This window comes from Trichogramma pretiosum, unplaced genomic scaffold, assembly GCF_000599845.2.
Source record: "Trichogramma pretiosum strain Unisexual culture from Peru unplaced genomic scaffold, Tpre_2.0 scaffold67, whole genome shotgun sequence".
Lineage (NCBI taxonomy): Eukaryota > Metazoa > Arthropoda > Insecta > Hymenoptera > Trichogrammatidae > Trichogramma > Trichogramma pretiosum.
Window position 1 is genome coordinate 374,179 of NW_019641691.1, and position 72,089 is coordinate 446,267.

At 36.8% G+C, this 72,089-nt stretch overlaps 3 protein-coding genes across 6 annotated transcripts in view; 2 read left to right on the forward strand and 1 right to left on the reverse strand.

Annotated features, from left to right (window-relative positions):
- LOC106657911 (conserved oligomeric Golgi complex subunit 8) overlaps window positions 1-5,263 on the forward strand; it is an 18,529-nt gene extending 13,266 nt beyond the window's left edge. For all 4 annotated transcript variants that reach the window (XM_014379613.2, XM_014379612.2, XM_014379611.2 and 1 more), the window contains exons 6-10: window positions 1,064-1,277; window positions 1,350-1,498; window positions 1,568-1,837; window positions 4,816-5,001; window positions 5,074-5,263. In XM_014379613.2, coding sequence (XP_014235099.1) covers window positions 1,064-1,277; window positions 1,350-1,498; window positions 1,568-1,837; window positions 4,816-5,001; window positions 5,074-5,232 — 978 coding nt within the window. In that variant the 3' untranslated portion in view covers window positions 5,233-5,263. The remainder of the gene's footprint in view (window positions 1-1,063; window positions 1,278-1,349; window positions 1,499-1,567; window positions 1,838-4,815; window positions 5,002-5,073) is intronic.
- A 19,671-nt stretch (window positions 5,264-24,934) lies between these two features.
- On the reverse strand, window positions 24,935-35,853 carry LOC106657887 (serum response factor). The gene is made up of 2 exons (XM_014379583.2): window positions 34,814-35,853; window positions 24,935-25,798 (listed from the first exon to the last, which is right to left on the reverse strand). The coding sequence occupies exons 1-2, from the start codon at window positions 35,306-35,308 to the stop codon at window positions 25,262-25,264; spliced, it is 1,032 nt and encodes a 343-aa protein (XP_014235069.1). The 5' UTR covers window positions 35,309-35,853; the 3' UTR covers window positions 24,935-25,261.
- Window positions 35,854-39,406: 3,553 nt separating this feature from the next.
- On the forward strand, window positions 39,407-58,363 carry LOC106657905 (thioredoxin-like protein 1). Its single transcript, XM_014379605.2, has 4 exons — window positions 39,407-39,652; window positions 47,778-48,045; window positions 53,604-53,887; window positions 58,100-58,363. The coding sequence occupies exons 1-4, from the start codon at window positions 39,555-39,557 to the stop codon at window positions 58,311-58,313; spliced, it is 864 nt and encodes a 287-aa protein (XP_014235091.1). The 5' UTR covers window positions 39,407-39,554; the 3' UTR covers window positions 58,314-58,363.
- The last annotated feature ends 13,726 nt before the right edge of the window (window positions 58,364-72,089 follow it).

The following is a 72,089-nucleotide window of genomic DNA, read 5'->3' on the forward strand; positions in this document are numbered from 1 at the left end:
TTTTATTCAATTTTCTAAGTTTGACCTTCAAATGACAGGTAAGGTCGTAGAGATTATTTGACTTCAGATTTGAATTCAGCATCTTCAAAAACTTATATCGGAAATGTTTCAGATTTTTTAATATTTTATACATGATTTGAACTTTAAATGACCTTCAAATCGATCTGATTTTGAAAAACCGACACCGGATTCGGATTCAGCTACCCAAAAAACATTAAGTCCACCAAGTCTGGCCTCTGTAACTGAAGATTTTTATACTTTGTGTGCCTGTGTAATTATTTTAAATATCGACTTAACAGCGTAAACAATATATTTTTTAAGGACAGGATTGGGTGTTGAAGAAAATTATTTTTACACTTGTGTTTTTTCATGTAGAAACGCTTATTAAGTCGGTAATGCGTCGATAAATAGGTGATGTACCGACCGATGTTCCGCCGATTTATAGCAAAGTCTTACCTAAAAAATTCTTGCGCATCGGCCCAGGAGATATGCTCAGACGGTCAGCGCAATGTTACCAAATTCAAATTTTGCGTTCATTCAACAGCTAATAGAGCTAATTTAAAAGTCGATTAATCAATCAATTTAAGTTTTTGAATTCATTTTAATCAAATAAAATTAAATTTTGGAAATGAATCAAAGCTAATTCACTGAACCAAATTACTCTAAACAAATCATACTAGTCAAATTAAGGTTGAATAATTCCATCAGCTAAAGAAATTTTTATCCATAAGGCTGGTCTGTCATACAAAACTGCGCTCGGATGTTTCCTCACGTGCACAGATAATTGATCCCTAACCTATATAGGCCCTTAGTCTACCCAAGTTAGGAGTTTCTGTAAAGTAACCGTGGATTACTGCATTTTTCAGACACCGCAAAATACGTCTTTAATACAATTTTTGCCCACAAGTGAAATGTCGAAGTTTTTTTATTTTTCAAACTAAAACGAATACTAGTGAAAGAGCAACAATTCAGTTTTGTCGTTTGCAATATTTATTACCCAAATTATGGAAACATTTTTACAATACTAGAGCTTTTTACAAAATCATGATTAATTTTTTTATAGAGTACCGTGATCCAAACTGAACATTTTTGGCTCCTGACGATCGACTGGATTTTTGTTGAATTAGAAAAAGATATGTCTATTCCTCTTTGTCTTCAACTCATCAACTTTTTAAGAGCTATTGGTATTTTTACTGAGGCAGAACTTCGTATTAGATTTATTGAAAAGCGCAATGTATGGTATCAGTCCTCTTTGAAGTCTATTTCTTTGGAACCTCGTAAGTAAACATAATCTATACACTTATGTTATAATTCAAAAAAGTGTGTTTGAAATTTAAAAAATTTTCAAGGAAATGAATATTTAGCGAAAGTCATTGAGTTCACAAGAGTGAGTTTATTTGGTATTATATCTCAATATAAAGCATTGTTTCATGATGACAGCAGTCACACTTTTCTTGACGAAATATCATCAATGTTTTTCCAATGGATTGAAGAAAAGGTACGCTGTAAACAAACCTTAAATCATTAGAAAAAAGAGTAAAAAAACTTTGTCTTTTTTAAAATGTAGGTCATTCAATTCTTTGATATTTTAGAATGTGAGTTACCCAAAGTTGTTTTTATGGAATACATATTTGATCAGTGCACTTATTTTGCCTTATCATTCAGAAGATTAGGAATTGATTTTACTTGTCGATTGTCTCAAATATTTGTTAAAGTGTATGGGGCCAAATTTGAAAAACAAATAATAGATAATACTAAACTTTTTATTGAAAATATGGAAAGTTCGTATCTCGAAGAAAAAAATTATGCCTCACTTAGCAGCTCTATCACTAATTTTGTAAGTAATTTTTTACAATTATATATTATATATTTACAGAAATGGAAAATAATATTATAAAAAAAATACTGATTCTTCTCAAAAATATTTTTATTCTTTGAAGGAAATCGTAGCATGATAAGTAGCACGTATTCTTAGTCTGGCGTTCACTATGCAAGTGACTCTGACAACTACCCATGCGTACACTATACGGCGATTGATTCTGCAACAACCTCCAAACGTAAACACAGCGAAGTCGGACTGCCTGTGTGTGTAACAGGCGTCAATAATAACAATAGTATACGGACCAGCATAGGCAGAGGCCCCAAATTCGCTGTGTTTACGTTTGGAGGTTGTTGCAGAATCAAACGCCGTATAGTGTACTTTGTGCAACACCCTCCTATCTTTATTTAATCGTAAATATATGAATGGGTATCTTTTATTTTTCTCAACTCTCATTTATGAATATTTGAAAAGAAGATTCAGTTCTACCTTAGTTTGAACTGAAGATTTTAGCTCCTTTTTACTTATTTTTGTCTTTTCCTTAGTTTATAACCCTAGTCAAAAACTTGGGTTGAGAAACGAGCCGATTTTATGACTATCAGAAGATAATTGGATATGCTTATTTTTAGATTACCATACTATGTTCCGAATTTTTTTTCTTAGTCATAAGGTTTAATTTTCCTGTAAAATAATTTTTTCATCACTGCGTGCGGGAAGTAGCATTTCCTCGCCATGTCAACGCCGTAGCAACCCTGCGCCGTGCAGGAAAATCTTAAAATCGACTTCCTGCACTCGATGATGAAATAGTATATTACTGCCCTAGGCCGGGAAAAATAGAAAAGTCCCAGGGCACGTGAAATAAGCGACCGAGGCGAAGCCGAGTTGGGTACTGAAAAATATTTATCATACAGATGATACTACATTGTTGTAACTCAGATGCCTCAATTGATTCAATTTTTATTGCTCTTCTTTCAAAATAACTACTCATTTATTTCAAAAACTACTTGAACTGTGTAAAAATCTACAATTTCATTTTCAAATAAAGAACATTTTTTATGATGAAATCCTCCCATTGATAAGATTTTTAAGATTCTATTCGCGTTTTTTTTAAATGTAGAGTATAGGCTTATAATTTTGCTGTTTTTAAAATCACTACTCTTATATCTCAACCACTTACACCACTTTCACTTTGTACAAATTTAAAACAAAATTTGAAAAAAAAAAGAATAATATTTTCATTTTCACTATAACTATATAATTAATCTATAAATCATAACGTTTTTGGTCTTAAATTGAAGTTTAACTGCTCATCTTTTCTCATCTGTGCTCAAAAACTTCAATGAATCACTACATCCTTTCTAAAAAATGAAAAAATAAAAATTTTCCAAAAAAAAAACCTAAAAATCTTAATAATTTAAAAAATATTACACGAATCGAAATAAAATTTTTTCGGGCTTCATCCTCGACCCAGTAAAAAAATGCAGTTTATTTTAATAACATTTACCGTCCCATTATTGAGAAATCTCGTTCCACATACATACATACATACACACAGACATCAGTCACCAATTCGATCTAGATTATGAATGTATGGGGCGAAACACTATTGTTGCCCCAGCACTTCGCGGGAATGACCAAAACGGCCCGATTGCTCAGTGTTCAGCTCGCTTGCAAAGGCTCAAATAAAATTTAGAAAAATAAAGCAAATATGGGTTTCAATAGGTTTTTACCATGGTAAAAACTGGCGCCGCGCGAGTATATCTATACATGTCGCTTCCCCTTCGTCGCTGGACCCCACTACCGCCGACCGCTATGAACTAATTTTTCGATATTGTGAACAATTTTGCACTGACACTTGAAAAGTTTAAAGTGTATTTCGATGTAAAATTTCACGAGGAATCGATTGGTGCAATTAGTTTTTCTATAGCTTGCTTCGTTAGCGAGATATGAGCGAAAAACTCTTTCACCCTCGATTTTCACCCTGATGCTGATGTTTTAGGTAAAAAATAACATCGGCAATGAATTCAGAGCACCCAAAAACATAAAGTAGACAAGGATTCATCTCTCCCCAACAAAATGCAATTTCATGTAAGTTTTCACTGGACTAATAGCTAGCTACGTCTCTTTTTTCAGTATGGTGTCCACGCATCGAATGCCCCAATCATAACAGCTATGCCTGCGCCGGTACCTTTGTTTTACCATTCTTATACTTCTTTTCCATACTTCTTTACCAAAGTTCTGCCTTACCTTACGTTTTACTCTATTATCTATAATAATTAATTAGGCCAAGGTCTCGGGGAACTTTGTCACTTCTCTAAAGTTACTAGTACATATACTCTAAATTATTAAGTAAATAATTTCGAAAATTATTGACAATTTTTAATTAAAAATAAAAAAAAATCACCTGACGATTTTTTTCCACTTGAAATCCTCGAAGATTTTACCACAAAAAACCTCGTGTATAATCGAATATCCATGAGGATTTCCGTATATCAACTAGGGCTTCTGTGTATTCACGAGGATTTCTGTGGAAAGCCGTGTGGTTGAATCAAAAATCAACGAGGATTTCCGTGGAAAGCCTCGTGGGTTCATCAAAAATCAACGCGTATATTTCATAAATCCCCGAGGCTTACGTACGTATATTTTTTATATGATCCACGTGGAATCAATATTCGATCCTCACACACCTCAAAAACTTTGATCTGAACATTGTACACAGTGTCTAGATGCTAAAATAGCAAAAATAAGCAATTTTTAGATGTGTAACGTCAGGAGATGCCACTTTAATAAATAAGTAGATTGATTTTATTCTGGCTGGTGACAATGAGGGATTATAAAAGAATTATCGGTGCCCACTATTAGTTAATACACAATTACAGGTGCATTATAGGCTACTTAAAATTAGGTACACTATTTACTCCAAACTGAATTGTTCTTAATTTTATAATGTTATTTAAGAATTCTTGTTTGTTAATATATGAATTTTCCTGTTCAAGGACAACATGAAAACGTCTTGTCAAGAACTTTACCCATTTGCTGCCTTTTGCAATGGAATTTTTTCCAGTTTTAATGCAATAAGACTCAATACACCATTCGTACTGCGGCTTAAGATAAGAAATTCACTTGAACTATCAACGCACTGTTTACAATGTACTATCCAAGAAAAAACTAAACAAATTAAGGTAATATTAAATTTCGTCTTGTATTGTGAATTAAACATAAATTTTTTCTAATTATACTTATTATTCTCCTAGCAAAAATCATTTCAAAGCGACGAGTTGGATCGATTTTTTAAGCTTCTCCAAGAAAATTGCATTCTTAGTATTCAGAACTCGATGAAAAAGGTTTTACCAGAAAATCAGTTAGTGAAATATTTTGGTATTACTCAGTTTGACATGGAATTGCAGGTTTAATTCAGAAAAAATTATATAGATTTGTACTGTTAGTAAATGTTTGAATCAATACAATACTTGTTTCATAAATTAATTATTTTTTTCCTCTTACCTAAAGTTACATTTTCCTTCCCTGCTATCGGAGACGAAAGTGGCATCTTTTATCCCTGCGCGCCAGCGCACTGACCACTATTGCATCGAGGCAGTGCTACTGTAGGTGAGTTCGTGGACTAATTGTGTCCATTGGAACACGAAACCGATCGGTATGGAACATGTAAAAGTATTCGACGTTCCGTGATCCAGTGGACTAAATTAGTCCACGGATAGTGTACATGGTTGATTCTCTCGAAATTTGCTTTTTGCATGTCTACATAACATGTTCTTTAACTAGTAAAAATAAGCCAAAACTGGGTAGGTCATTCATTCAATATTGTTGTATTCTTCCTAACAGGACATAAATATAGGCAAACCCCGTTATTCGCGGAGTTTGGTTCCTTCTCCCTCAATGTCGTGCGCTAGCCCGGATTAAATGTCAATAACAGTCTGTTGACTGCTTCTTGATTTTGCAATGGCTAAAAATGACATTTTTTTGAAAGTTAAAAAAGTATGAGTACAGTGAATTTATATCTTTGAAACTTGACATAGTGTTTTATAATAAAACCATGAAGAAGTTTCAATAGTTTTTTGTAAAAAATATGTCAATTGAAGCAATGAAAATCAAGAAATAAATAAGGAACGTAACCCCCGCAGATATCGGGGTTTAGCTGTACTATGAAAAAGTAAGCTCGGGTAGAAGTTTTTTTTTGGTCAATCGGGTGTAGGATGAACATATTTTACTATCATTAAAAGAAAATTTTCACTATTTCGATTTATATAGCTATTTTTGAAGTTGAGCTTTTAATGCCGGTCGATCCCCTTAAAACAGATTTGCAGATATACAAAAATTCGGAAACAAATAAACGCAAATATAATGCCTAAACTACATATTGAGGCGTTTCTCACGTGAGCTGCGCAGGTTTCTAAGCTACGTTACAAGTACGCGCGCATAAGAAACTGAAATTGTAAGAACTCGTCCGAGAGTGCTCTCTACACGCGCCTCAATAACGAACGTGAGAGAGGAGGAGAGAATATGCTATGCGCGAAGCGCTGTGGGTAAGACGCTCAGGGATTTTATGTTGGTGACTTATCTTAAATGATTACATAGAAAAAATAAATATGTATGCGTTAAATGGGTCAGAAGGACCGTGAAATAACTATGAATATCAGAGTATCATGTGAACAAATAATTGGGTTTTATTGAAAATGTAAATTACGGCAATTACTATTATCGGAAAAGAAATACAAATGGGTTTAGTTAATGTTCTTGAGTGGAGCTGCAACTCTTCGGTTACTCGCTGATTACTCTAAGAAAGAGGCTTGATCAGGCGTCGTAACCTGTGATGTGTGGATGTGATGGTTGTGACTGAATATGAATAGTTTTACCTTATGCTGCGTCGATGTACTCGGCTCTGCCAACGTGCTGGAGTGCGCTTGATTCTCGTTCGTGTTCCTACGTTAAATCACGAGAGGATATCACACACGGTACGATAGGATAAGGTAAAAGAATTATAGAATTGTCTATCAAGTCTCAGCATCTAGCACGATTGAAGTAGAACTTAGATTTTGATTGACATATTCTATGTGACAAGGAGCTAACGGTCTTCAACTGATATGTGAGACCCGGTCCGGCTCTCTCGTACTGAGTTATCTCTGCAATTTGCTAACGGTATTCAGCAATTGAGTGAAACCTGATTCGGCATGTATTGCAGCGATAGGATGGTAAGGAAACTCCCAAAGGATGCACTTGCACTTCCGCAAAACACTAAAGCACCCACGGCAGTACAATTACCGCACTTGCGACAATTGTTTACACTGATTATCACTTCCCGCAGAACCGATAATCAGTTCAGTCAGCTATTGCGAGAGTCGTACAGCACCAAGTGAGTATTGAACGTGATGTCGCAATAGCTGGACTTATAAAATTCGTGGCACTCGTAGCGAAAACTGACTAAGTGTCGCGAATTGAATTGTAAAGTTGACTGTTGAGTAATCGAATATATAATGAGGAGAAAATAATAATAGAGAAATAATAATGAATTCGCTGCGCCCTTGACCTGGCTTTTATAGGCCCGACGGCGGGTCACATTCGGGGGTCGCTCTCGTGCGCTCGCCTCCTCCTCTCGCGTATTTCGCGGAGTGGGATGCGGTGCGTGGTTTCCTCGCTGCGCGCGCGTGCAAGTCGGTGAGTGAGTAGGAGAAGCTCGCGTCTCGCTGCTCTCTCTCGCCTCTCTCTCGCCTCGCGCGCGTCGTAAGCGCGTAACTTGACTAATTTTACTGTAGCTCCGTTGCAATAGTCCCCCTAAACTCTTCTGAAAGAATGCGTGGGCTCATGCAGGGCTTGAAAGGAGAGTTTAACACAGGAGCGTATTATGTTTTGGTGTTGTTGTTTATTGTTGTCACGTTTTCTTTTTTTGTCTTATTTTGTTTTGTTGTTTGCATGTTTTAATCGTCACTGTCTGATATTGTGATTGTGGTTGGACTACGTCGTTGAACTGTCGTGGCTGTCGATGATATGTCGTCCTGTTCTGTCATGATGTCGTCGTCTCTTGGATCGTAAGGTCTGACCGTGGCCCTTGGTCTGTCCACTGGCGTGAGAGTGTATTGACTGCCTGGCAGCACGATGCGTCTCCTTCGGTAGAGTGCGGCACATACCGCATGAGCCTCATCGTCAAGTGGGTTTTTGAAATTGCACTGACTGCATTGTAGTTGTAGGTCACCCCGGGGTTCTTTGGTCTTCCTCCTCCTTGTCGGTGCACGTCGTACTTCGTCGTCCGTGTCATACGTCCTGTCCTGTTTAAAAAATCAACAGAAAAAGAAAGGAGACAAGAGATGATCGTTAATGAATGTACATACAACTGGGTTAATCTGACTCACTGATGCTTGACGCGTCACACTCGATGACGTCGTCTAGCTTCTCAGCATCGTCAAGCTTCTTCAGCAGTAGGGCGTTTTGAAGTCTGTTGATCTCTGTCTTTGTGTGTTGTATCTGTATAATTATTGGGTAGATGAGTGGAAGGTAGTATTCAGGTGTTAAGAATACGCTGTCTAATTGTTCTGGGTCAAGTGATTCTCGTATAATTTCCTCCTCTCGCGTATTTCGCGGAGTGGGATGCGGTGCGTGGTTTCCTCGCTGCGCGCGCGTGCAAGTTGGTGAGTGAGTAGGGGAAGCTCGCGTCTCGCTGCTCTCTCTCGCCTCTCTCTCGCCTCGCGCGCGTCGTAAGCGCGTAACTTGACTAATTTTACTGTAGCTCCGTTGCAATATATACTTGGAATTATTGCATTATGATTCCTTTTTCTACTTACGCTGTATCTATTCGCAGATAAAACCCAACTAAACACGTGGATATAGGGTAATAAGGAGATTTATGCACTTATTAAAAGTAGTTTTATTCGTTTCTCCATGTGCTTAAAGACACTTTAAAAGCTTAAGGACTCAAAGGGGGCTTAAATAATTATATAAATAATTATGTATTCCTATTTATAGTATTGAGCTGAAAAAGTGAAGAAAATTTTTTTCAGAAAATAGGCGTAAGAGCCTTTTTCAATACCTCATTTAAAAGTACTTTGTGCAATTAGATACTTACAAACACTTAAATTAACTAGTACAAATCTAAAGACCTTCAGTGATTAGCATTTGTCGTCTCTAAGCTGCCGGTCGTAGGTTTTCAAGTGTTTGCATGACACAATTGAGTTGTATGTGGTTTCATTTTGTTTGATGTACCATTGGACATCAACGCAACCTCAAGCTAAGCATAAGATCAACTTTGACTACTTCCACATACAATTCAATAGATTATTTTTTTCATTATTGTTTATTTTTGATAATTTTTATCGGCCAACAAGCCTGCTGGTAGCCCGGCTATTCATACTTGTCGGTATGCAGACCTTTATCGTGGTGCCTTACGTTGTCCTCAGATGTCTTTGCCGGTGGGCGGCTTGTCCGCAGCCGATGCAGGAGCCGAGCTCCTCACAACAGTACACGTAATGTTGAATTCACGTATATTCACATAGCTGAGAAGCCTAAGATCTTATACTACCGAAGAGTTCGATTCACGCATATGGGAGAATCTCACAAACCTTTGACCGACTCGTACTAGAAGTTGATTTTTTTATATCATAAGCACAATGATGAAACTTAGCAAGCCATTTAAATGGGTTAAAAATTGTTCATGATCTTGAAACCTTTCTCCAATAGTGCTAGTCACTAGAAACTAGTGCTAGTGAAACCGTGATAGAAATGACAATGGATTCGAAAATTCGCCTCGAATTCGAGCTAGAAAAGGATGACTGGGAGACATTCACCGAAAGACTAGAGTTATTATTCATAGTCAACAATGTATCAGATGACACAAAAAAAGCAGCCATACTACTAACTAAAATAAGCGCAGACACCTAAGGTAAAAGTACTAATGGCTGACCACTGACCAATGCCTGGCCACTCATATGATTTTTTACGATTATTTACGTAATTTCATACTTTACACCCATGAAACTCAGCAAGTTAAATGATTTTAATGATAGCTATTGATGTACCTATCAATATTAATAATCAGCGACTTATTTAGCTTAAAAATCAATTATGATTACTCGACTTGAACCACATGCCATCTGACTATGCTTCGCTTACGTTGAATCTTAAGAAATGAGCAGTTTTTGTTAAGGCGATATTAAGTTATAAAAAAATTAAAATCAACGTGTCAAAGTTATTATATAATCTTGAACACATTTTTTAAGTATTAAACATAAATTTAATTCTGAAAATATTATTTTTACACTAAAATTTCGAATGGTCATTCATTGGTACCGGTAAAATTCGCTTGCGTTTTTATGCTTGTATGTCTGACCAGTCAAATATGACGGTGGCCATGTCAAGGTACACACTTTTTTTCTGTGCTACTCACTCTGACCATGTGCAAAACTGAAGTTGCCTAGAGCCAGTTAATTATATGTAAATTAACATTTCTCAATTAAATATACGTGTAAGCACACAAATTCATATTACTCAAAACATATATCATTCGTGTAAACTTATAATTACGGTTCAATGGTCGAATATTTATGATTGAGTACAAAAAAGTACCGGCATAACCTCAAATTGTAATCAGCTCAACTTCTATTTATATTATTTTCTATTTCTTGTGCAAAAACTCTTTCTATCTCAATTAATTTATAATCAGGGCACACGAATGCATAGCATATGTTTTATGATCGGATGAGACAGAACACTCGATCACACATGGTCTGGGGAATCAAATGATTGAGATGTCTGCGATAAATTTGGAATTGGAAGGGATCGAGGAATAAGTAAAAAAAAAAGTGAAAGGTGATGAGCCTTGTCGCATAGATGGGCCCCGTTCCCAAGAAATCGGTCTTGTTAGTCAGAGACAGCCGACCCGTAAAGAACTCGTGCAAGTATCGTACATCGGAGAGTTCAAAGTCAAAAGTTCAAAAGCTATATTAGAATCATCCTTAAAAAATTAAAGTACAAATAATAGTGTTTGGAAATTAAACATTTTGCTACGCGAGGTGCTTAAGTGATTCCAACTTCTCCTCTGAAGATCATTGATTTTCTCCATCGTCCGGGGTAGCGTACGAGAAAGGCATCATCGAGCCATGAGGGAGCGCCAGTTTTACTGTGTGGGTTTCAAGGTCGAGATAAATAAATTAATGTAAGTCATTTTTAAAATTATATAAAAATTTTCAACGTGTTATTATTTCAACCCAACTCCTAACCACTTCTGTGAGAAAGAATTTAAATATAAAAACTATGTAATATTTGTTAATTCGGATGTTACAATATAAACCATTCAATAGGCATCATTGTGTTTTTCAACTACTCAAAATAATAGGTGGCCAGGCATTGGGACATGGGATTTCAGACATTGGTACATCGAAAAATTACATTGGCCAGTCATTGGCATGAAATGAATATTTGATCAATTCAACAGTATTAATTTTTTAATGGCTTATGATTAATTTTTTATAGTCCCTCGTGTTCAAAATCATTAGTTCTCAAGAATCCAATAGTATTTTACTATCAAAATAACTCATTTATTTCATTTCTATGCATCTCTTTTCAGCTAAGCTGCTTAAGTGGCCAGCCATTGGCACATTTACCTTATCGATTAGCAAGAAATTTGTGCCTTCCAGCAAAATTAAAATAAAGAACATACGAAGAGGTAGCCAAACTAGTAACCGATCATTTCTGTCCGAAACCGTCGGAAACAATGGAGAGGTATCATTTTTACTCGATAATGCAAGCGGTTTCGGAGTCAATAGTGGACTTGACTACACGGCTCAAATAATTATCGCTACATTGTAATTTCAAGGAAATAGAAACGGCTTTACGTGATCAGTTAGTATGCGGTATACGAGATCACACAACAAAAATAGAGCTATACAAAGAAACTAAATTCACATATGATAGTGCATATAAAATTGCACTTGCACAAGAAAAAGTTGAAAAAGACGCAGATTCTACAGAGAGAATGCGTGAGAAACAAGAAATACAGTAAGATGTACACGCGCTCAAATACCAAAAGAAATTCGAGAAATTCCGCTCAGGAAGCAGAGAGCAAAGCAGTAACGCACAGGAAGCAGAGAGCAAAACAGTCAACAACTAAGCCGTTGACTGTAAATCCGTGCCTGATATAAATAAACACCCCTTACCAACAATCAATGAAATGTTCGGGAAATTATAAGGAGGTGAAAAGATAAGTCAAATTGACTCAACGCACACGTGTATGCAAATACCGATTCATTCAGATTTGCGAGATAGCTCACAATAATTACTCGTGTCGGATTATTTAGATATACAAAACTAACGGATGGAGTCGCGTCAGGGCCGGGCGAATTCCAACGAATAATGGAAGATTGTTTGCGAGACATCGAAGGGCAAATTGCTGTTTACCTGGATAACATATGAGGCATTTCACACCAAGTGTCCTAGCGCGCCACTGCACGGCGCAGTTAAGCAAAATTACTAAATTTCTATCTCGCGTAAAAAGTATCAAAATACACTCAGAAAAAATAACTAACTAATGGTTACGATAGTAAATTTCCTCAGCTTTCCGATGGTGTGGTCAGATTTCCCGAAATTTTCCATTTTCATCGGAAAAACTTGATAATAAAAAAAAATAAAATAAAATCGCTGCGCCTTTTTTGGTAAATGTCGATATGAATAAAACGGCGATAAAGGCGGTGCCAAAGTCAAGTTTTATTAAAAAAGTAGGCGCTGGGCGAGAGTGTACAATCACACACTCCTCGTCGATATTACATATAGGCAGTTACCGCGATGTCAATAACAATAATAATAAGCAACCGATGGTAAACAATATACAGTCGAAGCTCGATAATTCGTATCGCGATAATTCGTATCTCGCGATAATTCGTATCAAACCTCTGGTCCCTTGAAAAAATCGCGATAATTCGTACTTTTACTATGGATTTTGGTCCCCTGGATGATTCGTTTTTTTTCAGATGAAAATTTTTCAGTATACATAACTTTGTTTACTTATTCAGTTTGAAATATCGAAATTATAATTTTAACACATCGATACTCATAAGTAGTTTACATGTTTACATTCGTCATTTGATCTTTGTTCGTAATTGTAGCCGTTAAATCATTATTAAACCAAAATGTCTTGTGCAAGTAGCAAAAAAAGAACCGAATATAAATCTCTTACCATCAAGGAAAAAAAAGAGATTATCGAAGCAGTAGCCAATGGCGAGAAACAGAAGGATGTGGCAGCTAGATTTTGTATTGCTGCATCTTCTATTACGTCAATCCTCAAGAAAAAAGATTCTTTGTCTGGCAAATCCGAGAACTTGAAAAGCAAACGTGATAGGAAACCACAATATCCGGAAGTTGAGCATTGTTTGTTCCAGTTGTTTACTAATTGCAGAAGTCAAAACATGCCAGTATCTTCTCATATTTTGAAAGAAAAGGCTCGGTACTTTGCAGCTAATTTGCATGTTCATGATTTCAAAGCCAGTGATGGATGGATTGCCAATTTCAAAAAAAGAAATATGATTACTTTTAAATAATTGTGCGTTGAGAGTGGTGATGTTAATAAGCAAATTTGTTCCGACTGGAAGATGAAGAAGAAGAAATCCAACCAGTGCATATTACTCATTATAAGGCAAAAAGAAACATAAAGGAAATGCGTTATTATTTGGAAACAGCAGAAATAGAGGATCATGTATTTCTGTCTATAGCTGATATAGATAATGCTGTTGATCTAGCTAGAAATTTGAAACAGTCTAAAATGACCGATTATTTTGCTTCTTTAAAATAAAATTTTTTCTCTCTCGATAGTTCGTATTTTTTCATGATCACTTTCGTTAATTCATACTTTTAATAATTCGTATATCTCGATAATTCGTATTTTATCCCCGGTCTCTTGGAATACGAATTATCGAGCTTCGACTGTAAAACTGAGGCGTCGAGTATGTATAAAATCGTTAGAATTACTTAATATATTTTAAAATGTTAAAATAAAGATTTTTAGATCTTTCAGATCTTCTTTTTTATTAAGTGTGTTGTGCGTGTCATTGATAAAAATCATTTCCGATATGATTCTACGTTGGTAGTTCGGCTCTTGGTCCAAAATTTACACATTTGCTCAATCCATTTTGTGTCCTTCGTTTTTGGCGATATGCGCTGCGACCGCCGATTTCTCACTGTCTGCGTTCTTGTGTTCGTTCATGCGGATTTTCAGCTTCCTTTTTGTTTGGCCCACGTAGCTTTTGGAGCAGCTCGTACATTTCAAATGGTATACCACTCCTGTTTTTCCATTTTTGTCAATCTTGTCTTTTCCTAGTGTTATGAGCGAAGTGAGTGATTCGCTTTTGGTCGGAATGACCTTGATGTTGTATTTCCTAAGCATGTTGGCACATTTGTCGTAGAAGTGGACAATGTGTGGTAGTTTTAAAATTGCTTTGCATGTCGGATTGGGTCTAATGATTATTACTTATTGAAATACAGCGACGAACGCGTAAAAACGTGAGATTTTGCGCCGCGCGGGATCCTGTTTCACTAAGTAATAATCATTTGCACACTCTGAAAACTTGCATATCGATAAGAAATTTCCTAAAGAACTCAACAGAGCTATTATCGATAAGGAGGCTGGAGCTATTGTTTTCGGATTTAAAAAATTTTAAATCAATAATTACGTATACGGCCGTAAAGTAATTTTGAAAACAGATCATAAACCATTAGTTTATATTTTCGAACCGATCCAAGAAATCCCGTTAACAATAGCAAGCCGACTGCAAAGATGGGCTTACTTTTTGTCACACTTTACTTATGACATAGAGTATATAAACACGAAAAATAATGGGAACTGTGACGCTTTATCAAGACTGCCTATCGATGATGAAAAAAAATTTTTGAAAACGAGTTCAGAGCAATGAATTTTATTCAGGAGGAACTAAAGGTATTAACAGCTAAAGACATCGCGGAAAACTCAAAAAAAGATAAAGTTTTACATAAAATTCTTAACTACGTATGAAATTATTGGATCGTTAAAAAAACATTATCCACAGAAGAACTAAATTACTTTTATAAAAAAGAACAATTAATTATTAAAAAAGATTGCTTGCTCTAGGGTCATCCGGTAATAGTTCCCGAAAAATTAAGCAAATTAGTGCTGGCTGATTTACACGAATCGCATTTCGGCAGCGTAAAAATGAAAATGCGAGCAAGACCGTATGTATTGTCACGTGGGACGACAAGGCCCCACCAGTGACGCGGCGCGCGACAATGAGAGTGATGAGCGTAGCTCATCAGCGGCGGTAGTATCAGTCAATCAAGTGACGAGGAGACATCTCGCGCGAACGGCCCCTTCCCTCTGATATATTTTGAGCCTAATTAGTTATTTCGACTTTTATTTAACCCCTCTCCATCCTCACCCCACGTAACAGTATGGTGGCCGAAAATCGACGCGGAACTGGAGGATTTGGTGGCAACGTGTAAAGTTTGTATGCGAGAACGTGAAGCGCTACCCGAAACTCCGTTAAATCCGTGGCCAACTTCGAGCAAGTGCTGGTGCAGAATCCACAGTGATTTCTTAGGACCGTTTGAAGGCCATATGTTTTTGATTGTAATTGACGCGTATAGCAAATGGCCGGAAGTAATAGACATGAAGTCTAATACCCAGGCTAGCAAAACAATTGAAAAATTTAAAACACTATTCGCTAGACACGGGTTACCAAATCATTTAGTGACGGACAATGGGCCACAGTATATAAGCGAGAGTTTTAAACTTTTTACAAAACAATACAATGTAAAGCACACGTTCACAGCACGCTGGCGTCCAGCCACGAACGGCGCAGCAGAAAGTTTCGTAGGGACATTTAAAGACAAAGTTACCAAAATGCTAAAATCAGGCACAAAATTAACCGACGCAATGAATAAGTTCCTTCTCGACTATCGATGTAGAGAGCATTGCTCTACGGGACGATCACAGGCTTGGATGATGTTTAAACGCAAAATGCGCACAAAATGAGACTTTTTAAAACCCAACGTGTTGAATAATTTCGAAAACTTGCAATCGAAATAAGTTCTAGCTCGGGGAGGGTCACGCAATGTTACATTTTCCATAGGGGAAAGAGTGTGAAGTTCCTTTGGTAGCTCTGGATCCGTCAGCTTCTTGCCAGCTTCTTCTCGGGCGTACGGGTGAGAACGATGAAAGAAGACTGACGGTTAAATCAACGGTTTATTTAAACAAATTTACCAAGTATCCGGCGAGGCATTCGCCACACGTGAGGCTGTGTGTGCGAACAAAAATACGAGAGAGAGAATTATAATTTTACAACGGGTTTTATTTATAGCGCTTTTCTTCTCGGCTTTCTCTTCTCCTCAGAGCGGGGGTAACCCCTCTCGTCGCCTCGAGCGCCGAGTGATGCGAGGGCTTGCCGAAGGCGCCATAGCTACTCCCTCCCCAATGGACTGGGCATTTTATCCAGGCAATGAGAATGATACTCTTCTTCTGGGTGATGAGGGCTCGCTGCTTGTTGAGGCTGTCGCTGATTGCGACCGGGAGTGCTGCTGTACCTCCTGGGAGGGTCTCGGCTCCTCTTGACTTTGACGAGCACCCGCTTCGTCGGCTATCTCGAGGAAAGCTGGTTTGAGCTGATCAGTTGAGAGGGTTTTTTCAACTCCGTTGACATCGACAACGAAGGTCCGCTCATCCATGCGTCTGACGACTCGATGCGGTCCCGAGTACGGCGGCTCAAGCGGCTTGCGAACTGTGTCGATGCGTCTGAGTACATATTCGCATCTGCCGAGCTCCTTGAAGACGAAAGGCCGATGTTGAACGTGGCGAGATGCTGGCACCGGGCGCATCGCTGCAAAGAGCTGCCGGAGAGAGACGACGAAGTCGGCTGGTTTCGTCTGGGCTACGTCTTGCTTAGCTATGAACTCTCCGGGGATTCGCAATGAGGTGCCGAAGAGCATCTCGAATGGAGATGCTTGGAGGTCCTCCTTGAACGTCGTCCGAAGGCCGAGAAGGACGGTGGGCAGTGCGAGTGTCCACGGCGTTTGTGGTGAACATTTGAGCACCGCCTTGAGCGTTCGGTGCATGCGCTCCACCATTCCATTTCCTTTTGGGTGATACGGAGTCGTGTGGACGTGCTTTGCACCGACCATGCTGCCGAGTTCCGCCAGAAGTTTCGACTCGAATTGACCTCCCTGGTCGGTGGTGATGGTCAAAGGTGTGCCGAACAGAGAGATCCAACCTGTGAACAGAGCCTTGGCGACCGTTGGTGCAGTGATGTCGGTCAGTGGAATTGCTTGTGGCCAGCGCGTATATCGATCAATAATCGTGAGGCAGTTCTGGCAACCCTGTGACATCGGCATCTTCACAATGTCCAAGTGGATGTGATCAAATTGCCCGCCCGGCGTGGTGAGATTCCCTAGCTCGGCTCGGTTGTGTCGGTGGACCTTCGAGAGCTGGCACGGTACGCACTGTTTGGCCCAGCGGTCGACGTCCTTGCGCAACGATGGCCAGAAATACTGAAGCGTGACGCGCTTGGCTGTCGCTCTGCCGCTGGGGTGAGAGAGGTGATGTGCCCCGTCAAAAGCTTCGCGTCTGAGAGAGACGGGTAGGTAGGGCTTCATGTCGCCTTGTCCTTCGACGTACACTAGAGGTTGGCCATCGATGGTGAGCTTGTGACACTTCACGCGTGGCTTCAGCAGAAGGTGTGGCAGTTGGTTGTCCTTGTCTTGCTCGGCGCTGATGCGAGCAGAAGTAATGGCTGCTGGCATCGTTATGACCTCGACGCGTGAGAGTGCGTCCGCTACGACGTTTTCGGGCCCTGGTGCGTATACGATCCGTGCGTCGAACTGGGAGATCAAATCCAGTTGACGTGCTTGACGGGGCGAATATTTGTCGGACCGTTGATCGAGTGCGAAGGACAGAGGTCGATGATCGGTGAAAATCGTGAAGCTCCGACCCTCCAAGATGCGCTGAAAGTGCTTGATGGCAGCAAAAATAGCCAACAGCTCTCGATCGTATGTCGAGTATCGCTGTTCAGGGGCGAGAGCTTGCGTGAGAAGAATCCGAGAGGCACGTGTGAGTTTTCGTCTCTCTGCTGATTTAGCACTGCACCAATGGCTGTGTTCGAGGGATCCGTGTGCAGAGACAACGGCTGATCTGGGAACAGAAAAGCAGAGTGCACAGCTGTGGCTATGCCATTTTTAGTCGCTGTGAATGCGCTCTCGGCTTTAGGCGTCCACTTGAGCTTTTCTTTCTTCTTCACAAGTCCCCTCAGCAGCTCCGAGAGAGGTTCCATCAGCTCCGCTGCGTGAGGTAAGCATCGCCGATAATAATTCACCATCCCGATGAATCGACGTAGCTGGGTAGAGTCGTCGGGACGTGGAAAATCCAGGATGGCTTGCGATTTTGGCTCGGGTGGTTTAAAACCGTCTGGGTCAATCTCGTATCCGGCAAAGACGACGTGTGTTTTGCCGATCTGGCATTTGTCCCAATTGACGTGCAAATTCGCTCTCTGCAGCACATCAAAGAGGCCCCGGGGGTAGCAGCGCGAGGGCGCGACTCCTGCCGTCCTCGTGAACGCGATCGGCTCCGTGGATTATTTCTCCGATGATCATTGCTGCGATGATCGCTGCTACGACCCGACTGCAGGCTCTCGCGGGTGATTGCAGTGAGCTGTACTATGGCGAGGCGCAGCTCCGCGAGCTCCTGTGCGACCGGGTCAGGCGAGCCAGCCGCGAATGAGAGACTCGGAGCCGACGTCAGCTGCTGAGGTCGGTATCCTGCTGACATCACCGATGGTCCCATGGCGTGTGCCTCGTCAGCCACGGCCGCCAGCTCGTCCAACGACTGGTTTCTGATCAAGAGGAGCAGTCGGCGAGTCTGCTCCGGCAGTAAGTCCAGCCAACGTACTCTCCATATATCGTCACTTACGAGTGAGCCAGCAAGCGTGCGCATGTGTAGCAACAACTGCGACGGACGTTTATCGCCGAGTTTGACACCGGTGAGCAGTTGGTGCAGCTGGACATCGGATGGGTCCGTGAGTCGTCTGAGTAACGTCTCCTTGATCGTGTTGTATTTGTCCTCCCGGGGCGGTACGCGTATAATGTCCGAGACCTCTGCGATTGACTCTGGGTCGAGCATTGCGACGACCATGTGATACTTCGTGGCATCGTTAGTCACGTGGTGAATGTGGAATAGCGACTCGAATTGAAAAAAGTACAGCTCTGGGTTCCCGCGCCAAAAGGCGGGCATATTTACAATTGCCGACGGCGTTGACCTGGGGTTCAACCACTTCTCCGGGGTTGTTCCTTGGCGGTTGCTGCTGCTGCTGGTCGCGCATAGCCTACTGCTGCTGCTGCTCGTGACGAAGCTGCTCCTTCTGCTCGCGTAAAAGCTGCTCCTGCTGGTCGCGTAGAAGCTGTTCCTGCTGGTCGCGTAGAAGCTGCTGTTGCTGCTACTGTTAGTTCATCAGGACTGCTGGTGGAACGCGGTCGTCGTTAAGTAATACCATTTGTCCGAAAAACCGTTACTCCGTAGGTGAAAGGCGCGAAAGTTCTGTTTTTGGCGCGAAAAACGCTTGATGTGAAGCAGGCAGCCTTTGACCGTTATAAACAATAACACGGCTGATTTTGTATGCCGGACCGAGTTGATGTTTTTGTTCTCGTTGGTTGATGGTAATGGGCTCGTTTTCTCTGTCGCTCCCAAGATAAACGAAGATTTGGAAGTCTTGAGTCACCCTCGAAGATTGGCCTTTTCGAGCAAAAAAAAAAAAAATACGAGGTCACCACTGTGAAGTTCCTTTGGTAGCTCTGGATCCTTCAGCTTCTTGTCAGCTTCTTTTCGGGTGTACGGGTGAGAACGATGAAAGAAGACTGACGGTTAAATCAACAACGGTTTATTTAAATTTACCAAGTATCCGGCGAGACATTCGCCACACGTGAGGCTGTGTGTGCGAACAAAAATACGAGAGAGAGAATTATAATTTTACAACGGGTTTTATAGCGCTTTTCTTCTCGGCTTTCTCTTCTCCTACGAGAGGGAGTAACCCCTCTCGTCGCCTCGAGCGCCGAGTGATGCGAGGGCTTGCCGAAGGCGCCACAAGAGTATGGGTCAATGACAGGTCAACCAATGAAAACAAAAGAACGCCTGGCACTATCACTGCTCAGTTATCTCCAGTAAACTTCAGGGTCGAGATTTCTCCGGGAAAATTCAGGAAAAGACATGTGAACTAAATATTAAAATACAAAGAAGACGACAACAGTCGTACTGAAAAGCCGAACCCGGAGGAAACTCGACTTGAAGTAGCTAATGCTAGGAGGTCACCGCGACTGGCGGAAAAGCGTGCGAAAATGAGGCATGTCTCATAAAGGGGGAGGAAATTGTGATGTATTGGCATTAGCCAAAGGTATACGCGCAGCTCGTAGCTCTGATAACGAGCCGATGCGAGACTCTCTCGTCAGAGAGTATTCATCAGCGGACACGAGCACATGTTGCGTTCGCCGAAGTATACGTGCCAGAGTATCAATGTATACAGTTCCTTCTTTACTTACCTTAATAATAAATATATAATTAAACTACAGTGTATGTGTAATTATTGACTACTTAACAGTATGAGTCGTCTACAATACTGACAGTTTGCAACTTTTTTACATAAGCAGTTTGGTTGACATACCTAATAAACGAATTTCGTTGCGAATGCTCATGTTGCGGACGCGAAATTTCTATGTAAATTCCTTATTTTATAAAGCGCATGCTTTGATTGGACATTTTATGACTTAGAGACGTTGAGGACATGGTAAATCCAATGGTGACCTTGGATTTGATCTTGACCATAACCTCAAAGCTACAGCGACCCAACAATTGATTTTTCAAATGAAAATCCCTATCTTTTATTGCAAATTTGAAAAGAGCGGAAAATTTTTTTTTAATACAAGTATTTTGTTTTTTATTCAAGGTAATTTTAAGGGCGTTACAGACTAAAATAAAACCTCGATTTAACCTAAAATTAATCTCAAGTCAGAACTTCATTTTCTAACTGTAGCGCCCCCAAAATTACCTTGAGCAAAAAACGAAATTCATATTCTACCGTAAAATTTTTTGCTCTTTTCAAATCTGAAATAATAAATTGGAGTTACCGTGTAAAAACTCGATTTTGATTTCCTGCAGCTTTTATGTTAAGTTCTAGGTCAAATTTAAGGTCACCATTGAAATGAGCGAGAAATTTTACGTTCGAATAGGACTTAATGTTTTATTCCAATATCATTTTTGGGGCGCTAAAATTAGAAAATTAAGTTCTTACTTGAGATTAAGTTTAGGATAAATCGGGGTTGTATTTGAGTCTGTAACGCCCTTAAAATTACCTTGAGAAAAAAATTAAATACATGTCTTACGTAAAATTTTCCGCTCTTTTCAAATTTGCAATAAAAAATAGGGGTTTTCATTTGAAAAATCAATTATTGGGTCGCTATAGCTTTGAGGTTATGTTCAAAGTCAAATCCAAGGTCACCATTGGATTCCCCATCAAAAAATACCTCGGATGTGAGGTTTTTTATTTTTTTCCTCCGTATATTCAGTCCAATTTTAGAAGGTTTCCATACTTTTGTGACACCTAGTATATAATACTATGGGCTTATAAATACTACTATTATAAATACTATGGGCTTATAAATACTATGGGCTTAATAAAGGGAAAATTATCAATTTTGTTAATACTTAGGTGCGAACTATACCTAAATGAGATTGATCATTATTTTTTTGAAATTATGTCGTGTTGCGGACACGACATCGAAAATCCATAACAAAGTTAAAAAGCTCATACCATTGATATGGAAGCGCAATCGTGGCAGTTTTTGAAAAGATAACACGTAATTAAGATTTTTATTTGATATAATTTCATTTAGATTAAGGTACTCTTTATAAATACAATTTATAAGTTAATAAATCATCAAAAACTTCGTCCATAACAAATGAAATCTTCCATTTTTTGAGCGTTATCGTGGTAAATAGAAATAATTAAAATGAGAAAGTAATAAGTTAAAAAATATGTTAGGAATCTTATAGATTCGATGAATGTCGTGGCACTATTCAAATTATCATATACCGAATAGTTATTTTATAATAATTCATCAAAGTGCATATAGAGGTTAAAGGTCTGTGAGATTCTTCCATATCCATGTAATTGAGAAGCATCGAAAAATCGTATGAATACGTTATGTTAAATTTACGTATATCCACATAACTGGTTGTCCTCAAGATATTATTTAGGAATGTTGAGAGCCTTTCTACATAGCACAATCAGCGCGGGGCTTCTCAGCCTCCCTTACTAGACCCCATCTCATGTGCGTGGGTGTGCCGAGAAATCGTAGTGTGAGCGCTCTCTCGCGCCGCCTATCGATATACACACACCTCAGTTAGTTTCTGCTGTGCTCTCGAGCAAGACGCTAGACTACACCACATTTACTATAGCCTTACTTTTTCTTAACAATAATAAACAGAGTTATATTATTTTCAATAAAATCAAGTGTTCACAATTTATTCCACCATAATTTCCTCTCCGGCGCTAGGACAATAAGTCAGATAATTTGCTTTAGTCCAATAAGGAGAAACGCGTTTCAGGAAAAAACTTTATGTGAAAAAAATTCCTAAAATTGTTTAGAGAACATCCCTAAATTTTTTCAAAATTTTCCAGAAAAATTTTTAGGACTTATAAAAATGGTCAGGATTCAAAAAAACCAAAAATGATTTCTAAAAATCTGAAAAATTCAAGTATTCTTTAAACAATTCTGAAACTTGAATCACGTATTTTTTTTTATCGAATTAAAAATTATAATTAGTATGTAATTGAAAACAATTGATTTTTTAACCTGAAAATGAAGCACTTAACGAGAAAATATTTACGTTGTCAAAACCTTATAGTTTTTCGGAAAATTCTAAATGATAAAGATATTCGACTAAAAATTGACAAAAAAAGCGTGCGTCTTGTCGCTACTGGATTAATTGGTTTAAAGTATATATTGTATGACATGAACTGCCTTGCATTACAACGTGATATTGTTGATGTATTTACTTGCTGTTGGTGTGATGTCTTTGTTTCAAATCCTGTATTTATCAATACGATTAGAATGGGGGAATGTTACACATAAGTATATTATTTAAGGAGGCACTTTCAATTCAAATTTTTCTTCAGCGAGATCTTGCCGAGAGCACATTTTGCATGCGCAGTACGCACAGTGCAGCTTGGTATCCACATCGTTTTTTTCACTGTGAGTGAAAAATTTTGATTTTTTGAAGATAATGCCCTATCTGCGATGCACAGGCTTAATCCTTGAAAAATTTTCCTGTAGGGTCCTGCAAAATTCCAACAGGAGGCCTATTGGATTCCTATAAACCATATATATAACCACCACTCTGATACCCGAACAAAATAATTTTTTTTCATAAATACTTCATGAATGCTCAATTCTGGGGGTCATCCCATAAGACTAATGTAAACAATTTCATACTTAGAAATAAAATTACTCAAAATTTTGAAACGTAAGCCGTGCAAACAAATGTACCATTGGATTCAACATGATTTCATCTAAATCTAACTGATAGCGTAGGTCTCATTTCTCGACGGAAAAACTTTCAAGTCAATTTTCGCGGTTAAAGCGGAAAATTTCGGGATTTCTGACCTCAACATCGAAAATCCATGGCAATTTCCTATCGAAATAATGAGTTATTTTTTTCTTCTAAGTGCATTGAGGTACTTTTACAGTGAGTTACAAATTCAGCGATTCGACTACATAATGCCGCACCGTGCGGCACTCGGAGAGTTGACGTGAAATGTTATTTATCAACACTTGTTTATCATCTTATTGATAGGATTTAAATTGCTTAATTCATATTTAAGTATGTACTTTCAATTAAATATGATGAATGTACAAAATTCATTGTGCAACATTTATTATTTTCCACATTTATAGTATTTCCCATGTTATTTGGTCAAATTTGCCCTAATACGCTAGTACAGAATTTCGCTGCTACGCGGTGTGACGGTATCGTTCAGTCCTCAATACTACCAAAGTTGCGTTCGCTCGGGCGAGCAGACGGACGCTCGTTTTTCACAGGTTTACCCCTCATGCCAAACGCCGATAAAGATGTTTCACTTCAAAAACACATTGTTAGGTGAAAAAAAATAATATTATTACCTAAAGTTTAATTGATTAAATTATTTTTCTACAGGATTCCCTGTCAAAATTGTTGGATCTTACCACATATCAAGTTATAAACTCCTAGATTCATATTAATCAAATCTTAAAGAGTTATCGTATGTGCAGATTTTTGGGTAGAACTACATATAGTACTTTACGATACTAGTGGCATGAGTAACACTTTTTGGCACGAGTATCGTACATATTATTTTTAAATCCAATTCATTATCAGTACTTTTCAACAGGATATCCGGTAAAAATGTAATTTCAACGAATAATCTTTTATCATAAGGAAATTCAGGTATTAGGTAGAAATTTTGAAAAAAGTTGATTGTTGAAAAAGATAATTGTATTGAATCATATTTTAAAAAACAGAGTAAATTAGGGCTACCTATATGATAGAACTTGCTGTAAATAATAAACTAACACAAATAATGTAGAAATGATGAAAATTATAGAATTCCTTTCCAAATTTTACTGCCCCTGATAACTTTGTTGAGCCTCAAACACGTTTTTCTTATATTTTTGTGCATGAAAACTAATTTATTCAATAGTGAAAATTATTATCGTTTGAGTGGAATATAAAAAACCTTATTGGTATCTGAAAACTGTGATGAATAGGTAGATGGTAGAAATTTTTCGTGAGATAAGCAAAAACAGTTCGACGCTACACACTTCTAAAGATAACATTTAACGTGTTTCGTAGGATACTTTGATTAAATTCCTGTAATGGTATGGTAATAAAAACGTATAAGTATCAATAAAAAATTAAAAGTCTGATAGTTCCAAGTACGTTCAGTCATTTTATACATTTACTTAGAAAATGATTTTGATTTATCCATATTTAGAAGCAAATAATAAAATTATGGAAATAAAATTTTACACTATCGCTCAATTCAAGTATCTTGATATCAATTTAATCATTTAATAATGTATGTTAAAAAAATTATTTTAATATTTTGTGAATAAAACTACATAACATTTTAAACGCTTTTCAGTTTGTTACAGTTTTAAAATAATTATCAAATTAAACATAAGAACACTCATTCTTACAGTTACGTCAATGTTAATAACATTAGTTAAAGAAAATAATAGAAAATAAAATGCTGAATAAAAAATCAGCTAACGCTACTATAAAATTCAAAATCGCATAATAATCTGATTATTTAGAACATTTGCCTAACTAAATGCATAGAAAACAAATCTTTTGTTCAACAAAACAGATAAAATTTTTATTATTCTATTTAACATCGGCATTAACTACCGTTGGTTCGGTGTGTGAGATATATTTTGATGATACGGAGATGGAGTTTGAGGAAGTGGTGAAGGACATGTTTGTACATATGGACTTGCCGTGAGAAGAGGAGTCGGACTTGAACAGGGAACTAAGTGCGTTGAAGGTGAAACAGAATGAACATTTGTTATGAGGTGTGTGTGATGTGTGTGAGATGTTGAACAATGAGGTAAACTGGAATGCCCAGAAGTATTCGTATATCCCATATTCATGTTGCTGCTATGCGGAGTCCCATACACTAGCTGTCGCACTTTTTGTTCTTCATCCGAAATGTTGTATGATAATTCAGTTTCTTCAAAACCTGTAGCAGACATACGCTGATCTCCAGTCACTCCAGATATAGGAGGGTCTGGGCTATTCAAACATGTTTGGATTAATGCTTTGCCTGATTCACTCGTTATCATTGGTTGTAACTTTCGTGTTGCAAATGTATAGACATGTCCGGTTTCACTAGCTACTAATAGCATAACTTGTGTACCAGTCAGAGTTGAAAGTTCATAAGCCTGAAAAAAATATTTTAAATATGTACTTTTGTAAAAGGTTAAAATAAGTACGTTTAAAATGGATGAAACTGCAAAATATGAATGAACAAAAAATATTCATTTATAACAAAATTTACATGCATTCAATGAGAATTTGAATTTGCATTCCCTTCAAATTAGTAAGAATGTTGTTTTTAGTCTAAGCTAGTATTATTATACACTAAAACCAGGTAAGAAAATCTATACATTCTGTAATTGTCAAATTAAGTAGGCTCTTTCAGTTCAAGTTTTTTTTATAGTGAGCTCTTGCCAAGAGCTGGACATTTTGTGTGCGCAGTACGCACTGCGCAACCTGTCATCAGCTGATTCATATCAAAAACATCGTTTTTTTCACTTTGACGTGAAAAATCTTGACTTTTTGCAGCGTAAGCCCTGTTTTACTGTGTACAGGCTGAAAGATGAGGGTTTTTTTTTTCAAGAAACCCTGTACACTCCGATGCCCTAACAAATCAATGTTTGTTCATAAATAATTTATGTATGTGGCCGTTCCATAAGGCTACTGTTCAAAATGTTATACTTTGAGATAAAATATCTTGAGATTTTGAAGCGTAAGCCACATAAAAATTATACCATTGAATTCAGCGTGATTCAATCGATCAAATAGGGTAGGTCTCATTTAAAAAATAAATGTCTAAATAAATGTCAACTTTATGAAAATGAACCCTAAAAGAATGGAACACTTTATTAGAATGTTTCATCTGTCAAACGCAGAACTTCTGAAGGAACTCAACAATTTTATTTTTAATCATTCATGAAATTTAACTGTTTTAATAAAGGAGACCGACCGATGTTAAAAGCGTAAATTCAACTTTAGCTAAAGCCAGCTTTTTTTTGTGATAGCAAAATATGTTCATTCTACACCTGATTAACGAAAAAAAACTTCTACCTAAGTTTTGAAATCCTTATTACATTACTTTTTTCATAATTCTAAATATTGTGTTATAAATCACTTGCCACGTGGTCTTGAAAAGATTTTTTCTTCAATATTGATTTATGAGATGTGAAAATCTTTAGAAAAGTATCTTCATCTTTTTGGGCGGAGCAGAATTTGGAAAAATTGTGTACAACTTTATATACACGTCAAAATGTGACAATTAAAAAAAAAATCAATATTTTACTAACACTAAATGCTATATTTCAGCTCTTGGAAGAGAAACAATCTTTTTTTTCAAATTCTGCTCCGCTTGAGTAGATGAGAGTACTTATCTGACCCCATTGATCAATATTGATGAAGAACACACGTCAGAATTGCGTGTCAAGTAAGTCCAATTACAATATTTAATATTAGGAAAAAGTGATGTAATTGGTATTTCAGAGATTGGTAAAAGTATTTTTTGGTCAATCAGGTGTCTAATGAACATATTTTCCTATCACAACAAAAATTTCCAATATTTCGACTTATACAGATATTTTTGAATTTAAGCTTTTAACACGGATCGGTTCCCTTAATTTAGGCTTTTTAAAAGAACTCAAAGAGGAGGAAATTTTATAAATATAGATTGTTGGTAGGGTACGTTAAAATTGACGTATTGATTATGCATTATATTGTATGTTCATGATAAAGCGGACACTTTTGCGAATCAAGTTAAAAATAGTTAGCAGGACATAAATTTTATGTAAATTACACCAAATTAACTTTTAGAGGGACGGGTTTTCAGAGGTCATATCATCAATAGAGAAAACTGGAATGAAAGGTATCTTAAATCATTGATCGATCATGGGCAAAGGGTCGATCAGGGGGGCGCCAATATACTGGCTTTCCGGCCCTTTAGAGGTTAAAGAAAAATGTATGAATTTTACAATGGTATATTGATATATGCGATAAAAGATGAAAATGTAAAGGTAAAAAATATGAGGTGAAATTTTTTTTCGAATTTAGGTTAAAAATTAATCATATCATAGTCTTTTTCAACGGTGTTTTGACAATAGAAATTAATGAAAAATCGCAAACTTGGTCGATAATAAATTTTTTTGGTGAGTTGGAAAAAAGATTTTATGCTACAGCGCCAAGAACAAGACGCTCTAAGCAACGGCTGACAAGAATTGAATATGCCACATAGGTGCGTATACTATTTTATAGAACTCTAACCTCAAAATCGCAATTTTGCCGCTACATTTAGGCTCTTGTGCTATAAAATATTGTATACAACTTGTGAAAATAAGCTTTTTTAGCAAAACTCGTTACAGCTAACGTTAACAATTACCCCTTGGTCAGCCAAAGCATATCCGCATCCATTACTTAGTAGTAATTTGCGATACAAGTGTCGTAGGTAAAACTTTTCAGCCCAGCTATTGGGACTCTCACAGTCCTAACGTACTATTATACTAATACTAATACTAATAACTACTAAGTCACTAAATTACTATTACGATACAAGTGCCATAAGTAACACTTATTGCACGGCGTAGTTTAGGGCCCGAACGCAGCGAGGGTCATAATAGCTGGGCCGAAAAGTGTCCCTATGGCACTTTTGGGTACCGCGAAGTGAGGTTAGCACACAAGCGTATGCAAGTGCGATGCGAACGCAGCGGTGCCATAAATGTGAACTTATGCCACGCAGTGCTATAAAGTACTATGCTCTGCACCTCGACCATCGGCTAAATTGGAAAAGCTATTTTTAGATCAAACGTAAACACCTTAAGGAGAGTCATATACTAATTCACCCCTCTTCGTCATTTTTTGTGATATAAATCACAGTTTATTATTCATCTACATTTTCAACATAAAATTGACAAACTTCAGATCAGCGTTTTTGAGGTAGACACCCCTGGTAGGATCAAAATCTTCAGAAAAGTACCTTTTCTGGTCTAAGTTTTCTGGAATTTTGATTGGGGTCATAAAAAGTTTCTACGCCAACAGATGTAAAAAAAAGCAAAAAATCAGAAAATTATAAATGTTTTCAGGCACGTATTGAAGAATAAAACTGATATAAAGGTTTAAGTCAAGAGTTTCTAACCTATCTATATGATAGACGGCTTATAATCTTTGTAACACGATTTTCCTCCATTTACGGAGACTATACACCAATCATAACAATAGTACAGCGAGGCATCTGTCTGTCTCTTTCTCGCATTAGGCAGACAACCGCTGGCACTATTCGAAATCAATGATTTTACGCACATTTTGTTTAATTACTCATTAGTTAGTTCGTTAAGGGGTCATTTTTAACATACCAATCGAAAGCTTAGAACTTTCTCTTTCAGAAAATATATTTTTCATTAAGATGGTTGATCTTTTAAATTAGTTATAAACAATAAAAGACCGCGTCCTATAAGAGCCCGTGTTAAAATCGCCATTTTTAAACTTGTTTATCTCGAAAGTTTGATCGTCAACCACATGTTTTTTTTGGAATCTCATTTTGAAGATCTAACAAATCGATTGATGTAAGTTTTATCTTGTTAGATGATCTTTTGTATTATGCGTAGAGCCTCCTAAAGTGTAACAGAACTGTGAAAAATGTCTCAGAAACATTTTCATGACTGTAAATGTTAAAAAAATCAAATAAAGCTAAAATTTTTATAAATAAAAAGGCTTATAATGCCAAGTAAAAAATAATTATTGACTTATATGAAATTCTGTTACACTTAAATAGAAGTGGATACTTTCAGGAAGATTTTAAGATATCCACCATGAAGATTGGTCATAAACTTTTCATAAAACCTTGCGGTAAAGTGTTTTTAAAGCTGAAAATAGGTTTTAGGTATCTTGGATGCTACATTGATACACTGGACTTTCATCATGTTTTTTTTTTCATTCAAATGAAGCAAAAAAACATGAGAACTTAATTAATGCATTTTTAATTGCATAAATATCAGTTAAGCTTTAAACACTGGTTTGTCCCGATTCATTGTGACTTGAATAGGGCTTTTTCACAGTCGTCAGTGACGGTCAAAAATCGACCAGCTGATTTGCCTGGAGGCAAAACAAAGCGAACACCCATATACTTTACATGTTAAAATTGGTTGATGAAAGAAGTTGTAATTAGTTTACCGTGCAGTAAAAAAATAAACAAAAATTATCTGGAGAAAGCGGAAATCCTTGTGTATCGAAATATCAAAGCGGTTTTTATTTAAAGTCTTCAGTTTGTAAATAAAAAAATATTGAAATTTCCGCTTTTTTGTCTGTGATATTGTCAATAAACTTTAATAAAATAGCTATTAAAAATGGTTTTTTGGGTTGCAATATAAACTCTCAAGCGGGGAAATTTTTATTCTTTCAAATTACCAACGAAAAACTTAGAAACAATCGTAATTTCGAAAAATTATGAAAATGATCTCGCAATCGTCTTCTAACCCAAGTCTGCTGTTGGTGGAAAGATAATATTCTTAATTACGATTGTTTCCTAGTTTTTCGTCGGTAACTGCAAAGAATAAAATTTCCCTGCTTGAGAGTTTGTATTGCAACCTAAAAAACCACTTTTAATAACTATTTTATTAAAGTTTATTGACAATATCACAAACAAAAAAGCGGAAATTTCAACATTTTTTTTATTTACAAATTAAAGACTTTAACTAAAAACCGCTTCGATATTTCGATACACAAGGATTTCTGCTTTCTCCAGATATTTTTTGTTTATTTTTTAACTGCATGGTAAACTAATTACAAATACTTTTACCAACCAACTTTAACATGTAAAGTATATGGGCGGTCGCTTTGTTTTGCCTCCAGGCAAATCAGCTGGTCGATTTTTGACCGTCACTGACGACTGTGAAAAAGCCCTATATGTAAACGGTGCGTGAAGGTATAGCTCGCTTCTTTGATGATCACAAAAATTTCCGTTCCCTTTTTTTCTACTTCTCCTTATTTTCCATCTTTCTACTCTCTTTCCTCACCAAAAGGAAAATCTACAAATATTCGCTTTTTATCGCATATGGTGGTGTATGTAAAAAGGATTGTAAATACAAATTGAATTGAACAAAAATTTTACCTGCCTAGAAATTTCAAGTGGTTTTCAATTATAGATCCAATCATTTCAATAATAACTAATTATGTTACGTCAAATACAACGCAATGAAATCGGAACGTTACAACTTTTGTTGAACTTCTAAAAACTATTTTAAACTTCTGTCAATTATTATGAGTTCAATATCCGACGATTTATTGAAGTTTACAATAGTTCTTTCACTAAATATAGGAGCAAATTCTTGCGTAAAAACTGAAGTAATAACTTAATTTAGGAGTTACATAGCCATATGTAAGATCTCGATCAAAAAAAATCGACAAAAAAATTTACTCTTTTCTGACTTATAATTAAAATTCTAAATTCAAGAAACTGAATTAATGCTGTTATAATATGTATCTTTTTTCGCCCGGTCAAGACCTTGGGACTTTACATAAGCTCCTATATAAAAAAGCACGTACATTTATAAGGCTTTAGAAATGAATCAGTTTTTACACAAGAACTTGTCAGAACTTTTACTGTCGATTTAATATGTAAGATTTTAAGTAAGATACAACGTAAGATATTATGTTAATTGTTAAGAACTTACATGAGAACTTATTTAACGTTTTCATTAGGGTTATAAAGCAATTGCTATAAGTAACACTAAGAGCATAGCGTGGTGTTCCCCGATGACACGAGCATCATGCATGATTTAATAGCACCATGTGCTAAGTTTGCACTTATGCCCCCTTTTCCGAGACGTAAGTGACCCTTTCTGATACCGCAAAGTGAGGTAAGCGGATTAGCGTAAGAAGTGCAATGGGAACGATAAAGGTAAAACCCTAGAAAATGTTACTTATGCCTTGCAGAGCTATGCATAGCTGTTATCTAATTTAAAGAACGGTCATAAATCCTTATTCATTTCTAGATACATATGGTCATTTATTAATTTTTAAGACGTAGAAAATACATATTCAAGGTAATTGACCCAGTTGAAAATAATTGCATGGATATCCACGTGGATCAGACATTGATTCTACCTTGATTAGACATGGATACCGCGTGGATAAGATATGACTTGAAAAAAATTCAATCAACGCGGATTTCGAACTGGCCCACGTTGATTTTTGTTTAATCCTCGTGGATTTCGGACTTGTTCGCGAGAACGCTCGAAGGATCCGCGAGGTCACGTCGGGGAATCGTCATGGGAGAAAATCATGCCAAAACGTCTTCAGGAAGTTCAATTTTTCGTGTGAGAATATCATCCGGGTAGCCTACTTTTGTGATCATCAAAAAATCACGACTACCTGAAGAAAGTCATCGCCGAGTCCTGATCCTAACATAGTACACATCCAGAGTAAGAGCGGAAGCAAGATTTTCAAATTGTGATTATATTGTACAACTAGTTAGTAATTACCTTAAGGTAGTATAGGCTGTTTTCAGAGACCGTCACTAACCGCTTCGCTCGAACAGCTGATTTGCCTGTAGGCATAACAAACCGAACAGGAAAGCCGAAAAATAATAGAAATTCTGAAGAATTAAGGGAACTGAGTCGAAAAAGGCAATATACTCATGCTTTAATATTTAAATGTATTTTCAAATATCGCTAAAACAATCACGGACACGCGCAAGTCAGTGTTGACAGCAGCTGAGTAGCGAGTTAGACTCTGAAATGACCGAAATTTCAACAATTTTTTTTGCAATAACTAAAGAGAAATCGTAAAATCCGCTTCGATAGATGAAAAGATGAAGTCTTCCTCTACACCGACATATTTTTTATATATTTTTAGAGCATCTCATTTATTTGTAATTTGCAGTCAAACTAATCGACTTAACATATAAAGTATATGGAAACTCGGTTTGTTGTGCCTACAGGCAAATCAGCTGTTCAATCCTGACCGTCAGTAACGCTTTGTGAAAACGCCCTATCTCACCTATACGGTCGCTCTACAATATAATAACATCATTTTGTCAAAATTTAACTTATGAATTGGCACTATTTTGCAACTAAATTACAATTTGTCATTAAAATATGTATAGGTATAGGCAACTTTTGGTTAAAATCCTCGATATATTACTTAGCAAAAAAATCTCAATTTTCTAACCTCTTTTTGTAATTTTTCAGATTTTCACTAATTAATAGCTAATGAAGTGACATTCTGAAAAGTTTCACATAAAGCTGAAGTATTTTTTATCTATTACAAAAAGTTTCGTTGATATCTCTCCATAGGTTTGATAAATATTCGATAAAATATACATTTTTCATATGTTACCCATTTTAAATGAGCGAAATGCTTATTACTAATTACTCAACTCAGGGCTAACCCCAGGGTCCAAAAATCTGTCAGAGTCTTTTTGATGCATAAATATAGAAATATGCCGAGTTTCATCAAAATCTCTCCATAATTTCAATTTGGTGATATACTACCTTACTAGAAAGAATAAAGGACGATTCGTTTTTTGAAAAATCACAGCTTTTGCTATGAGAAGGTGTATTTAAACAATTTTTTTTCCAGATGCGGGTAATTTTTATGAAAGTAAAAATTTTTCCAACGCAATCAAAAGTTAGCAGATTTCTACTTAAAGAATTATGAATTCAAATCTAATCTTATTGGTGGGCACAACTGGAGCTCTTTGGAAAATATTGAAAAATACATTTGAGTAAAATATAAACACATTTAGAATTCTTTGAAATACTCGCAAGGTTTCAAGAATTTTCAAAAATTAACACAACAACTTCTTTTTCAACTAACAGCTTTCATACTTATTCACTGTAAGTTTTTGTCAATAGACATTGTGTCACAGAAATTTTTTTATTATCATTGTATCAATTTTATCTACTATTTACTAAAAAGACAGATTTTAAATAATTGTAAATAAAATTAAAGAAGAAAAAAATGTGCCTCTCCAAGTATTACTTTAATTCTAGTATTTCAATTCATCCATTCTTTGAGAAAAGGTTATCTTCTGCATTTTATTAATTAATTTTTGTATTGAGCTGATGCTATCCAGTATAGAGATTAAGTTTTGATATTTTTTATGAAACTTAAACTGACTATTTTTTTCCTTGCTACAAAATTGTGAGGATATTTCAAATGATTAATAACATCATCTTGATTAAGTTTAGCATTGACATCATATGTATTTTGTTATAGAAATTTATGACTTTTTCTGTGAATTTAAGAAAATATTTTTTTATTATGCAGTTAACAAAAAATAAACTATAATCAACCAATTTTTTTTGTATTTTTCCTAATATGCTAATATGATGTGTGGAAAATAGATTGTTTTCTTAGAAAGATTTACTGAAATAGTTACAATAATATCTTTATTTATATTATAAAATTACAATTATAACAATTGAGAATAATATTGAAGCTTACTTTAATAATGCATTCATTTAACTGAATTATAGTTTGCATTAGAAGGGATATTTATTGCAATGACTTTACATAGCATAAATAAAGTTTTATTTTCAATAGATTTAACACTAACAAAGAACATCAATGATTACGAAATATTTGAAATAGTTTTTTTTAATGAATACATAATCATTTATTTTCAATGCATTTTATGAGTTGTCATTTAAATTATTTTGTGTAAAATGTTTTTGTTTTTTAATCAATTACCTAAAAATTTGTAATTATTTAGATTGATATAAAACTCATCCAAAAGATTTGTATTGTTCAAGAAATACTTGCTAGTAATAATTTATGTTAATATAAAAATTTGAAAGCTTTACTGTTCCAAAGTTTGTTCTAAATTATATGGGCATTTAAAGTAATAAATGTAATATCATCCTAACCACGCAACTAAATTTTAAATTTTGTTCCATAATTTTACGTAGTACTCATAAAAAATTAAATATTTTCTATTTTAAGAATAGTATAATGCAGGTGTCTATTTTGTAAAGCATGCAATATTAATACAATGGTTTTGAAATAAGTTTCTTGTTTTAAAAAATAAAAATTCATTTCAAATAGAAAAAAGATTGCTCTTATTTTAATATATGTTATACAGATGTAAAATCCATTGCAAAGATTATTTTATATTGTTAATATTTGAAGTCTATTAATATGTAATATTAACTCACTTTTTTCATGATTCCAGTTTTCCTTTTAGAAAAAGTTGTATATCGCCTCAATTTATTATCAATGTATTCCATTTTTATTTTCACCCTTCCTTTAGTTTTTTTACCATTGGAAGGTGGTGATTTTTTTGAATCCTCTGAATTACTATAATTTTCATTTGATACACATGGTCTAGAACAACTTTGAGGTTGATGAGAAATTTGTTGTGATTCTATAGTATTGTCATCGTAACACATATTAGAAGTTCTCTTAAAACCTCGTTGTAAAGGTACATCATGTACATTACTAGTAGCTTGAGATATCATTGTTACAGAATCAGATGCCATAATAGAATTAGGAATATTTTCGATGGCATTCGATATTATGTCATCTTCACAAGTAATTGTCTGACAATTTGATGACTGTCTGTAAATTCCAGTTGTGTTACTTCCCATTAAAGCTAAGGTATAACCAAGATCTATGTATCGTGTGTCTCTTGTATTATTAGATTGGTCCATTACGTTTACTCACTTAATCATATTTGAATAAAGGCTATAGCCTTAAGATCATGCCAAAATTTTTTTAGACAAAATTCAATGTTATGATGATAATATTATATAGTTTAGCCTATACACAGCGAATAACAAAAAGTAGAGCATTTTTCATAGTTCAAGAATATTTGTAACTGAAAATGTTGTGGTTAATGATCGGTAGAACTCGATTATTAAAATATTCAACAAAACCAAAAATAACTTAGTCACTTAGAGAAACCATGCATACACCTGAGAAACTATATAAATTAAAACTTCTATACACGGCTCGTACTACGCCACTTGGACACTCAGCGTCTATTATACCCCCACCATTTAAAAATACGCTTAAACTATCTAGCAATATGATGGTTACCAACGTAGTTATTAAAGAAATTTTAAGAATAATTTATAATTATAACAAATTGAACTAAAATATAGAAACACTTTTCATGAAATTATACATTTAGTGTTTTAATTGTTGTAGTTATTACAAAACCATCATAGCATAGTCACATGAGCAACAGTGCGGAAGCTTTATACGGATGCCATATTTAGAAGTAGACCCTACTATATAAGGAAAACTATACCTTATATGGCATTGGGATAGTGCTCGTTACATCCCCATTCGAATATTGTGGCTTTTGCTAATGATTCCTTATCCTTATAAAAATATATGATCTTCAATACAAAATACGATCAATATTTAAAAATAAAAATATGTATGAAAACATTCAATTTGAATTAATGTAAGACTCTATAAGTTTTATGTAAATTTTTTCTTATAAAAAAAATTTTTTCACGTGTACATATAAGGATCTTCTTATCGAAATCGTATATAAACATTTTTTTATATTGAGATATACGCAAAGATTGCATCTAATCATTCGTCGTTTTTTAATTTATTTTGCGTGGAATATAAAATACGTTTATAATTGGATAACTTTTGAGTTAAGGATAATTCATGGATTTTTAAAGTTTTAATTTTTTTTTTAAGTTAAAAATTAAATTCCCTTGTAAAAATTCTTCATTCCATCTCGCAAGAAAACGCAAAGTTCCTGATGGAGTCCTGAAGAAATTTCGTAACTTTTTTTCAAGTTTTTTTTTTGATTTTTATGAAAAAATCCTATTTGGATCCGATTTGTGTTTTAATTTAAACCAGATGAGTTGAACAATGTGTGAATTTTGTTAATGACTTTGAAAAAAAATTGGTTATTTTGTTTGCAATGGTCCGCTAGCCTTTGAACAAATGTATGTAGAATCCGCAAAATTCCTACAAGATCAGTCCTACAGGATTCCTGAACACAGGAAAGTTTTTCAAGGGTTTATTTAAAATAAAAAAATTTATGCACTCCCTTGAAAAATTTTCTTGTAGGATCCCGCGAAATTCCAGCTACAGGAGGCCTAGTATAGGATTCCAGAAGGAATTTTTCTAAGGGACGCTCGGATCAAGCACACGATCAAGCGCTTCAATTGAATTTTCATAAGATCTTCCTTTGGCATTTTTATGATCAAGAATTCGGCCGGTAGTGTGACGCTGTACCCTTAAATTGATACCTGCACAGGCAAAGCCTAAATGGAGGATAATTTTTTATTTAAACCGCGACTATTAAATACTTTGATACGTATTCTTTTGGAAAACTCGCGAAAAATTATTTATATTATACCTTATTGAATAGAAACATCGAAACGATGATTTCCTTATTCAATCATAATATTTATTATTTTATAGCACTGTGTGGCATAAGTTCACATTAATGGCACGCTTTTCTGTATAAGCCGCACATTCAGGGCTCAGGTGTGGCGTCATCACCTAAAGTTGGCTCGAGCACAATTCCGCTAGGGCACCTGCTCTTCTATCCACCGTGGGCTTAGTTTTATTTCAAATTTTTCTCATAACGCGTCCGAAATATCAATTTATTTTTTAATATTAATTGGAGGATCATTTTTTATTTAAAGGGGGATTGTACGTATTCTGTGCATGCATGTATAAATTTAAAGGTATAGCGCGTTACACTACCGCGAATTGATCATAAAAAATAAATTTATTTTTCGGACTTTGCTTCTTACTTCAAATCGTACGTATATATGATTGTTTTAAGCATCAATTATCTCCATTCTATTATATAATAGGTACACATCTGCAGTTGTAGTTATATAGCGATAACAATGCTACGAAAAACTTTTCATATTGTTCAAATTTTCTGTTGTTCGAGTTATAATATTTGTATCAAATTAAGTGTATAGTGTCTATTGATATTCCGATAGTTGCCATTCTAAGTTATATTCGCTCTGAGCGTTTGGGCGGAGCTTAGAGTGGCGCTACAGTCACCATTTACTCGTAATTTTATGGAAAAATAGGATGCGTCCTGAAAAAATGCCAGCGTCGGCCGCTTGAACTAAATTTTTTCTTATGAGAATTAATATGAGAAAGCGCCACGCTATGTGAACGCTCGGGGCCAATAATAGTTTACAGGAATTCACCTGTCGTCTTTATTGATTAAATATTTAAAATAATTATGAGAGAATGTATATAACTTTTTTACCCATTTTTACAAGTACTTAAGATCATAATTCTTATAAATAAAATCAGAAATTTTGAAATTTACGTGCTTACACAAGAGCTTATAGATTTGAAGATTTGAAAATTTGGTCGCTTACGTAAAAGTTCGAAGGATCGATAATCGTTGGTAAATTCCTCAATAAGCTCTTATAAGCTTTTTTATATGATCTTTTTAAGAACTTGTATTAGGGCTTTTTAAAAATTTTCATTGGTGTACCCTATGCCACTTGACTTTGATTTTCATTTAAAGAATAATTATAATGTTAGTGACTGCTCTTAGTGTAGCATTTTTAGCAGACTAAAGCAGTATATAATGCAACAGGCTACAGCATTTATCGAAATGATCAGTGCGCATGACAACCCACCACAATTCTGCCATCTTGCGGTCAATGATCATATCCCCGAATATTGCCGTAAGGAGGTTCGGGGGTCTCAGCAAAATGCAGCCAGATTTTTAAAAAACATTTATTTGCTTTGAAACTTTATATTATGAATGTTAATATCAAAATACAACTTTTCACCGTAAAATTTTGTTAAAATAATAAAAAAAAAATGTTGCCCTTTTAACATGGTTTCTTACGAGAAATCATGAATTTTTGACTTTCAATGAGCATAAACATAATGTAAAAAAACAAAAACTAAATAGGAAAAAAACGTACATATAGGAAATTTAATAAGGATTAATTTAATAATGATTTAATTATTAATAATAGCTATAATTGTGTGCCAGCTCATTGAAAAAACCTATAATTTCGTGTTATTTCGAAATTGGCAGCGCTGAAAATTTAACATTGGAAGTATGGAGCCCCTCGCGCCCCGCATCGCCCCCCTCTGAGACTCCCGAAATCCTCCTTAAATATTAGATAACATACATTTAATAAAAATGTCAGATCGATATTTTGGTACCGATGTTAATCTCGTCACCTAATTCAATAATAAATTTAATAAAAATAAAAATTATAAATAATAATAAATCTCAATAATAAAACTTGTTGAAATAATTAAAAATCACTTTATCGAAAACCCAAACATTCTTTATTATAATAAAATATTTATTGATAAATTCATTACGAGCGAGATTTACATCAGAGGCTACCCTAGATCTGACATTAGATCTGATGTAAGTTCAGATGTCAATTATCATATGTAAGATCTGATATAAGATTTGATGGTGTTCATGAGAGCTTGTTTCAGGTTTGATACATTATTTCCACTTCATAGCAATTCAAACAAAAAACAAAGAACTTGAGAACATATTTTCTGAAGATGTAAATCAGGATTTTTGATTCGCAGTCCTATAGCAATCCTGTAGGAATTTCACGGGATCTTACAGGAATTTTTTTCAAGGGCTCAAAGGTCCTAGATCACTGTTCCGTTATTTTATTTGTTAAAAATAAACGTTTGCTCATTTCTGTTATGTCAATTAACAGATGAGAAAAATTAACCTTAGGGTTCGTTTCATAAAATGTGTTTCGTAGGGTACTTCCGTGTTTTTAACTTAAGTGAAAGAGCATTAAATTATGACTCAAGTAAGCAGACTTCTAACCATCTGTTGTTACTAAAAGTAAATAGTGTAGTAAATAGAGGTTTGCTGTGAATGCAAGTCATCTGATCACTAAAGTAATATAAGAATTTAGTTTTTAGTATTATTTAAAGGAAAACTTCAAAACAATGACTGCTGTTCACGTAATCAACAATAATGATCATTTTCATCAAGAATTAAGAAATGCTGGTTCAAAACTTGTTGTAGTCGATTTTACTGCTGCATGGTAAGTATAACTAACCCATTCGATTCAATGTTCTTACTACTGAAATAACAAGTGGATTTTTTTTTTGAAAATATTGACACTTATTTTATCACTGAGGTTGTGCGAATAATGTACCAGTTAAACTTTATTTTGGTTTTCATAAATGTATTTTCAAGTACTGTAATAATGAAAATTCAAAATCTCATTAAATGCAATGTGGAATAAGGCATAAAAGATTTTATCACTAAATTAAACTAATAATATATTAAATTAATATGAGTAAATTTGTTTCCAACTATTGTTTAAGATAAAAATTTATACTGATACTACCTTTCCGATAGCATCATTTTATTAATTTAACATTTAGTATCTATGAATTATTACTGATATACAATAATAATTGTAAAACATCATTTATAACCGCTTTTATTAAACATGAACTGAATTCAATTTTAGTTTTTGTCTGATCCATTTGATTATTTTGATATAATATTTTTTAAATTTATGATTTAACACAAAAATATCTATCACATTATGACATTTATTACTGTCAAAGATTTAATGACCCTATAATGGACTATTGTCGTCAATAATATCGACTATAGAAACGAAAATTATTCATAATATTTATTCATAGATAAGTCTTATCTAATTTACTTTATAAGCTTTACATTATATTAAACTTTTTTATTACATGATATCATAATAATTATTTAAATTTTTTAAATCACTTCTTCTCTAATGATACCAAGTAAATAACTTACTTTAACTATTGTATTGATAATATAACTATTACGAAATATAATCTATGAAATTGCAAAACATTAACTTTTAGAAATTAATAGAAATTTTATGAGTGCTTAATAGTTAAAAATTATTACATATGATAACTTTTTACTTTATTGAAAAAAAGCAACAAGCCCATATTAGCAGTGCTAACTAAGACTATTACTTTGTTACAGACCAATAAGAAAATTCTATATCAAAGAAATTTTCTTTCTTTTAAAATGCGTTCAAAACTATAAGCTCTTGTGCAAATTTTCAAACGATAATGACCAATGATGGAGATTTTAATATTTGATCAAGTACTTATGTAAGAGCTTATAGTTTTGATTGACACAAAAGTGTTATGCATATACAAATCTTAACTAGGAAAATTTACACACAAATTTTTTGGATGCTTGTAGCTTTCAAGTTAAACCAGTTCTTAGATGAGAATTCACTGATCTAGATAAAATGTAAAATTTTATGACAGCTTTTATTACAAGTTTGCATAATTATTTATTTCATATTTGCATTTGGATATTCATATAGGAGAGAGCAGGGCGTGTTGCCATGGGGAAATAAGTTAACAATTTATAGAATTCTCTCAATCAACTCAGATGAAAACTTTACTAACATCTCAACCTTTAATTTGATGATCAAATTAATTAAAGTTATAAATAACAATAAATCTTGATAATAAAACTTTTTGAATCAAATGAAAGTCACTTTATCAAAAACCCAGACATTGTGGTGTTGTTCTTAAAGATATTATCAATATGAATATTAAAACATAACTAAATTTAATATTAAATTTTATTTATTGATGCATTGATTATTTGATTAATAGGAGCAACATTTATATTGGTACTCACTGCAAATCTGACATCAGAACATATATAAGTGAATAAATAAAAAGCTACGAAAATCAAATAATCTCATAAATCAATTAACAAATCAAATAATTAAGCAACAATAAAAATTTGAGAAGAAATTAATGAATTAAATAAAACAACGATAAAAATTAAAAAAATCTCTTTAAAAAATGAAAGAAAAAAATCAGCTGTTGATGAAAAGCTGTAAGATATGAAACATCTTTATCAATTCATAAAGAATTAAATTTTCAAAGTTGAACATATTAAAAACAAAAGAATTGATCAATCAAAAAGTTACAATAAAAAATGTCAAATTAGAAAAAAATAAAATAAATTCAAACTAGAAACTGAAAAATCAAGAACCACTGAAATCAAGAAAATCTGAGAAAATCACAACACAAGCATTGATGTTTCACATCTGGTGCATAATGAACGAGTGTTTACTCTTAAAATAAGAATAGTTTCTTCGAGCATAATTGCACCAGATGTGAAACATTGATTTTTTTTGTTCGGTTGGTGGCGTCTGACCGCCCGCGCGCGCGAAAAAACCACGTTTCTTCTTCTTTCTCTCGCTATATCTAGCTAAAATCAAAAAACGCCTCTCTGAAAAATGTGCATATCGATGGAAAATTTCCTGATCTTTCGATCTAAACTATTTAAAAAAATCTTAAAAATGAAGTTTTCGAGATAATCGACTTTAAAGTTTTCCCAGCGATTTTCCCGGGTAAATCGGAAAATTTCGGAAAATCTGACCTCACCATCGGAAAGCCGAGGCAATTTCCCATCGAAACCATGGGTTCGTTTTTTTCTCTAGGTGCATTTTAGTACTTTTACAGCGATTTCTAAATTTAGTGATTTGACTTATTTCTGCCGCGTCGCGTGGCACTGGGAAAGTTGACGTGAAATGCCACATATACAAAAAATTTCGATCAGACAATATATGTGTAGATAACTAACATAAGGTTAGAATACGAACTGCGCTAATATAAAAACACAAGTGTTAAGTAATAGGTTAGTTTTCTAGAGGCAAGCAAATGTTTGTTTGTAAAAATCAACGTGTAAAATAATTCCATGAAAGAAAAAGCAGCAGGGTTAGGTCGAATGCTTGCGGCTCTCAAAAAATCGAAAAATCATCTCGGGAAGCCAGAAAATTATTATTTTAAAATAATTTTACCAATCTAAAAGATACTACATACTGCACTAAAAATTATCATGTTGCCTAACAAAAGTTAATATATCGCCGTTGCTTACGAGTAAAAACACACATCATCGAAGCACCGTGAAAAAAAACTCACCTCTTTGGATACCATGAAAAAAACACACCTCTTCGGAGCGCTGCGAAAAAAAAACACACCTCATCGGAGAGCTGCGAAAAAAAGCACACCTCATCAGAGCGCTGCGAAAAAAAACACACCTCATCGGAGCGCTGCGAAAAAAAACCCACCTCATCGGAGCGCTGCGAAAAAAAAACACACCTCATCGGAGCGCTGCGAAAAAAAAACACCTCATTGAATGCCATGAAAAAAAACACAGCACATTGGATGCCGCGAAAAAAACACAGCTCATTGGATGCCGCGAAAAAAAAACACCGCATTGAAACTTGTTTCGTTTTTTTTCTGCTGTGTTTTTTTTCGCGGCATCCAATGAGGTGTGTTTTTTTTCGCGGCATCCAATTTGCTGTGTTTTTTTTCACGGCATCCAATGTACTGTGTTTTTTTTCATGGCATTCAATGAGGTGTGTTTTTTTTCGTGGCGCTCCGATGAGGTGTGTTTTTTTTCACAGCATTCAATGAGCTGTTTTTTTTTTCGGGGCATTTTATCAGTATGTTTTTTTTCGTAGCGTTTTCCACTGTGTTTTTACTCGTAAGCAACGGCGATATATCGATTCTGGGGCTCTTTTCATAGAAAACATAGCAATATTTGCTAGCGAATGTGTTGATATTTAGTATAGTATTTCTCTCCATGTAGACATTACTTCGGTAGGCACTCTATTGAGCTTCTCTGCTGTATCTGTGTCTTTTCTAGGGCTGTGCGAATACTCGAGTTTTTCCGGGTACTCGAGTTTTTTCGAGTAATTGAGTTTTTCCGAATACTCGCAATATATTTAAGTTTTAAGTAAATAAATGATGAATCAACAGTCTCTAGACCGCTCTCTTTGTATGTACATGCTTATAAGTGTTGTCACATTACGCGAATATGATTACAAAAAGTAATAAAAGGTAAATTGAGTACTCCCGCGTAATGTAACAATTGATTGTCGCACACGTGTTCGGGAGATATTTATATTGCTACGTTCCAAAGATCCCATTAGACTGCAATAAAACTCTGATTTCGGGAATATAAAAAATGTGTGAGAAATACTAGGCATGGTAATTTTTCTGTAACATCAATCTGATATCAAAGAAACTTGAGTCCGCGCCATGAACCAAGAGTATAACATGCATTCACGCTGGAATAAAAATCAACTAAGTAAATATAGTAATGGAGATGCGGCTATGTGGCCAGCTGATTAAATAAGCTGATCATATGGAACGTTCATAAATTCTAATAAAGATATCCTTTTTACCTTTCTCATTCACATTGACCAGAATACTCGGTAATAAACGACGCTATCGTACAGCACGAGTTTACGATCAAACATTGTCGGTTACGATCCATATGCAGTCTGAGGGGTCACGTGTTCGGAATTTATCTCATTTCTTTTGATAAATTTAGAATTAGGAAGGAACGGGTGAGAAGTTAGATGGTGAAAGGGAATGAACCTCATTGATATAAATAGGCCGCGCTTCCGAGGAATCGGCCTTGTTACCTAGAGTCAGCCGACCCGTACACAGCTCGTGTAAGTGTCGATACATTAAAATCCTACGAAAATCTAAGTCAAGCTCTAGAATCATCTTTGAAAAGTTAAAGTGCGAATAGTTTTTGAGAAGTAAATTCATTGCTATTTACGCGAGGCGTTCAAGTGATTCAACTCCTCTGAAGATCATTTTGGTTCTCCATCGTCCGGGGCAGCGTACGAGAGGGACATCACCGAGCTAAGAGGAGGCCAGTAAAACGTGTGTGTGTGTGTGATAAAATCAAGTACGAATAAATCAATGTGAGTCTTTAAAAAATTATATAACTTTGTCAACATATCATTATTTCAAATAAACTCCTAACCATTTCTGTGGGTAAAAATAAATATATATAACTATGTAATATCTGTTAATTCGGATGTTACAGTGTGATGAGGTGTGGTACTATTAAATTATTTTCTTCTTCCAATTCTAGCCGTTGCAAGTATCACACTTATAAGCATATACACACAAAGAAAGGGGTCTAGAGACTGTTGATTCACTATTTATTTACTTAAAATTTAAATATATTGCGAGTACTCGAAAAAAATCGATTATTCGAAAAAATTCGAGTACCCGAAAAAACTCGAGTACTCGAATTTTCCCGATTTGACTCGAACTCGACCCGAGCTCGGCGAGTCGAGTTCGAATCGAGTAAAACTCGAAAAATCGGATACTCGCACAGCCCTAGTCTTTTCGGTGAGGCCGGGGTTAGTTGAGCATTTCTGCTACTTCTGTTTGTCATTGTTTTTCCATACATCCCCCATCCGTCGCATAGTGATATGCGACGATTAGGGGTTCAGGAACTCATCTTTTTTGATGTGAAACATCTATATTCGCGTTTGGTGTCGGGGGTAAACCCGTAAAAACCGACGTCCATCCGTCCGTCCACCCGAGCGAGCGCAACTTTGGTAGTAGAACTGCCTATACAGCGTCGGTTTGCGCTACGCGCTGTGATTGATTGCCGTGCCAGCTACAGAACTGCTTTCTGCTGCTGCCCGCTGCCGAGACTCGACGCGCGTATGCCTGTGTTTACGTATACGCACGAGGCAACGTAACAGCATAAGCAACAGCAGTCAGCTTAGGTCACGGAATTGACTGCGTTGCGATATCATTCTCTCTCTTGCTTATGCGTAGGATAATACACAGAATACTTATGTGCTGTTTATGCGTACACGTCGCGAGACTCTAAGCACTATCATGCATGTTTTCAAATCTGATATTAACCAATGCATGTATGTATACGTGTCTATGAGTGTGTGTCTTCTTAAGGGAAGTCGACATTTTTATCATGTTATATTAACATACAACGAACGATAATAGCTCAATGCACTAATTTGATTGATAAAACAAATTGAAAATTGAAAAAATTTAAAAAAATCAGCTGTTTATGAACAGCTGCAAGTTTTTACTTGGTGAACCTCCGATCCTGCGCAATGCCATCGTCGATTGTCGTATCCCCTTTTTTAGAACCGTCTACTGCGTGGACACACATTGCTGGCATCTCCTCCTGAGTTAGACGTCTTTTTAGAACTCGCTGTCTAGTGCCATCTTGTGAGTGTGGTTCTCGCTTCTGCCGCCGATGGCAAGTGCCCAATTTGCTCTGTCGGCTACATCTTGTGAGTGTGGTCCTCGCTTCCGGCGCTACGCTGTGAGTCTCCGTGAGTTTTTTTGATACTCCTCCTTTTCTGTTGTCGTCTTGTGAGTGTGGTTCTCGCTTCAGGCGCCATCATGCGTGCTGGAGGAGCCTAGGCCCACGCATCCGGCGCCCTCTTGTGAGTGTGGTTCTCGCTTCCGACTTCATCGTGGGAATGTTGTGCTTCATCTATTGCCAGCCTTGTGAGTCCTCGCCTCGGGCCCCTACTTATGGTTATCCTATCGCTTCCAGCTCGTACAGTGATCGGGGTTTTTTTACCGCTTCGGGGGCTGATGACATAGCCCGGGTCTTCTTTTTGAGTGGTACCCGCTCCACCTCGGGCACGGGCTCGATCACACCAGGCGAAAAAACGAACCTCGAAATTTCGCCAAGTGGGGATCGAACCCACGCCCTACGGCACACCTTGTATCAGCAGGCAAGAACTATACCCACTGAGCCAAGGAGGCCGATGCCGGGGTGTGTGTGTGTGTGTGTGTGTGCGTGTTTTATAGAGGAAGAAAATCCATTTATTGATTCAACATGTGACGGTGTATCGCATGGATATGCCAGACTCTAGTAGTGTATTGATTCTGCATTACTAGTACCGACTAAAACCTTTCTCACTTCTTCTGGCCCTGTTCTTTCCCTGCAAAATTACCGTTGGGTATTCGCGGGGAGGAATTATTCCTCAGTATAAGCTCTTCCTTGGTGTGTCAATCCTTGTCCACTGCACGATGCTAGGCTAAGCCGAGTGACGTACTCGTTTTTCAGGAGCTGACTTTTGTTAGTGCTATCGTTGAGGAGTCTTGTTGTGAGCCACTTTCTTGCTGTTTTGCGTCTCCTCTAGAGTAAAGGACTCATACCCGCTGCACTAGTGCCATTTCGCGAAATAATTGAATTATTCGATTTCTCGCAAAATTTTGTATCGATATGCTCTTAAACTTTTTTTTCAGTGACAGTGCAAAATTGATCACAATATCTATAAAATTAAAAAATGCAGTTCGAGGCGAAACAACAATGAACAATTTGTTTAGGTATCTGATGTGGTCAAGATCATCCTGATTCAAATATGTTCTAGTGAAAAAATTTTTGTTAAGGGGAGGCTCTCATGAGACTCGATCAAAAAATCAACTTTTTTTTTGCTTACTTAGTTAGCAAATGTCCCGTAGAATACACCTCCGAAACCCTTTTTACCAAAATCAATTTGGTTAAAAAGTTATAGGCAAAAAAACCAAGCTGTCTTTTTACGAGGGAACTATGTATGTATGTATGTATGTACATTAACTTTCTAAAACTTTAAACGCGTTTTTCTCGAAATTATGTTTTCAGAATCGGGCGCCAAGATATCTGAAGAAGTACTGCACTTAGAGGTACGCTTTTTTTCAATTTTAAAGCTAATTAAATTGTCTGGAGCTTGAACCTATAAAATTTAAAATTTTTTCATTATTATTATTAGAGTCCTTAAAAGAGACAAAACATGGGCAAAAAAAATTTCCGAAGTCCGCCATTTTATCAATTTTTAATTTTTTTGCAATTATTTAGGTTCAAGCTCCAGCAAATGTCATCGATAGTTTCAGAGGAAATTCAGATTTTTAGATTCGGACAAAAACTCAAGGTGCTAGCTTGGCGCCCGTTTAAGCATCTTTTTTAACACGACCTCTTTCAAACGCTGCTGGGGGATACATAATTCGATATGTTGGTCTGAAAAAAATTTTTAAATGTAGTTAAATACACATTGTACATACTTTATAACTTCCAAAAAATTTGACAGCATTATTCACTTCCTTCCGTGAAAAAAAAAATTACAAAAAACACGTCATTTTTGAGGCGCTAGATGAGAGCCTCCCCTTAAAATACTTCTGTCTGTTTTCCTGCAATTAGATAATTAAGTCATTTTGACCCTATATCTGACATTAATTTGGCTGTTACAGCTGCTAAAGTGAGGTCGAGGAGAGAGATCCTAATATAGTATTTAGATATCCCAACAATTATACCATTATCATAAATCTGAATGTTTATAAGTACTTGATTTTTTTTAGGTGTGGTCCATGCCAACGTATTGCTCCAATATTTGAACAACTGGCTTCCAAGTATCCCCAAGCTGTTTTTATGAAAGTTGATGTTGATAAATGTGCAGATACTGCTGCCAGCAATGGCGTCAGTGCTATGCCAACTTTTATTTTTTATAAAAACAGATCTAAAATTGGATCGTGTGAAGGGGCAGATTCCAATGTATTAGAGTCAAAAATTCAACAATTTTATGGATTACCTGAACAAGAGGATACAGAAGGATCGCCGTCTGATCATGTGAGATAAAACATTGCTACTGTAATAATTTTGTATCCTCAATGATTCGATAATTAATAATCATTGGAGATTCCTTAGAACATAGCTAAATAATTTAGAAAAAATATCTTATATTAATTAAAAAGATATCGTGATAATCATTTGTAATAAATTGAAAAAAAGTATCACAAATCGAAGAAAAATACTATAAGTCACTCAAAATTTAATTAATGTGAAGTTTTATTTCATTTCAAGATAATTCTTTAACAGTTGTTGTATGTTATATGATTCAAGAACTTATTATATACTTGTTTTGCGTGATAAGTTGTTATTCTTGAGTGTTAAGGGTCAGCTTGCACCAGCTATACACGAAAAAAATTTTTTTTTTTCAAGTCAATCTGCAGTAGGGTGCCCGTTATTTCTTAGCTTGTTTTTATTACTTCTCTTTTCACCTGAATTTCTGTTATGCTAAGAAAAAGATCTATGATACCCTATCAAAAAACTCTCAAGGTCGCTTATATGTGTAACTTTCATCAGAAAACCCATCCGATTTTCGTATGAATTCATGTGTGAATTCCTACATGATTTCCCCAGACAAACTCATATATGGGGAACTATATGTGTCCTGCTTGAGGTTGATATATGAAATGTCGCAAAGAAAAATATCGATTCCTATATCAATTTTCATATCATTACAGAAACTACTTCGAAAATTGATTTTTTAGGGTGAATATAAAACAATTGTTGAAACATGATTTTTGATGTAAAATTTGATAAGAAATTCAGATTTGTCGTTAAAAATCATATTTATATACTTCCCCTGCATTAAAAAGTAAAAATAGAAAAATCAAAAAATAAATGTGTTCGTCTCCAGCGATTAGGCTAATATTGTAATATGTTCATCGATACATCAAAATACAATTACTGATAAATTTTGGTCTTCTGGTAAACACGTCAAATTATAGAAAAACCATGTTTTTAGGTCTTTCAACCGCTGAAGAATGATTTCTGATTTTCAACCGACAACCAAAATTTATCAGAAGTTATATTTTGAAATGTCGATGAAAATGTTACAATATTGGCCTAATCTTTTATGCTGTTTCCACTTTTTAATGGAGCAGAAGTTAATAAATATGAGTTTTGGCAAAAAATTTAATTTTACATATATAAAAATCATGTTACAACAATTGTTTCACCAATACCTGTCAGTAATTTATGTGATGATATGGAAATTGATATAGAAATCGATATTTTTCCGTGCGACATTTCATATATCAATCTCAAGCAGGTAGTTACAACACATATAGTTTCCCATAGGAGTTTGTCCGGGGAAATAATGTAGGAATTCACACGTGAATTCATATGAAAATCGCATGGGTTTTCTGATGAAAGTTACACATATAAGTGACCTTAAGAGTGATTTGGTAGGGGAGATATGAAAAGAAAAATGATGGGTTTAATTTGGCGCCCGAACTGCTTAGAGTAAAATTGTATATTAAATGAAAAAAATTAAAAAATTTGATTCTTAGCGCTAAAAATTACGAATCAATCGTAAGAAATTTATAATCGCGTTCTCTTATTTATGTTTATTTTTTATTATATAGTTGCAAATGTGTTTTCGTGAATTCCACGGCTTTAAGTTATTCTGAAATTTAGATTGAAATAAAACCAAATTCAATGTATTAACTTGATAATTGAAAAATAAACTCGAGGAAAATTTAGTCTAAGTGGTAGTGTGAGAATTTTGAAAATTTTTATTCATGTTTGGAAATTTTTTCAATAAAATAAATTGTTTGAAGTTTCGAAATATGGATGTCATGATCCCGAGACGCGCAGTTTTTCCCGCAATCACGAAGATATTTGTTTTTATAATGATTCAGGGTGTAATGGAAAAATAAAATACAATAATTTGGATCTATTAGAATCTAAAAAATTTCAATTGAGCGCCATCGAGTAATAAGTATGGAATCCTCTTTGCTTTCTCACTTTTGTCACACACCTCATATTTTATAACATGTATCTAGTAAGATTCTTCTCGAGCATGAGTCAGAGCGAGATATGCGTGACTTTGTAGAGTAAAAGTTCGGACAATTTATTTTGACGACCAATCATCTCCATCGAAATTTTTTTTATTTGATACTTGGGTATGTAGTGAAAAAGGTTTTTTCTCATTAAAATATGTAACCTTGAATTTTTTCAGATTTTTACATAGTAGGCGCTAACATCTAGAGCCAAAAAACGCTATTTTTAATTTTTAGAATTCTTTGGCAAACTTTTTCGTTCTCTGCATTTTTTCGATTCAGGCTTTCTAGTTCAAACTAGAGCATAAAATATATCAAAACAGTTTTATCATCTCTCAATGTTTTCAGAAATTTCTTCAAAATTGCGTGAAAATCTATCTGATGCTTTAGCTTGAAATAGAAGGCTTTAAGGTGATGCCTTGGCCACAATTTTTACTGACCGAGCACAGAAAATGTATATTTTCGTAACTTTTTTTCCAAGCTGATTTTCGAAAAAATGGCTCTGTGGAGCCCTCCGCATTGTTGCTGAGAACAACTGCGACAAATTTCAGCCAATTTCATAGGATAATTTTTCCGGAAAACAGGATCGAAATTTTTGATTACTGTTTGTAGGATAAAGAATTTTGGCCACCGAGTCGTTTTTCGAAAATCGGTTTATTAAAAAAGTTTTTTCAATTTACATTTTCAAGGTTCGGTTGTTAGAAAACGAGGCGTTGGCATCACTGAAGCGCTAGAAAAAATTCAAAAACAACTCATTCTCGACGAGGAATCCAATGGTGACCATGAATATGATCTTGATAGATTGATTGAAAAACTTTATTCGGCCATAGGGTAAACCCCATCTGGCACTGTCGTATTTACATTTATGATATTAACAATATCAGCAACAATAATGATAAATTATAATTAAGTAACGTGGCGTAAGAGATAGTAGTTATAGTGTCTATGTAATGTATATGCATAATAATAGAATATATTAGTAGTAGTATTAGTAACTGGTAGCAGCTATAATAGTAACAGTAGTAGCAGTAAATGGTGTTATTTTCGTATAGTAGTAATAATTCGGCAGCGCTAGTAGTAGCAGTAGTAATAGTAGTATGCAGTATCGGTCGCAAAAAATCAGCATATCATGGTTCAACGTTGCGTGGATGTCGTCATCTCGTCTTCATTTTCAGCGCCTTGATGTCGTGTTCGGTTGATATGGGGATGGGTTTTGTGTCATTGGTTTCACGCATGAAAACCGTGCGATTCCGCACCATAAGTGGAGCAAAGTTCAGCTTTTGAGCTGCATCATAGACTTTCTTGAGCAGATTGTAGACCTCATTTGGCCACAAGGGGCGTAATCTAATTTTGCCGTTACTCACACCGAAAAGTGTATGAGTATTGACTGAGGCTAGCTTGGACGCATTTGCAATGCAGTTGTTTCGAGTATTTGGAGACGATAGTTCGAATACGAATGCTCTGGTGTTATCAGGCGCAGGGTCACTTCAGCTTCGAGGTTATAGTCTGAGTTCCCACCGACATATAAGATCATTTATTAATAATAATTTGTAAAATTTTTTATTTATTTATTAAGCCCAATCTGAAAGATATTTACTAAGAAAATTTTTTGATTAACAGCGGTTTTTTCTTAATAGTCATTGCCAAAATAGTGACATAAATAAATTAATTACTACCAATCTAACTTTTTCAGTAAATGTCAAGTACGGTCAACCATCCAGTGAATGAATGGTTTCGAAATATGTGATATAAATCACTTAATAAAAACCACAATAATTTTTTTTATTTTTGACGTAGATGATTTCCAGACTTTAATGCTCTTATTAGACAAGTTTAGTTATTAATTTAATAATAATTGTTAATATAAAATGTATTATTTAATTAATATTATTTGAAAACGTATTTTACCAGTAAATGGTTGGCCTGAACCAATGATTTTTTTGGCAATAATTATTAACGAAAAGACACGGTTTATGAAAAAATTTTTAGTGAATATCTATCTGACTTGGCTCCATAAATACATACAGAAATTCACAAATCTCTTATATATTGAGACCTGTGAGGGTTAAAGCCTGTGCTCGCGCCCTCCAGTCTTATTATTTTTTTCAAAGAGGCTCCTACAGCCTATCCTAGACTCTTACCTCAGAAGGGGTCGAGCCGTCAATAAGTTTTCAGTCTCCTCAAACCCGCATCACTCTCACGCATTCATACTTTCGCGTTTGTATTATTAACTACATTTGCCGCTCAGTGACATTGTCACAATATTTACTTCAATAGTACTTTATTAGAACTAGGTCACCGACCTAATCTCCGCAACACAATCTTCGGTGACAAAAATCTCTGAACACAACATATCAAAAATTAACACAAATTAACACAAATAACCCAAGCAACCCAAGTAACGCGAGTAACCCAGGTAACCCAAATAATCCAAATGACAAAGTAATATTTATAGATATCTAAAAAACATGGATAAAATGTGACGGAAATTTTGTCGCGCTCCCATTAGAACTATATCGCAATGAAAATATTTTATAAGTTCTTAGGCAAGATTTTAAAAAGATCTTGATAAAATTTTAAGACATCTGGTAGCAAATTCTTATATAAGATCTTGATAAAACTGGAGGACTTCAGGTAGCAAATTCTTAAGAGAGTTTTTGATTTCATTACTAGACTTGAAATAACAAGTTCTTATATAATTTGAATTTCACGATTGTGATGAAGTTTTACTATTTTATCAAGATCTAATACAAGAACTTGCTACCAGATGTCTTACAATTTTATCAAAATCTTTTTAGAATCTTGCCTAAGAACTTATAAAATATTTTCATTGGGGTAGTAGCACCATAACAATAAAATATTAAAACTATAGCAGTACTATAATATTACTATAGCTTACATAATATATAGAACTATTATCGTACCTTTTGTTTTTAATCGAAATCAAAAATTTCTTAAAAAAGTCTAGAATGCCGAACGAACGTTAGCGAGTAATGACAAAGCGCTAGTTGTTATTAATAAATGATCTTATATGTCAGCGGGTACTCAGATTATCATGCTCAAGATCATAATCAAGGTTACTATAGAATTCCTCGTTGAAAAATACGTCGGATACATGGTTTTTAAATTTTTTCTTGCGTTTACTCCACGATATTTTCAGGGATTTCCATCCTTGTGGCGCACCCTGTTTGTACACATCAATATTTGCATATTGTCCATTTAATGTACTGATAGATTGAAAATAATAATTTAGAAGAAAATAATATCTATTGAGATACCGCAAGTAAAAGTTAAAATTATATAAAATTTGCATAATCGTAAAATTAATTTTCTGTATAATTGGTCATTTGTTTCAATAGCGAATATTGTTAAGTTTTCAACTGTAGATGCTCCTCAATATTAAAATGTAGCAAAATTAATTAGAACGTATAACCGCAACTCTATTTTCATTTTTTGAGACCTTTGAAGGTTGTTATGCATTTCTTTACATGATAAACGACAATTTTAATCAATATGATTTTGATTTTTAATAATAATTAATGTTTCTGTTAATTTTAGATGGACTTGATATCTCTAGTTATGAAGGCTCAATGTGAGTGTTTGAATGAATCAGATGATCACTGTTTTGCAGATTGTTTAGTGTCGAATGATGATTATCTTGAAAGCGACTGTGATGAACAGTTAATTATTTCGATTACTTTTATTCAACCTGTAAAAATCCATTCTTTGAAAATTCGAGCCCCAGCAAGTAATGGCCCGAAAAATTTAAAACTTTTCATCAATCAACCAAGAACTATTGATTTTGACATGGCTCAAACCAATTCAAGCGTTCAAAATTTAGAGTAAGTAATGCTATTTAACAAATTCTAATGATCAGAGTTGCAAATTTTAAGATAAGTCCATAAAGATTACAAAATCACATTTCAATTGGCAATTTTTTGCATGTTTAATGAAAACTTGAATTTCCATCATTTGATGTTTAATTAACAATCGATTTTAAAAGTATAAAAAATTACAATGAAATATTTGTAATTTTTTATATTCAAGAGCCATAACCCAATAAGGGGTATTTGCACTACTTTATTAACAAAGTAAAAATGGACTGATATACATTTTGCACACAGCACACAAGGGCCCTATAAATGCAAGTAATTGATCACAAAATACTGGCAATTACATCTTATTCATCGTTAAATACGAAGAAATGCTTTAAAAATTAATTTTAAAGAAAACCTCAAATAATTGAAACTTAATTCCTAGATCAACTTGTATTTGATTACCCATTGAAATGTAATGATTTATTAAATCAGTAATTCAATTACTTTTTTAATTAAACTTTTACAACGTTGCTAGTAAACATTATGATATTATTTTTGAGATATTTTTCTCAGAAAGGATACTTCTGAATTTGTTATAGAAATTATTTCTTCATACTTTGGATATAAGAGTTCTAACTACACAAATGACTTGAAAAAATTTCGAAAATCGTTTAGTAATAGTAATCAAATTTATTATTGTGTCAAAAAAACAGTATCTGCAACCCAGACTTGAACCAATGACACCTAAGATAAATGAGTCATTTCACATCAAGACGGTATAAGTACAAAAGTCCCAAAACAAAAGTCCCAAATTATTAGTCCCAAGAATTTTTAATTCCAAAGTGATTTAGTTTCAAAAAAATATCCAAAAAACAAGAAATCTCCTAACTCGAGGCCTGCATGGCATTGTTAGACGTAATCACTCAATTCTAACTCGCTGCAGAAGTACCTAAATGTACCTAGAAGAAAAAAAAACCTATGAAACGATGGGAAATTACTTCAACTTTCTATGGTGAAGTCAGATTCTCAAAAATGTTCTATTATCCTCGGGAAAATCGTCGGAAAACCTTTAAAGTCAATTATCTAAAAATGGGCATTTTTAAGATTTTGATGTGTATTTTTCAAAAGTCTCAATCGAAAGCTGAGGAAATTTTCTATCGATGTGCAAGTTTTCAGAGTGTGGTATGATTATTACTTATTGAAATGCAGCGCAATGACAATAACTACTCCGTGTTAAGGATGGGTGACACGTAGATGCTAAAAACGGTCCTTCCATTTTGGCTCATGCTAGCCTATCAGTACAGGAATTAGCATGTGTCTGAATCTTTTGCTCTCCAACGATCCATTCAGTTATGAGGCTTTTTGAGTCCTACACTAGTCGTGGTTACGATTCTATCGTTGTTTCAAGACTATAAACACGTTTATCTTCTTATCGCGATGAACGCACTGCAGACAACTTAGACAGCTTTAAAGTGGTTCAAATTTGAATGTAGTAATGTATATTGTACAGGTCACAGCTTGGGCGACGCGACTTCGCCGTAATTTTTTTTTTTTTTTTTTTTTTTTCTCCACCCCATTCGGACACTCACCGGAATCCGCCGTTAGGCATTGCTTCGGTGAGGCCGGGGTTAGTTGAGCATTTCTGCTACTTCTGTTAGTCGTTGTTTTCCATACATCCCCCATCCGTCGCATAGTGATATGCGACGATTAGGGGTTCAGGGACTCATCTTTTTTCTACTTGGTGAACCTCCAATCCTGCGCGATGCCATCGTCGATTGTCGTATCCCCTTCTTCAGAGCCGTCTGCGTGGACACACATTGCTGACATCTCCTCTTGAGTTAGGCATCTTCTTTAGAACTCGCTGTCTAGTGCCATCTTGTGAGTGTGGTTCTCACTTCTGCAGCCGATGGCAAGCCCATCCCATTGCACTGTCGGCTGCATCTTGTGAGTGTGGTTCTCGCTTCCGGCGCTACCCTGTGAGTGCTCCTTCTTTTACTGTTGTCGTCTTGTGAGTGTGGTTCTCGCTTCAGATGCCATCATGCGGCCGCAAACGAGCCTAAGCTCCCGCATCCGGCGCCCTCTTGTGAGTGTGGTTCTCGCTTCCGACTTCATCATGGGAGTGTTGTGCTCCATCTATTGCCAGCCTTGTGAGTCCTCGCCTCGGGCTCCTACTTATGATTATCCTATCGCTTCCGGCTCGCACAGTGATCGGGGTTTTTTTACCGCTTCGGAGGCTGATGACATAGCCCGGGTCTTCTTTTTGAGTGGTACCCGCTCCACCTCGGGCACGGGCTCGACCACACCAGGCGAAAAAACGAACCTCAAAAATTCGTCCGGGATCGAACCCACGCCCTACGGCGTACCTTGTATCAGGAGGCAAGAACTATACCCACTGAGCCAAGGAGGCCGATTGACTTCGCCGAAATGGGCATGTGTAAGTGCGTGTGTGCATGATTGTCGCGCGTTTCAGGCAGCAGCGAAGAAGATGCAGTCACGTGGGCCTGAAGCTCCGTGGAAATTCGGCGAGAACAGCAGCAGTACACCCAAGTGGGCAGATTGATTTGAGCCGTGCTTTGGCTAGGAGCTCGCGAGAGAGAGCAATTATCTCACTAGCAAAGCTACGAAGCCGGACGGAGTCCGCTGTGTGTTCATGCGATACGAAAAACGACCAAGTTGGGTGTGAAGAAGCCCTGAGGCTTGGCCTATTTTGAGGCGTGTATTCGCCTGTGATTGAAGTTGCGATTGGGCTGGTGATCGTCCACGTGAAGAAAGCAGTGCAGCTTGTAAAACCTTGTGTAGACTTGGAAGTTTCACCCAAGAGAGGCCTGGACTTGGCTTGTGAGTTTCCTGGAAGTAGGGCTTATAAGACGCTGCGAGAAGACAAAGGTCAGCAAAGAGAATTAATATCAGGCGCCGAAGAGAGAAGATAATTTTAAGGTACTTAGTCGGCGCATTAGAGTGTGTGCCCAGAAGGCAAAGGTATGATTTGTGATTTGAATGTGAGAATATTGGCCGTATTGTGATCAGCGCGAGTAGCGTGGGCAAGATAAGGCTCAAGGTTGGGTGCGGATCGCCCGAAGACGCGACGCGTAAAGTAAGCCCTCGTGGGCAGTAATTTGTTAAGGTAACGATTAGTTTCTAAGTAATAAATTGTTTGATTTAATTGAAAATGGCTCGTATGGCTTTCTAAGTCCTGAAAGCCCCATTTTCAGGTACGAAGGCCCAGAACGGAGTGACGGGTTCACCAGCAGCGGGCCCAACTCGACGAGAGGGCACATACTCCTCGTGAGACACGGTAAAGTCGGGTGCGTCCCGAATAAAAAGTATTTCGACGGCAACGCGCTGCAGGGTGAATTCAGAGGCCCGGTAGTTGCCCGTTGCAACACATATTTTACGTTGGCCCCTGCGCAAGAGACATGCTTTCAAGCTAACTGCATTGTCCAATTTGCTTCTAGTAAAGCACGCACTTTACCTTTCCTTTTTTGGCCACGATATAGCCATGAAAACAGCATCAGAAGCAGCGATTGATAGTTTCTAAGAAGCATATCTAGCTACAATCTAACAAAATTTTCATTTTTGTCATCGATCGTTATCGAAATTCCAGTTGTTGAGAACAGTCCGTAGAAGGTCTGATTTCATTCATCGTCTCGATTTTTCAGCTCCATATGCAATTGTATATAATTTTTATGTAATCCATCATTTTTAATTCAAGGTTTAATAGCGTTTTTTGCGCAAAAATTACATGTGTGGGTTTTTTTCTAACAAGGAAACCATATGAGATGTGGGTCACCAAAAAACCTGAAATTTTTTTTGGGGTCAACTGACCCGTAGTGATAAAGTCCTCTATAGGTAATTTAATCTAATGGGTCCTGAAAATCATTTCAAAGAATAGTATATTACTGCCCTAGGCTGCGAAAAATAGAAAAGTCCCAGAGTACTCGTAATTAGTGGCCGAGGCCAATAAACATGTGCTCTGGGGCTTTCTTTTTTCGCGACATAGGCCTGTTTACTATTTTTCATACTCAGTGGCCCAAAAATCGCTCTTCCCGCTTTGCGCAGCGGCAGGGAAGTAGTCACTTTCGGGCAGCAGGTATGAAAAAATATCAATTTTAATTAAAGTTAAATCAAAAAACATGATTTTCTGCTCCGTAGTTTGTAGTTTTAAGCTTGATTTTTGGTATATTTTTTATAATCCATCGTATTGAGAACTTGAATACATTAATATTTTTATTTCAGGTTATCAACAAAAGATATTGTGGAGGAAAATCCAATTTTACTACGCTATGTGAAATTTCAAAATGTTCAAAATTTACAGATATTTGTTAAAGATAATCAAAACGGTTTTGATACAACTCGAATCGATCATTTGTCTATTTTTGGATCACCTATTTCTACTACCAATATGGGTGACTTTAAAAGGGTAGCAGGAAAAAAAGGCGAAAGTCATTGAGTATACAACTTTTTTTCTTTGAAAGAAATTTCGAATTTTATTTTTTTCAATTTGAAATTTATTACAAATTTCTTCTTTTGGAAATTTTTATTTAAAAGAAATAAGAGAAATTTTTTTCAATAATTTAATTTTATGTAAAATATCTCATTATGTTTGGTTTAATGACATATTTTTTATACATTGATCGTAATTGGCACAAGCAACAATAAGTATTCAATAAAATCAATAATCATAGCTTTTCTGATGTTTTATTTATTATTCAAAAGACGTTGACTCTCAAAATTACCTTTATACAGATTTCCATGAGACTCCAATAATATCAATGTAAAAATTATTAATTCATAGGCTACAAGAAAATGTTGAATAAGTTCTCATTACGTTACGTTGTATCTTATATAAAATGTTATGTTTTATCATCGCCAGTAGAAGTTCTGACATTAGTTTTTAAAAAAGCACATTTTGGCCATGCATTGCGCTCTCTACGCTTGTGCGCCTAATTCTTTAAGTTCTAAATTTTCGTAGCAGGAATAAGCAGGTATTATGATATACTGGCATCCAGCTGGTGATCAGGAGGGATGTTCAATTGTTAGAGTAATTTTACAAAGGGTAGGGTTATTGAAGAAAAAGTGTAGCACGTTTTATTTAGAATAACAAATATGTAGAAAACTGGTTTATTATTTTATTAAGTATTACGGGCGCATAAGGCGACGGTATACAATCAAGTGAGACGTTCCTTGACTCGCACGAAAGTCGAAGCCAGTAGGCTCGCACTTGCAGATCTTGAGCTACATAGCGAGCAGCGGAGAGTACCGCCCGCACCGATTGTGCCTGTGGTGTAAGGCTACCTCTAATATGAATTTTATATTTTCTCTAGATCTTCATTCCTTAGATGCTGCGTATACTTCTCAACTAGCCTTTTTCTTGTTTTGTTATTCGTTAAAAGATTCAGGTTTTTCCTGATGCTCAGCTCGTCTATGGGTTCAGAGGAATTGGATTTTACCTGGGACACCCAGTTATTTCCAGCGTTATTTTTGTTGAGATTTTCTATAAGATTTTCCAGGCAATTTTTTGGATATCTACTTGGTTCATGCTCCAACAGGAACGGCCAGGATAAGCTTGAAGAGTCTGCACTGGAATAATTCAAGCAAGGGCAGGTATAGAGTACTCCATATGGGGCTCAAGTAGCAGAGTGTTGAGGCCACGAACAAATCAAAAAGGTTGTTTTTTTGCGTCCATGAGCCCAATTCAATGTGGTTTATTTTAGAGGCAACAGGATTTGCCGCAAGTGCTGCCTTTCTCAAGATGCTTTTTGTTGCCGTGTCTAAGGTACCAGACTTTGTGAAGTCGATTCCCAGGTAGGTATATTGGCTCACGATTTTTGGCGCTTCTTTTTTAAAGTAGAATTTTTTATTATCTGCTCTTACACGGCCCTTTTTGAATATGACTATATTCATTATCTTTACATTGACAGTAAGTTTATTTATCGAGCAGTAGTATTCCAATGCAGTGAGTGTCCTATTCAACATCGTTGGTGTCTCTAACATGATAAAAATGTCGGCGTATGCCAGCAGGAGTATATCAACCCTGCTAAAAAAAACATGGGAAAAATCATATGATGTTTTGGCATGATTAATCATATGATTTTTTATATGATTTTTTCCAGCAAAGGAGGCAAACCCTTATTTTAGACGCAAGTACCAAAATATAATTTAAAAAATCAATTTAATAATGTCATTGGAAATGAAGAAACTACTTTTGAAAATATCTAAAAAAATGTAAATTTATAGCACAACAATTTGAGTAATTTGAAAGAGTTTGAAGTGAATTATAAGACTGCCGAACTGTTGAATCATCAAACTGCCTGAATTTTTACCATTTTTTAAAATATTAGCATCGATATTTTCTTGATGATAAGATAGCATAGTTATATTTGAATTTTCATGCCTACTACTTTTATAATTCGCTTCAAACTCTTTTAAATTGTTCAAATTATTATGCTCTAAATGTACATTTTTTTACCTATTTTCAAAAGTAGTTTCTTCATTTTCAATGACATTAATAAATTCAGACTTTAAATTATATTTTGGCACTTCCTTCTAATGGTTTTTATATTAACCCATTAACGACCAAAATGCTGAATTTTTTTGTTGGTTTTCGAAGCGATTTTTTTTTTTTTGTAGTTTTAGGCCTTTAAACAGTTTAGCATGGACCTATTTCGATGTAAAATTTAATGCCCTTTCAGAAACTGTGGGGTACAGACCACCTTAACCCATTAAGTTCGAGACGGACTCATTTTTTATTCTTTTTTGAACCGCTGTACTTTTGCTGAAAATTTGGTCTGGAGAACTTACGACTAAGCATATTCTACGCAAAATTAAATTAACTTTCTGAATCTGATGTCAGATTTTCGATATAATAAGGTCAAAAGTTATGGATGGTTTTATACAAAAAAACGTGATTTCGAAAAGAAAATTTTCTTTTCTTTTCGAATATTCGCATGTAAATCTTTTACATCCTGACGACTCAGGTACAAATAAAGCGTGCATAAGTCCTTATCTGGATGTCATGACGATTCCAATTAGTGTAATATAATTTTGGGTACAAAAAAGGCAACTGGAAAACGAAAATGTATTACAAAATTTCTGGAACTTGTAACTAAAAAATGATTGATTCTTAGTATTGATCAGAACTTTTTCATCTGTATAATTGTTTCTCAAATCCATCGTTTTTTAATTAAAAATTTCAGAAAGCTATAAATGGGCGAAATACAAAAAATTAGCAGTACTTTCAATAAATTTTGGATTCATACCGAAAATTGCTGGATTAGATTTTTATAGGTATTACTCACAGCTTTTAGGGTACGAAATTGGAAACCGCATTCAACGAAATCTAAAACCGCAGTCGTTATAGGCGATTTTCCGCTTTCTTGGCCATTTGTTATGTTTTTTGAACGTTTCTTGATACTCTCGGACTTTAACTGGCCATTAACATTATCGAATCTTTACAAAAATTAAATAGATATTTTCTAAACTTTGAGAAAATTGTTTATTTGGTTAAGGGATTTTTTGTTGATATCCAGGTGAAGTACAGATCGAATTAAATTAGATTTTTAGTTATGTGTCTCTTTCTAAGGAAACAAGCCTCTAGAGTGCTTAGATTTTTTTATGAATTTTTTTTTTTGAAAACTTGGACCAATTTCAACAAAAAAGTTCTGATACACTTTTTCGTTTAAATAACACTATACTGATATAGAAATTATTTTAATATTTGCAATTATCATGAATTTCGGAATAATGCCAACATCGGGCCTTTAGAAAAAGAAGAAATATCTCTATGAATGGTCGTCTATGGATGGGTCTACAGACGGTTCCGAAAATTCTAATAAAGTTTGAAGACATGTATAGAGCATCACAAAGAAGTTATTCACGTTTTTAAGAAAAAAATTCCCTACAACATTCGATTTCACTGAGAATCTGCTAGCTTTTAATGTGAATGTTTTTGAATTTATTTGTGGTTTTTTTCTTCTTGAATTTTTTTATCATTGTAATAAAATTTTATAAATCAAGACCGTAGTTTTCTCATTGATTGATTGTCCAGTCCTAGGCACTTTTGATCTCACAAAAAAAACATTGGGATGATATAGGTGCAATGCACAATCACGGCATTCACATTTAAGTACAAAAGATCCTACTAATTTTTAATATATAAATGAAAATTTTTTCTGACTCTAAATACTTAATTTAATTTACAGTAAATACCTTTTAAAAAAGTACTCAGATCGAAATCCCGATTTAGCTGGTAGTTAGAATCGATGCTGACGATACTCAAAATTGATGACACTTATTATTATTCACCTTTCTGGCCTTCTTGGCCTTTTAGCTAAGATTAAAGTGTACATTTATCCAATGATTGCATCGCGGATGTGTATGGCTGTCGGCGATCACCGAATATAAACTAACAAGGAGAGCCTTTCATCTGCGGGTCACAGATCCTTACCAAACTTGTTTGGGGGTCTTCTTGTACATAATAATGAAGCCCCCTATGGTTACTTTATTCCAATGGGCCCTGGAAACCATTATAAAGCACCATAAAGTATATATAATATAATATAATATAATGTATAAAATACCACTTATTGGTATCAGGCCTTGTACGGTCTAACTATCTCAAAAATATTTGTACATGAACTTTTATGGATTCTAAACACTTTTTCAAACAATAAACAATTGAACTCAATTGGTTTGTTGTGTAAGTTTTAAAGAGCGCACCAATTTGAGCTAAAATTAACGTACCAAACAATAAATATTGATGTAAATTATATGAAAATGTTTTTTATTTGTATAACTCATATATCCCTTCTCTTCACCTATTCCTGACACTCACCTGGAGTGAATTTACGTATGTTTTGAGAGCCAGAAATAGGTGATAAAGAAAGAACAGTAAGTTTTATAAATGAAAACATTTTTACATGATTTAATATAAATATTAGTTGATACATTTTAGCTGGAATTGATTCGCTCTTTGAGAATTTCAGTAAACCAATTGAGTTAAATTGTTTATTGATTGAAAAGGTGCTTTGGACATTAAAAACTCAAAGTATAAATACTTCTCAATAAGTTAGACTTGCCTGTGTAAACTTGATATCATTATACGCTAACATATAGTATTTTAAACATTATATTATATTATGTACTTTATGGTGCTTTATGGTAGTTTCCAGGGCCTATTGGAATAAAATAACCATCGGAGGCTTCATTATTATGTACAAGAAGATCCCTAAACAAGTTTGGTAAGGATCTGTGACCCGCAGATAAAAGGCTCTCCTTGTAAGTTAAACACGGCCAGTACATGGATGGGACTACCTCGCAATCCCGCGTGACGTCGGTCCACACACTTCTTTCATTTTACAATTTTGTTTCTCATTATTCCCCACCTCTCTGTCATCTTGGACTTTTGAGTAAGGTTTAAGTGTACATTCGCCAAATGATTGCATCGCGGATGTGTATGGCCGTCGGAGATCACAAAATATAAACAAAATTAAACGCGGTCAGTACTTGGATCGGACCACCTTGCAATCCCGCAAGACGTCGGTACACAAAATGCTATCTCATTATTCCCCACCTCTCTGCCATCTTGACCTTTTGGCTGAGATTAAAATGTTCATTTATTCAATGATTCCATCGCGGATGTATATAGCCATCAGATATCACGAAGTGTAAACAAAATCAAACGCAGTCGGTACTTGGATCGGACGACCTCGCAATCCCGCTTGCTCTCTGCTATCTTGGCTTTTTAGCTAAAATTAAAGTTTACATTCATACAATGATTGCATCGCGAATTTATATGGCTGTCGGCGAATATAAACAAAATTGAACTAGGTCAGTACTTGGATCGGACTACCTCGCAATCCCGCTTGCTCTCTGTCATCTTGGCTTTTTGGCTTAAATTAAAGTGAACATTTATTCAATGATAGCTAAATGGATTTGTATGGCCGTCAGCGAATATGAACAAAATATAACGCGGTTAGTACTTGGCTCGGACCAACTCACGATCTCGCTTGCTCTCTGCCATCTTGGTTTTTTGGAAGAGATCAAAGTTTACATTGATACAATGATTGCATTGCGAATTTATATGGCTGTTAGCGTATATTAACCAAATTGAAGTCGGTCAATACTTGGCTCGGACCACCTCGTGATCCCGCTTGCCCTCTGCCCTCTTTGATATTTAGCTAAGATTAAAACGTACATTTTACAATGATTGCATTGTGGATTTGCATGGCTTTCGGCGTATATAAACGAAATTGCACGCGGTCAGTACTTGCCTCAGATCACCTCGCGATCCCGCATGCCCTCTGCCATCTTGGCTTCTCAGCTAAGATTGAGGTGTACACTAATGCAATGATTGCATTGCGGAGTAGCATGGCCGTCGGCGTAATTTATTAAAATTAAAGGCGGTCAGTACTTGGCTCGGACCATCTCGCGATCCGGCTTGCTCTCTGCCCTCTTTGATATTTGGCTAAGATTAAAACGTACATTTATTCAATGATTGCATTGCGGATTTGCATGGCTTTCGGCGTATATAAACGAAATTGAACGCGGTCAGTACTTGGCTCAGATCACCTCGCGATCCCGCATGCCCTCTGCCATCTTGGCTTCTCAGCTAAGATTAAAGTGTACATTTTGATGAGAGCTAGCTTGAGAGTCGGTTCGGTCTTCGGCGATGATGTTGCCTGGGGAAAGACGGACGGGTCTCGGAAGTAGTATAGAGAGACGGTTAAATTCCTCTGCTCTCGAGTCGAAGTCTCGAGAAGCTCTGGTATAAATTTATTTCAATTGTTCTTACAAACTAAAACCGTTACATCCTTTTCTCTTATTTTCGTACGCGTTTGTTTACAAATTGATCAATCGTCGACGCGTACCGGCGCCTTAACTTACACATACATCAAACCCCCCCACTTTAAAGGCGACGGAGCGGAGTAAAACAAAAAATACAAGTGACTTAATCTATTTCTTCGCCGGCCCCGGGTGCTTCTCCTCCACCGGCTTGATCCTCGAGACATGCACGGTCATGCCTTTACCCTTTCCGACGACGTATATTCCATCTTTAACCACGCGCAGTATCGGGAATGGGCCCTCCCATTTCAACTGCGAGGCCTGCGCAGAAATCCTTTGAGGCCTTCGAGAATGGACTGGTGCGCGCATACACGAGCTCGCCGACCTGGAAATTCGGCGCCAGAGGTGCATCATCACCGATGTACTTCTGTTGATATTTCGCCTGGTGTTGTCGGACCTGTTCGAACGAAGCTTCCCTCTCCTCGTCGAATTGGCGCGAAATTTTCCACTCGCCTGGCAGCAACAGATCGCGGCCCAACAACAATTCCGCCGGCGACTTACCTGTGGCCGCATTCTTTCTATTTCGCAGCTGAAACAATATCTTCGGGATCTGTAAATCCCACTCGACATGTGGCCTACCCTTCAAATGTATGCGCAACGCCGTCTTGACCTCTTGGTTCCGGCGTTCGGTTGGATTCACTTGAGGCCGATACATGGCCGTAGTCCACTAGTAGGCCTGCCACGTTTTGCAAGCGCTGGCCCAGGCCCTTCCCGAGAATTGTGTACCATTGTCGGTGAGGATGGCCCGCGGAAACCCCCACCTCGTGAACACCTGGCTCTCCAACTTCGCGGCGATAGTAGACGCGTCGGTGGCGGCGATCGGGAACGCCTCGACCCAGCGGGAGAACAAGTCTGAGACGACGAGCAAACACTTGTTCCCGTCCCCCGTCAACGGGTATGGGCCCATCAAATCGAGAGCGACGGTGTCCCATGGTTTCTCGGGCCTGTGAGCGGACGTCGTGTGAGGCAATACACGGTATTTCTTTGCCTCCTTGCATGTCGCACACGCTCGAACGAAATCGCGCGTATCCTTAGCGACTCCTGGCCACGTGTACTTACGTTGCACTTGACGCAGCGTCTCGTTTGCTCCAGGGTGTCGAGCGGTGTCCGCGTCGTGGTACTGCCGCAGCAGGTCGTCTCGAGCGTTCACTGGGACAATAATGCGCCATTTATTCGTTCCCGGCCTCCTTTTCCATATTAAGCCGTCCCTTCGGCGAACTTGCGTAGACTCGGCCATTGCCTGCAGTTCGGCATCCTGCTGCTGCTGGTGCTGGATCCATTCCATTGGGTCTTTTGCCGCCTCGAAGAGGTTCAACTGCGGAGTTCGCTCCTCGCGTACGGGTGGCGCTTGTTCGGGCGCGTATATGCGATCCGTATTCCCTAGATCGGCTGGCGCGTCTTCTTGTGGGTTGCGCGAGAGCAGATCAGGCAGCTCGTTGTCCTTTCCGAGGCAGTGCTCTATTCTGAAACTAAATTCTTGAAGCAACAGTGCCCAGCGCATGAGCTTGTCCTTTGTACTCTTGAACCGATGCAACCAGGTTATCGTGCGATTGTCGGTGCGGAGGACGAAGGGACGATCTTCGAGATACGGTCGAAAGCGCTTGACTCCCCACACAACGGCAAGACACTCTTGCTTGTTGCAGTGGTAGCGACTCTCTGCTGGCGAAAACTTGGCGCTGGCGTAGGCGATGATGCGACGGCTCTGCGGCTCTTCTCCTTCCTGATAAAGCACAGCGCCCATGCCTCGTGCACTGGCGTCCGTCTGCAGTATGAAGGTCTTGTTCGGGTGTGGTCTTGCAAGCCTCAATGGTTGCCGGATGGCGTTCTTCAAATCGTCGAATGCGACCTGCGCGCTGCCGGTCCACACGAACCCTCTACGCGCTCGCAACAGGTCGGTGAGCGGAGCGAGCTTGATGGCGAGACCCGGCACGTACTCGTGCAGCCAGTTGCATGCTCCGAGGAAAGATTGTAGCTCTTTCTTCGACGTCGGCGGGGGTGTACTGACGACCGCTTCGAGGTAGCTTGGCTTGACTTCGTTCCCGCATTGGTCCACCAAAAAACCGAGATACTCGATCTTTTGAGTTCCGATGTTTATCTTGTCCGAGGCGCACCTGAGCTTGTGCATACTGAGACGCTCCAGGACTCTACGAAGGTGGCCAAGGTGATCCTCCCAGCTCCTTGAATATACCACGATATCGTCGAGGTATACCAAACAAAATTTGTTCAAATATCCGGTGAGTACGACCTGAAACATGAGCTTCTGGAATGTCGAACCCGCGGCCTTCAATCCAAAGGGCATGAACCGGAACTGATACGTTCCCCCCGTCGGTGTAGTGAACGCTGTGTACTCCTTAGATTTCGCATCCATAGGGATCTGCCAGTAACCACTCTTCAAGTCCAGCGTCGAAAAAACAATGGCGTCTCCCAAATCTTTGAGAGAGTCGGAGATCAAGGGTATCTGTTGAGACTGGTCGACTGATATCTCGTTCAGTCGGCGAAAGTCGATGCAAAATCGTTGCTTCCCCCCCTTCTTGTTTACCATTACGATTGGCGAACTGTAGGGCGAGTCGCACTGCTCGATGATTCCGTCTGCCAGCATTTCTTGAACTTGCCGTTCGATTTCGATCCTCGTTTTTTCGCTGTAGCGATAGGGCGGCCTTCGGAAGGGCTTGCTATCCGTGAGCTTAATCTCGTGCACGGCGCTCTTTGTGCCTCCTCCGAGACCTTCCGGAGTCGGGACATGCCTGAACTCTGTCAGCAAGCACTGTACTTCCTTTGCGTACTGTGGTGGGAATCCGTGGCTCGGCAGCGGCTTGGTCGAGACGAGCTCGCGCCGATCGCCCGCAATAGCGACCGTCGTACGACGATTTCTTCCCAGGTGCAAGACTCTTCGTTGAAAATCTAATATGGCTTCCTCTTCCTCGACGAATGGAATCCCCAGTACTAAATCATGCCGCATGTGCGGCGTTATGAGCGCCTCAGCTTGAAAATTTTGACCGTTGATCAAAAACTCGATCGTCGTTGCGCCAACGATCTCAGCTTCGGCGTTGGCAACTGCTAGCTTCGCGTGCGTATAATCCGTTGGTCTGCTGTTGTTTTCCTCGACTAGGTTCGGCCTGATTAAGTTGTGTGTCGCGCAGCTGTCTACCGCTGCCCTCAGTTCTTTGCCTCTGTACTTGACGAAAATACTAGGCAATGTATGCGAGCTCGCGCCAAGGCTGTTTAGTTCCGGTTGGCGGAAGACTTCGTCGCGTCTTCCGCCGCCCTCCAGTTTTCCGGTGTCGACTGGCGAGCCTCAGGGCGACTCGGGCAATCACCCTTGTGATGCCGTCCGTTGCAGTGCCAACATCTCAGTGGCTGTGGTCTCGGGGTCGAGGCGCTCGGTTTTGGTTGCGTCGCGTTCTCTTCCTCCTTGTCGCACTCGATGTCGGTGGCAGTTGCGAAAAGCGCTGCGTAGTCCTCGATCTGGTATGCCTTGATGGTTTTACGCAGGCTATGTCTCAGTAACCCAATCAACATATTTACCTTTTCTTGTTCGGAATCTGTTGGCCTCAGCCGTTGGTAGAGCAAATATTTTTGCTGCAAAAAGGTCGCCGTGCTCTCATTCGCGCCTTGCTTCACTCCGTAGAGCTTTGGGAGTAAGCTCGCTTGACCGTTGGCTGATGGCCATTTGTTCTGAACCAGCTGAGAGTACTTCTCGAAGTCGAATCCCATTTCGCTGTACGGCTGCCACCACTTCCTCGCTTCGCCCAGCAAGCCCTCCCATGGAGTTTCGACCTGCTGCTCGTCGGTCAAACGCTGAGCCGTGATAAAGGTGCGACACTTCTCGATGTATTTCTCTGGGTCTTCGTGGTCTAAGCCGCTAAACGTCGGTGGCTCCGGGCGAACGTTCATCAGCGCGCGCGCGAGATCCCTAAAATTGAACGCGTTGGCCATCGCGCGGTGATGTCTTGGTGAAACTTCCGGTGGTCCTCCTCCTTCGTTCGTCTCGACTTGAGGTGGTTCTTCGGGCGGAAGCCGGAGCCCAGTACTGCTGGGGCGATCAGTTCGCCAGGTACGAGCCGCTGCGGTGTTGACGAGACGGCTGGCTCGTTGACCGGGTTTTGCTGTGACCCAGCTTCTATAAGTTCGTCCGGCGTCTCGAGCGGGCTTTGCGTACCCTCTTCTGGTTCCTCGTGTTGCGCTTCCGCTCCTTCGCTCTCCGTCGATCCGAGTTCCGCTGGAGAACTTCCGATCCGCAGTCGTGTTTGTCGTACTAAAATTTTATTTGTGGGCGCCACTGGGTTTTTTGTCACTCCCAGAAGTGAGCTTTTCGACAGTTTCTTCTTGTCACGGGGTAAAGGTGTTCCTGCTTTCCGCTTCCGATCGTCCGGCATGAGACTCGGTCGCAGGTTCGTTTTGGACAGCAGTTCAAAACCTTTTCTTTTTTTTTTTCCTTAGAGCCACACGTTAGGCACGCCACTTGATGAGACCTAGCTTGAGAGTCGGTTCGGTCTTCGGCGATGATGTTGCCTGGGGAAAGACGGACGGGTCTCGGAAGTAGTATAGAGAGGCGGTTAAATTCCTCTGCTCTCGAGTCGAAGTCTCGAGAAGCTCTGGTATAAATTTATTTCAATTGTTCTTACAAACTAAAACCGTTACATCCCTTTCTCTTATTTTCGCACGCGTTTGTTTACAAATTGATCAATCGTCGACGCGTACCGGCGCCTTAACTTACACATACATCAATTTATACAATGTTTTCATTGCGGATTCACATGGCCGTCGGCGTATATCAACAAAATTGAAGGCGGTCAGGACTTGGCTCCTAACATCTCGCGGTCCCGCTTGCTCTTCGCCATCTTGGATTCTTGGCTTAGATTGAAGTTTACATTTATACAATGATTGCATTGCGGATTTGCATGCCTGTCGGCGAATACTAACAAAATTGAAGGCGGTCAGTACTTGGCTCGGACCACCTCGCGATCCCGCTTGCTCTCTGCCCTCTATGAAATTAAGCTAAAATTAAAGTGTACATTTATACAATGTTTGCATTGCGGATTTGCATGGCTGTCGGCGTATATGAACAAAATTAAAGGCGGTCAGTACTTGGCTCGGACCACCTCGCGATCCCGCTTGCTCTCCGCCCTCTATGAAATTAAGCTAAAATTAAAGTGTACATTTATACAATGTTTGCATTGCGGATTTGCATGGCTGTCGGCGTATATGAACAAAATTAAAGGCGGTCAGTACTTGGCTCGGACCACCTCGCGATCCCGCTGGCTCTCCGCCATCTTGGAATCTTGGCTTAGATTAAAGTGTACATTCATACAATGATTGCATTGCGGATTTGCATGGCTGTCGGCGTACATCAACAAAATTAAAGGCGGTCAGTACTTGGCTCGGATTACCTCGCGATCCTGCTTGCTCTCTGCCCCCTATGAAATTAAGCTAAAATTAAAGTGTACATTTATACAATGATTGCATTGCGGATTGGCATGGCTGTCGGCGTATACTAACAAAATTGAAGGCCGTCAGTACTTGGCTCGATCCATCTCGCAATCCCGCTTGCTCTCCGCCATCTTGGCTTCTTGGCTAAAATTAAAGTGTACATTCATGCAATGATTGCATTGCGGATTGGCATGGCTGTCGGCGAATACTAACAAAATTGAAGGCGGTCAGTACTTGGCTCGGAGGACCTCGCGATCCCGCTTGCTCTATGCCAACTTAGATTCTTGGCTAAGATTAAAGTGAAATGTATACAGTGATTGCATTGCGGACTTTCATGGCTGTCGGCGAATACTAACAAAATTGAAGGCGGTCAGTATTAGGCTCGGACCATCTCGCGATCCCGCTTGCTCTCTGCCACCTATGAAATTAACCCGCGTAAAAAAAATTCATGTTTCGCGAATCTTTCGCGAAATATGAATTCCAGAAAGTTGATATGAACTTCATATGAAGTTTGGCGCGTGCGACTCGCCAAACTTGCATTTTCATGGACTCATTCAATGAAAAAGTTTCGCGAAACTCTTGCGAAATTTTCGCAGAAGATTTTTGCTGAATCTAATCGAAAATGTGCAGTAAGTTTCGTGAAACTTTTTCATTGAATGAGCCCACGAAATTGTTAGTTTAGCGAGTCATATGGTAAAGTTTCGCGAAGCTTTATGCACATTTTGCAAAAACTAATCCAAAATGTGCATAAAGCTTTGCGAAACTTTGCCATATGACTCGCCAAACTTTACTTTTGCTAACTCAAAATTTGTACGAGTTTGGCCAAACTTAGTTTGAGTTTTCGCGTAAATTTATCGAAGTTTGTGTATAAGGAGGTAAGTAAAATAAACTATAAGCATCGTAAATCTGTGCTGTAATATTTATTTTTATTAATTCAAAGCTTAAAAAAGAAACAAATGATTGGTTTGGTAATGTGGTATATCAATGTGATCACAATGTGGTATATTAATCAATAATGCAGTACATCAATTACAAAAAGATGAAAATTAAGGTTCTGTACACACACTCAGTCTGTAACGTCAGGCTACCATGCCATTTATGTGATATCTGAAAGTTTGATAATTTTATTCGCAAATTTCGAGATGACGCACATTTCTATTTGATTTTTTAATATTGCGGTCGAGTTTCATTTAATTTCATTGCATTTTTAAGGAAGAAAAACGATAACTCTCATGATTATTAGTAGTCATTATTTTTCTCCTTAAATAATGCATAATAATTGATGAAACTCGACCTCAATGTTAAAGAGTCAATTGAAAATGTGCATCAACTCGAGAATTGTGAACGATATTCCCAAGATAATAATAAGTACAATAAATAATAATAAGTTAAAATAATAATAAGTTATAATGAGAAACCATTGAATGGAACATTTTTAACATGTTTTAGCTTTTTTTGTACCCTTGGTTTTTTTGGATTGATTAGGGTTTTTCCTTTTTTCTGCTTTCTCCGGGTTTTCTTTGCTTCTTGGGTCTCGAGGATTTCTCAACGTGGCGCACATCCTAGTCATAACTTGCCTGTAAGCTTTAAAATTTAATTTATGCTTCGATCTTCTTATGTTCGTCATCATGCAGTCTGAAATACATGTACATAATTTAAAAGGGGTTTTTTATTTATATTAAAATTAAAGTTCACAAAACCTAAAACTTACCATGAACTCCCATTAGAATATTTGTCGGAATACCTATTCTATCATTTTCCCCTACAGATTTACCTGTAGGAGTCATTTTTTTAGTGTCTCTATAGGAATTACTAATTTCATCAGTTTTCGAGCCATTTCGTTAGGTCTGTTTTGATACATCTCTAATATTCCATGTAGCTCTATTTTATCAACCCAAATATTTGATCCCTCAGTCAGCTCAACTTGCTAAAATTTGAAAAAGAAATTTTCAAT

Excerpts from the sequence above, each read along its gene's own strand:
- LOC106657905 (XM_014379605.2), top strand. The coding sequence starts at position 39,555 with ATGACTGCTGTTCACGTAATCAACAATAATGATCATTTTCATCAAGAA. Across the intron at positions 39,653-47,777 it reads GTCGATTTTACTGCTGCATG|GTGTGGTCCATGCCAACGTA; the intron begins GTAAGTATAACT and ends GATTTTTTTTAG. Across the intron at positions 53,888-58,099 it reads TCAAGCGTTCAAAATTTAGA|GTTATCAACAAAAGATATTG; the intron begins GTAAGTAATGCT and ends TTTTTATTTCAG.
- LOC106657887 (XM_014379583.2), bottom strand. The coding sequence starts at position 35,308 with ATGGACCAATCTAATAATACAAGAGACACACGATACATAGATCTTGGT. Across the intron at positions 25,799-34,813 it reads AAACTGGAATCATGAAAAAA|GCTTATGAACTTTCAACTCT; the intron begins GTGAGTTAATAT and ends TATTTTTTTCAG.